The following is a 71,789-nucleotide window of genomic DNA, read 5'->3' as shown; positions in this document are numbered from 1 at the left end:
ACCTGGGTGTGGGGGTGTTGGAAGGAGAGGCCATTTGACTGCTGGGTGTGGGGGTGTTGGAAGGGGAGGCCATTTGACTGCTGGGTGTGGGGGTGTTGGAAGGAGAGGCCAATTGACTGCTGGGTGTGGGGGTGTTGGAAGGGGAGGCCATTTGACTGCTGGGTGTGGGGGTGTTGGAAGGGGAGGCCATTTGACACCTGGGTGTGAGGGTGTTGGAAGGAGAGACCATTTGACACCTGGGTGGGGGCAGGGATTGGAGGGGAGGCCATTTGACTGCGGGGGGTGGGGTGAGGGGAGAGCGGAGGCCCATTTGACTGTGGAAGGATTGGAGGGAAGGCTATTTGACTGCAGTGGGGGTGCAAGGTATGGGGAGATGCCATTTGACTGCGGGGTGAGTGGGGGGAGAGGGAGGCCATCCTAGCTGAAACTGATTCCATCCTCAACCAACAGCCACACAAATGCCCTTCCACCAGAAGTCCGTGGGTCGTGATGAGGAATGGAATCTCCCCTCCCTGACCCAGGGACGTTGAGGTTAAGCATAGAGCCATTGCCACCACCCCAGCAGGGGAGAGCTGACTTAACACACACCGGGAATCGAACCCGGGGTATTCCTTATGTCTCAGCTACTCAATTGATAAAATCAGTGAGTTCTGCTGTTCACTCAGAGAGATTGCAGAAAGCACAGACATGAATAATCAAACAGCAAATTAGCTAATTTTTGAAATGATTGGCAAACCTTTTAATTTGAAGACCATAAAAATTCTTGTTAATGTCCTTCACAGAAGCTCAGTATTTTGGCACAAACATGTCTAGTCTATTCCTCTTAATTTAAAGTGGCTTAATTTGAAACGAATTAATTCAAATTGATATTATGTGGAAACACCTCCTGTGCTGGTTTTTTTTTAATTGCTTAATTCGAGCTGTGGGATATTAAATTTGCTTGAGCAAAAAAAAAAGAATTCAAATTAAGAGGAGTTAATGTTTAAAAGTTACTTCACAGCACTAACGGAAACAAGCCGTGTAAAGGAAAATAATAACAGACCTGGCCTCCTCAAAGGTTCTCCACGACCTTCCTCTGATTAAGGTCCCTTTAATAATCCCACTGAGAACAGTCAAGGATACTGAATGCTCCTGTAGACTGTGTTGAAATGTCGCTGATGCACTTTCCCAGCGCAGTGTTCACTTACAGCCGCTTATGGAGAACAGTATCGCCATCTATGGTACACCAGTGGGAAGTGCAGATTATACAAAATAATGCAGCTTTCGCGGAAATCTTATAAAATCTCGTAAAACCCACGAATTTGACTTTGTTCAGTCGCCATAAACTAGTGGCCTTGAAAACCATGTTCTGATAAAGGTTGTGCCGGTTAAGCAACGCCTCGATTTAAAAATTCTCGTCCTTGTTTTCAAATCCCTCCATGGCCTCGCCCCTCCCTATCTCTGTAATCTCCTTCAGCCCCACAACCCCCCCGAGATATCTGCGCTCCTCTAATTCTGGCCTCTTGAGCATCCCTGATTATAATCGCTCCACTATTGGTGGCCCTGCCTTCAACCGACTGGGCCCTAAGCTCTGGAATTCCCTCCCTAAACCTCTCCGCTTCTCTCTCCTCCTTTAAGATGTTCCTTAAAACCTACCTCTTTGACCAAGCTTTTGGTCATCTGCCCTAATATCTCCTTACGCGGCTGGGTGTCAAATTTTGTTTGGTGATCACTCCTGTGCAGCGCCTTGGGACATTTTACTAAGTTAAAGGCGCTATATAAATGCAAGTTGTTGTTGTGATACAAAGGGGCCATTTTTTTCACATGATCTCTTTATTAGAGAAACATTGGGGATACTTTTAAATCAATGGGATGACAATCGGGTAGCTTCTACAATGGGTGGGGCGATTTGCTCTGCCCGATTACTGCCCAGACAGCGAGGGTGGAAATGACCTCCATTGTCTTCACTGCTGCGGAAGGTGTACATCTGTAACAGCTGTACTACATAGTATTCACAGCACAGAAACCAGGCCATTTGGCCCAACCGGTCCATGCTGGTGCTTCTGCTCCACACCAGCCTCCTCCCACCCCTGCTTCATCTCACCCTATCAACATATCCTTCTATTCCTTTCTCCCTTGTGTGTTTTGAAGCCATTTTTATCACAATATTGGCCCAGAAATTCGGGTCTCCACGGGTGAGTACGCACGGGGTACTCACCCGTAAGCCTAATGGAAGTGCCGGTTTCGTGCATGCACTGCACATGTGCGGGAAACCGGCACTTCCGTTCCCCTGAAAGAAGGGGTTGAGAGGTGGAACGCGTGCGCCGGAGAGGCAGCGCGTGCGCATCGAACTTACGTTTTGTTTCCAGGTTTCTCCAGGAGGGTAAGTCTCCAGCAGTTACACTTTTAAAAAGCAGGCGCAAGGCCTGCTTTTTACAAGGTAAGTGGTGAATTAATTAAAATTAAAACATTTTTTCCACAGGTTTATTATTTTTAAATACTTTAAAGAAAGGTAAGTTTATTTTTAGCCCCGTTAGAAAATGTAATTAATTTTTTCAAAAATTTAAATTATTGTTTAAAATAGTTATCTCATGTAATTTATAGTTTATTTTAAAAATGTTATTTTTTAAAAATGTATTTGCGGTTTTAGTGATGTTTTGGGGCTTATAGTATTTATAGATTTGACAGCTCTTCCTGTCAAACTTATGAATGAAGCATTCCCTGCTACCATTGGCTCTCCATGGCCCACGTGATCCCAGGGGACGCTTCGAACTAACTGCGCCCCTGGGATACGCAAGCACTGCGCGCCGGCAGTTGGAGGAGGCCCAGGATCGCAATTCCACGTGGGCCCACAGCTCAACGGCCGGCGCGCTAGGTAAGTGCAGGTCGGGGGCTTGCACCCGCGGGAAGCCCCCGACCTGAATTTCTGGGCCAATATTTTTGCATGGAATAATGTATTTCAAGGAGAATTGAATCATTACGTCACAGTGTTTGGCGCCCTGTTAAAAAACTTGCGCTAAAGGCTCTTCAACAAAGACAGCGCCCTCTGAGCAAAAGCTGGAATAATGTGTGGTGGAGAGAATGTGGTGTATCAGCGAGTGTTGCAACAACAACTTGCATTTATACAGCGCCTTTAGCATAGTACTTCACCGGAGCGTTATCAGACAATGTTTGATACCGAGCCACCTAAGGATTAGGACTAGTGACCATAAGCTTGATCAATGTTTTAGGGAGTGTCTTAAAGGAGGAGAGAGAGGTGGAGAGGCGGAGAGGTTTGGGGGTGGGTTGGGAATGCCAGAGCTGAGGGCCCAGGCAGCTGAAGGCACGGCCGCCAAGGGTGGGATGAAAGAAATCGGGGATGCACAAGGCCAGAATTGGAGGAACGAAGGGATCGCGGAGGGTTGTAGGGCTGGAGGAGATTACAGAGATAGGGAGGGGGGGGGGCGGGGTGGTACGAGGCCGTGGATGGATTTGAACACAAGGATTAGAATTTTAAATTCAAAGTGTTGCAGGCCCGGGAGCCAAGGTAGGTCAGCGAGCACAGGGGCGCCGGGTGAACGGGACTTGCTGCGAGTTAGGACACGGGCAGCCGACTTTTGGATGAACTCAAGGTTATGGATGGTGGAAGGTGAGAGGCCGGCCAGGAGGGAGCATTGGAATAATCGAGTCTAGTGTTAGCAAAAGGCATGGATGAGGGTTTCAGCAGCAAATGGGCAGAGGCAGGGGCAGTGACAGGTGATATTACAGAGGTGGAAATAGGTGGTCTTAGCACTGGCGGGAATATGGGGTCGGAAGCTCAGCTCAGGGTCAAATAGGACGGCGACATTGTTACATTGAAGGGGTCAGTGTTAGATACAGAGGCTGTCGTGTATCAGAGTGTTACAGTGAAGGATATGATGCTTTATACAGAGGATGTGGTACATCCTTTAACTAAAACGTCAGTGACATTTCCACATTACCTTCTAGGTACAAGGATCAGTGCTGGGGCCACTGTTGTTCACAATTTACATTAACGATTTTGACTTTGGAATCAAAAACACAATTTCTAAATTTGCGGATGATACTAAATTGGGGGGATAGTCAATGCTGAGGAGGACTGCAACAAATTACAGGAGGACATTAATAAACTTGCAGAATGGACATATAATTGGCAAATGAAGTTCAACACAGATAAATGTGAGGTATTATATTTTGGTAGGAAGAATAGGGAGGTCACTTATCACTTGGAGGGTGCGAGTCTGGGTGGGGTAGAGGAACAAAGGGATCTCGGAGTACAAATACACAAATCACTAAAAGTTGCGACACAGGTTAACAAGGCCATTAAAAAGCAAACCAAGCACTAGGGTTAATTTCTAGAGGGATAGAATTGAAAAGTAGGGAAGTTATGCTGAACCTGTATCGAACCCTGGCTAGACCACACTTGGAGTACTGTGTACAGTTCTGGTCGCCATATTATAAAAAGGATATAGAGGCACTGGAGAGGGTGCAGTGAAGATTTACAAGAATGATACCAGAAATGCGAGGGTATACATATCAGGAAAGGATGAACAGGCTGGGTCTCTTTTCTCTTGAAAAAAGAAGGCTGAGGGGTGACCTAATAGAGGCCTTTAAAATTATGAGAGGTTTTGATAGAGTGGATACAGAGAGAGTGTTTCCACTTGTGGGGAAGAGCATAACTAGAGGCCATCAATATAAGATAGTCACCAAGAAATCCAATAGGGAATTCAGAAGAAACTTCTTTACCCAGAGAGTGGTGAGAATGTGGAACTCGCTACCACAGGGAGTGGTTGAGGCGAATAGTATAGATACATTTAAGGGGAGGCTAGACAAGCACATGAGGGAGAAGGGAATAGAGGGTTACGCTGATAGAGTTAGATGAGGAAAGACGGGAGGAGGCTCGAGTGGAGCATAAACACCGGCATGGACTGGTTGGGCCGAATGGCCTGTTTCTGTGCCGTATATCCGATGTAATCAGATGTCGTTAGATTGCACATCAAACTTAATGTTTGAGATCAATGAAATGTGTTTTCAATGCACTATTATATATCATCCAGTTGACTGGTTACACATTAAGATCGGGGCACTGACTATAAATGACAAGAGCTCTTTTGCACAGCACTGTTGTAACAGCACCATCTACTGGTGCCAGTCTTCCAAGTGACCTCATGTAGCACGTCTACAATCATTGCACCAAATCCTCCCAATTGTTAAGAACCAAAGAACTCAAGGTTGGGTATGGCACAATTTAGATGCAGAGTAATGCTTCCTCCACACAGCCCCATCATGCAGTCTCAGGTCAGATACAAAGTAAAGCTCCCAAAGCTCACTCTGCCCCCAGAAATACGCAAGTAGCTCCATTTAATTGGATTATAGGTCCCAAAACAAGCGCTCTACTCGGAGCTCCGACACGGCAAGAGAGCCCCAGGTGGGCAGAGGAAACGCTTCAAGGACACCCTCAAAGCCTCCTTGAAAAAGTGCAACATCCCCACCGACACCTGGGAATCCCTGGCCCAAGACCGCACAAAGTGGAGGAGAAGCATCCGGGAAGGCGCCGAACACCTCGAGTCTCTTCACCGGGAGCGAGCGGAAGCCAAGCGCAGGCAGCGCAAGGAGCGCACGTCAACCCAAGCACCCCACCCACGCGTCCCTTCAACCACCGTCTGCCCCACCTGTGACAGAGACTGTCGGTCCCGCATTGGACTCATCAGTCACCTGAGAACTCATTTTTAATGTGGAAGCAAGTCATCCTCGGTTCTGAGAGACTGCCTGAGAGAAGAGAGAGGTGCTGCAATTGATACAATTCAGGATCACTAAAGTTTTAATCTTTCGCCAAGCCAACTTTGATTTTAAATACATTTTTTTAAAACCGTTTCTCTGTGTTCTCCTCTTTAACAATCAGTGCAAAATATTACACAGACTTACCAAGGATGTTGCACGGAGCAGTCCTGTGCAATAAAGTTTTAAGTCGGTTCACGGACTCCCGGGTCGCCTGCCTTTTCTGCGGCCTGGAGGAGTCCGTGTTCCACGTTTATATGGAGTGTGAGAGGTTGCAGCCCCTCTTCCATTATTTGAAGGGGCCGCTCCTCGATTTTTTGGCTGCACTTCAGTCCCACGCTCCCGATCTTTGGTCACCCGGTGTGGAGTGGAGCGGGTGGATCGGGGGGAGGGGGGGGACATCCTCGTAGGGACTGCTCCTGGGCCTGGCCAAAGTGGCCATCAACTGGTCCAGGCAGCGGGCGGTCGAGGGGGGTCGTTCGGCCCGACTGCCCACCTCTCCTCCGCGGCCACGTTCGTGCCCGGGTGGCCCCTGGAGATGGAGCACGCGGTGTCCGCCGTCACGCTCGAGGCCTTCCCCGACCGGTGGGCACCGCAGGGACTGGAGTTTTAATTTAATTTATTAAGTTTCCTTTAATATTTTAAGTTAAGTTACAGGTTATTCATTAGCTCAAAAGAGTACACAGACTTACCAAAGTTAGACCAGTGTGAATACGAGGTAAGAAATAGGGGCAGATAATAGGTTGTCAAAGTGAAAAAGTGTAAATATAGATTAAACGTAGAGACACTTGTTGGGTACTGACCCCTGTAGTCGGAGGTCTGAATTGCGAGCAAAGCTTGAAGAAGCTTCAGCTTTTCAGCTTTGAAAGGAGATGTCAGATGCTCAAAGGGACCTGGGTGTCCTTGTACATGAGTCACTGAAAGTGAATGTGCAGGTGCAGCAAGCCATTAGGAAGGCAAATGTTATGCTGGCCTTCATTGCAAGAGGATTTGAGTATAGGAGTAAAGAAGTCTTACTCCAATTATATAGGGCCTTGGCGAGACCACACCTGGAGTACTGTGTACAGTTTTGGTCTCCTTACCTAAGGAAGGATATACTTGCCATAGAGGGAGTGCAACAAAGGTTCACAAGATTGATTCCTGGGATGGCGGGACTGTCGTATGAGAAGAGATTGAGTAAACTAGGCCTGTGTTCTCTTGAATTCAGAAGAATGAGAGGGGATCTCATTGAGGCATACAAAATTATTACAGGGCTTGATAGGATGGATACTGGGAGAATGTTTCCCTTGGCTGGGGAGTCTAGAACCAGGGGCCACAGCCTCAGGATAAAGGGTAGGCCATTCAGGACTGAGATAAGAAGAAATTTCTTCACACAGAGGGTGGTGAATCTTTGGAATTCTCTACCCCAGAGGGCTGTGGAGGCTCAGTCATTGGGTATATTCAAAACAGAAGTCAATAGATTTCTGACTAGTAAGGGCATCAAGGGATATGGCGATAGGGCCGGTGAATGGAGTTGAGGCAGAAGATCAGCCATGATCTCATTGAATGGCGGAGCAGGCTCGAAGGGCCGAATGGCCGACTCCTGCTCCTATTTCTTATGTTCTTATGTCTAAGAGGTGATCTTATTGAAGTATATAAGATAGTTAATGGGGTATGGAAATAGTAAATGCAAAATATTACTACAAAGTAAACTGTGTTGGGGCCTCACTGCATTTATTAATGACTTAGATGAAGGGATCGAGAGCCACATATCCAAGTTTTCCGATGATACAAAGATTGTATGCAGTGTAGACGGATGCGTAAAATTACAAAGAGATATTGATAAGTGAATGAGCAAAGCCGTGGTAAATGGATTTCAATATAGGCAAGTGTGAGGTTTGGATTAAAAAAGGATAGACCAGAGTACTTTCTAAATGGTGAAAAACTAGAAACAGTGGAGGTCCAAAGAGACTCAGGGGTCCAGGTACACAGATCATTAAAATGCCATGGACAGGTACATAAATTAATCAAAAAGGCTAATGGAATGCTGGCCTTTATATCTAGAGGATTAGAATACAAGGGGGTAGAAGTTATGCTGCAGCTGTACAAAGCCCTGGTTAGACCACACCTGGAGCACTGTGAGCAGTTCTGGGCACCACACCTTAGGAAGGATATACTGGCCTTGGAGTGAGTGCAGCGTAGGTTTACCAAAATGATACCCGGGCTTCAAGGGTTAAGTTACGAGAATAGATAACACAAATTAGGGTTGTATTCCCTAGAATTTAGAATGTTAAGTGGTGATCTGATCGAAGTTTTCAAGATATTAAGGGGAACAGATAGAGAAACTATTTCCGCTGGTTGGGGAGTCTAGGACTAGGGGGCAGAGTCTAAAATTTAGAGCCAGACCTTTCAGGAGTGAAATTAGGAAACACTTCTACAACACTTCCGCAAATGGCAGTTGATGCTAGGTCATTTGTTAATTTTAAATCGGAGATTGATAGATTTTTGTTAACCAAAGGTATTGAGGGATATGGGGCAAAGGCGGGTTTGTGGAGTTTGGTCACAGATCAGCCCTGATCTCATTGAATAGCGGAACAGGCTTGGGGCTAAATTCCCTTTTAGTGACTATTTTATATTCATGGCCCCCCCATTCTGGTCTCTCCCGCAAGTGGAAACATCTTTTTTATCTAAACCCTATCAAACCCTTTCATAATCTTAAAGACCTCTATCAGTTCACCCCTTAGTCTTCGTTCTAGAGAAAAGAGCCCCAGGCCTGTTCAATGTTTACTGATAGGTATAACCCCTCAGTTCTGGTATCATACCAGTAAATCTTTATTTTGCATCTTCTCCAGTGCCCCTATATTCTTATAGAGACCAGGATCATTTAAGAAACAATTAATAATAATAATTCAACTTTATTGTCATTGTACAATGCACAACAAAATGTGATCTTGCAAGCTCCCATGAGTCCAGTACAAATAACATTAACATTAAACGTAAATAGCACCATCCTGGGAGAAGCAAAGCCGCTGCGTCTGTGCGCGCCGCCATTCCATTTCCACCATTCCAACAATCTTCAGCCCAACGCCCGGGCCTGCTCACCAGCCGCCCCTCCTGGGGCTCCTTCCGTGACCTTCTCACCAACCGCCCCTCCTTCCGTGACCTTCTGCACCTGGTCTTCCCTGATGGTCACCCCTACCAGGTACTAACCAGGCCTAGACTCTGCTTAGCTTCCAAGCCTTACCAGTGACCCTGTCCCTAGTCCCAGGAACAGGGCGATGGGGATTGTAAGATGGGTCAAATGCCCCCCTCATCCAGTTATCTTGAAAAATCTTCCTGAAAATGTAACCTATCCTTTCTATTCTCAGCTGTTTACTGATTTGCTGAACATTTCCTGTTCCGAGATCAGCACACTGTTGTCTGTCAGCTGTGGCTCAGTGAGGCGCACTCTCGCCTACTGAGTCAGAAGGTTGTGGGTTCAGAGTCCCACTCCAGAGACTTCAGCACACAAATCTAGGCTGACCCTCTAGTGCAGTGCTGAGAGGTGCCATCTCTCAGATATAGATGTTAAACTGAAGCCCCGCCTGCCCTCTCAGTTGGATGTAAAAGATCCCATGACACTATTTTGAAGAAGAGCAGGGGGAGTTCTCCCCGGTGTCCTGGCCAATATTTATCCCTTGATCAACATACAGGAAACTTTGTAAGGCTTGGAAGCTAAGCAGAGCCAGGCCTGGTTAGTACCTGGAGGGGTGACCATCAGGGAAGACCAGGTGCAGAAGGTCACAGAAGGAGGGGAAGTTGGTGAGAAGGTCACGGAAGGAGCCCTGAGAGGGGCGGTTGGTGAGCAGGCCCGGGCGTTGGGCTGAAGATTGTCGGACAGGAGGAATGGTGGAAATGGAATGGCGGCGCGCACAGATGCAGCGGCTTTGCTTCTCCCAGGACGGTGCTATTTACGTTTAATGTTAATGTTATTTGTACTGGACTCATGGGAGCTTGCAAGATCACATTTCGTTGTTCATGTACTTGTGCATTGTACAATGACAATAAAGTTGAATTATTATTAATTATTATTATTATTAACTGTCCGGAATGCTCGAGCCACCAGCAAAAATCAGGAGCCGTTTCGTTAGGTTTTTTTTCTTTTCGTTGCTTTTTTTCACCAGTCAGGCTCTGCAAGGTCTCGCTGAAGCGGTTGCTAAGCTACAGAGATGCTTGCAAGGTACGGCCGACTGTTTAGAAGCAACAGGGTTTGTTGCCAGATACGGAGCTCAAAATCTCCGTATGTTTCAACATTAGCGCTGGTTTGTCCGGCAGTTTTGATGGGACAGCAACAGCTCGGTCCCGTCGGTGCTGGATAGCACAAAGTTTCCTGTAACTAAAAAAAAGATTATTTGGTCATTATCACATTGCTGTTTGTGGGAGCTTGCTGTGCGCAAATTGGCTGCTGCGATTCCTACATTACAACAGTGACTACACTTCAAAAAAAGTACTTCAGTGGCTGTAAAGCGCTTTGGGATGTCCGGTGGTCGTGAAAGGCACTATATGAATGCAAGTCTTTCTTTCATTTGTAGTGTATATGCGCTGCTAAGAAAGTTTTTGCCTCACTATGCTACGTTTTCCATCCTGTGCTCCCACCCTGTGTGTGTTCAGTAAATATGGTTAGCCTAAATTGTACCATTTAGTATTTATGGTGTCTCCTCATTCTTTCCTACCAAAATATATCACCTCACCCTTCTCTGCACTGAAATTCATCTGCCATGTGTCCACCAATGTTCCCTTTAAGCCGCGCGGTGCTCTGGAGGTCCTGCGCAGCCGTCTTTCGGATGAGACGTTAAACCAAGGCCCCTGTCTGCCCTCTCAGGTAGACGTAAAAGATCCTGTGGCACTATTTCGAAGAAGAGCAGGGGAGTTCTCCCTGGTGTCCTAGCCAATATTCATGCCTCAACCAACATCACTAAAAAACAGATTATCTGGCCATTATCACATTGCTGCTTGTGGGAGCTTGCTGTGTGCAAATTGGCTGCCGCATTTCCCACATTACAACAGTGACTACACTTCAAAAAGTACTTCACTTGCTGTAAAGTGCTTTGGGATGTCAGAAAGGCACTATAAGTCTTTCTTTTTACTGTTCCTTCTATGTAGAACATTATTCTGGGGCAGTCAACTTTTTTTAAATTCATTCATAGGATGTGGGCATTGCTGGCAAGGCCAGCATTGATTGCCCATCCCGACTTGCCCTTGAGAAGGTGGTGGTGAGCCGCCTTCTTGAACCGCTGCAGTCCGTGTGGTATGCTTCGTTGTAGCGGTTTTGTACAACTGAGTAGCTTACCAGGCCATTTCAGAGGGACAGAGTGATCAACATTGTTGTGGGTCTGGGGGCACGGATCGGCCAGACCGGCGGTTTTCCTTGACATGGACATGGATCATTCTAGTAATTCTACGCTGCACTCCCTCCAAGGCCAATATATCCTTCCTAAGGCGTGGTGCCCAGAACTGAACACAGTACTCCAGGTGTGGTCTAACTGTAGCATGACTTCTACCCTAGATATAAAGGCTTGCATTGCATTAGCTGATTATTTTTTGTACCACAGCAGCCATGGTGGCCCCACCTGCATTTTCTGCTGACTGGAGGAGTTCCATGTTTACGTCGAGTGTGAGAAAATGCAGCCCCTCTCCCATTACAATATATATTAATGATCTAGACAAGGGAACTAGATGTAATATCTCCAAGTTTGCAGACGACACAAAGCTTGGTGGGCGTGTGTGCTGTGAGGAGGATGCCGAGAGACTCCAGGATGATTTGGACAGGTTGGGTGATTGAGCAGAAGCATGGCAGATGCAATATAACGTGGATAAATGCGAGGTTATCCACTTTGGCGTCAAAAACAGGAAGGCAGGTTATTATCTGAATGGCAATAGATTGGGAGAAGGGGAAGTGCAACGAGACCTGGGTGTCCTTGTGCAACAGTCGCTGAAGGTAAGCATGCAGGTGCAGCAGGCGGTTAAGAAGGCAAATGGTATGTTGGCCTTCGTAGCGAGAGGGTTTGAGTACAGGAACAAGGATGTCTTGCTGCAGTTGTACAGGGCCTTGGTGAAACCACATCTTGAGTATTGTGTGCAGTTTTCGTCGCCTTATCTGAGGAAGGATGTTCTTGCCATGGAGGGAGTGCAGCGAAAATTCACCAGACTGATACCTGGGATGGCAGGAATGACGTATGAGAGATTGGGTCGATTGGGCTTATACTCGCTGCAGTTTAGTAGAATGATAGGGGATCTCATTGAAACTTATAAAATTCTAACAGGACTAGACAGACTAGATGCAGGAAATATGTTCCCGATGGTTGGGGAGTTCAGAACCAAGGGTCACAGTCTAAGGATAAGAGGTAAGCCATTTAGGACAGAGATGAGGATGAATTTCTTCACCCAGAGAGTGGTGAACCTGTGGAATTCTCTACCACAGAAGGCAATAGAGGCCAATTCATTAAATATATTCAAGAAGGAGTTAGATGTATTTCTCAAGGCTAAAGGGATCAAGGGGTATGGGGAGAAAGCAGGGACAGGGTACTGAATTTGGATGATCAGCCATGATCTCATTGAATGGCAGAGCAGGCTCGAGGGGCCGAATGGCCTACTCCTGCTCCTATCTTCTATGTTTCTATTACTTGATAGGGGCTGCTCCTCGAGTTTTGGTTGCACTTCAGTCTCATGCTCCTGATCTTTGGTTACCCGGTGCGGGGGGCGAGGGAGCGGGGGGGTCGGAAGACCTCCTCATGGGACAGCTCCTGGGCCTGGCCAAGGTGACCATCAACAGGTCCAGGCAGCAAGCAGTTGAAGGGGTCATTCAGCCTCTCTTCCGCAGTTATTTTCGAACCCAGCATGTGGTGTCCACTGGCAACACTTGAGGCCTTGTGTATCAGCACCTTGAGGTATTTTAATTTAATAAGGTTCCTTTTCATTTGGTTGACTTAAATGCCAAAGAATAGTATTTTAACTTAATAAGTTTCCTTTTATTTAGTTAAGTTACTGTTCTTTATTGGTTGACTTAACTTCCAATAGGCAACTCTATAAAGAGCAGGTGGGATTCGAACCCGGGTTTCCAGATCATTAGTCCAAGTCCAGCTAGGATTAACTTGTCTGGTAACATGCTCACTATGTTGCTGCTGTGTCCCGCAACTTCCGGGACTGCTGGGCAGCCATGTTGGGAAGGGCGTGACCCTTGGCCCGGAAGCGCAGGTTGGCTTGTGTACGGTTGGAGTCCCAAACAAGATGGCGGACGGGACGGAGTTGGAGGGCGGCGGTGCTTCAGCGGCGGCGGCCGCGGCTGCCAGCAAGCGGGGCCGCGGGCGGCCGAGGCTGAGCGACAGCGATCGGCTGCAGCGGCGGCTGAGCAGCCGCAAGAAGTACGACAACCGGCGGGTGTACATCGGCGAGTCGTACGCGGTGTGGGCCGCGCTGCGCCAGCGCCGCGGCTGGTCGGACAAGCGGCTGGCACTGCACCTGGTGCAGCTGGAGCAGGGCGGCCGGGAGCAGCGCCACAGGTGAGCAGCGTTGCCCCGAGCAACCCCAGGGGTTCCCAACCCATCTCCCGGACTGGCCCGGGAGCCTTTGGTTGGGCGGGCGGGATGAGAACACAAGAATTGGCAACAGAGGTAGGCCATTCACTAGACTGGTTCCTGGGATGAGGGGGGGAATTTCCCTATGAGGAGAGATTGAGTAGACTTGGCATGTATTCCCTAGAGTTTAGAAGAATGAGAGGTGATCTCGAAAGAGAGACTTGCATTTCTATAGCGCCTTTCATGACCATCGGACGTCTCAAAGTGCTTTAAACATAGAAGATAGGAGCAGGAGTTGGCCATTCGGCCCCTCGAGCCTGCTCCGCCATTCAATGAGATCATGGCTGATCATCCAAATTCAGTACCCTGTCCCCGCTTTCTCCCCATATCCCTTGATCCCTTTACCCTTAAGAAATATATCCAACTCCTTCTTCAATATATTTAATGACTTGGCCTCCACTGTCTTCTGTGGTAGAGAATTCCACAGGTTCACCACTCTCTGGGTGAAGAAATTCCTCCTCCTCTCTGTCCTAAATGGCTTACCCCTTATCCTTGGACTGTGACCCCTGGTTCTGGACTCCCCGACCATCGGGAACATATTTCCTGCATCTAGTCTGTCTAGTCCTGTTAGAATTTTATAAGTTTCAATGAGATCCCCTATCATTCTACTAAACTGCAGCAAGTATAAGCCCAATCGACCCAATCTCTCATACATCATTCCTGCCATCCCAGGTATCAGTCTGGTGAATTTTCGCTGCACTCCCTCCATGGCAAGAACATCCTTCCTCAGATAAGGCGACCAAAACTGCACACAATACTCAAGGTGTGGTCTCACCAAGGCCCTGTTCAACTGCAGCAAGACATCCTTGTTCTTGTACTCGAACCCTCTCGCTATGAAGGCCAACATACCATTTGCCGGACTGGCCGGGAGCCTTTGGTTGGGTGGGCGGGATAAGAACACAAGAAATGTCAGCAGGGGTAGGCCATTCACTAGACTGGTTCCTGGGATGAGGAGAGATTGAGTAGACTTGGCCTATATTCCCTAGAGTTTAGAAGAATGAGAGGTGATCTCAAAAGAGAGACTTGCATTTCTGTAGCGCCTTTCACGACCACCGGGCGTCTCAAAGTGCTTTACAGCCAATTAAGTATTTTTGAAGTGTTGTGATGTGGGAAACGTGCCAGCTAATTTGCCGACAGCAAGCTCTCACAAACAACAATGTGATAATGACCAGATAATCTGTTTTTGTTATGTTGGTTGAGGGATAAATATTGGCCAGGACACCAGGGATAACGCCCCCTGCTCTTCTTCGAAATAGTGCCATGGGATCTTTTACGTCCACCCGAGAGGGCAGACGGGGTCTCGGTTTAACGTCTCATCCGAAAGACGGCACCTCCGACAGTGCAGTGCTCCCTCAGCACTGCACTGGAGTGTCAGCCTAGCTTTACGTGCTCAAGTCCCTGGAGTGGGACTTGAACCCACAACCTTCTGACTCGGAGGCGAGTGTGCGACCAACTGAGCCACAGCTGACACTTTCATAGAAACATATAAGATTCTTAAGGGGCTTGACAGTGTTAATGCTGGGAAAATGTTTCCCCTGGCTGGGGAACCTAGAACACAGGGTCACAGTCTCAGAATAAGGGGTCGGCCATTTGGGACTGAGATGAGGAGAAATTTCTTCACTCATAAGGTTGTGAATCTTTGGAATTCTCTACTCCAGAGGGCTGTGGAGGCTCAGTCGTTGAGTATGTTCAAGACTGAAATCGCTAGATTTTTGGGAACGAAGGGATATGTGGACAGTGCGGGAAGGTGGAGTTGAGGTAGAAGATCAGCCATGATCTTGTTGAATGGTGGAGCAGGCTTGAAGGACCATAAGAACATAAGAAATAGGAGCAAGTGTCGGCCCTTCGAGCCTGCTCTGCCATTCAATGAGATCCTGGCTGATCTTCTGCCTCAACTCCATTCACCGGCCCTATCGCCATATCCCTTGATGCCCTTACTAGTCAGAAATCTATCGACTTCTGTTTTGAATATACCCAATGACTGAGCCTCCACAGCCCTCTGGGGTATAGAATTCCAAAGATTCACCACCCTCTGAAGAAATGTCTTCTCATCTCAGTCCTGAATGGCCTACCCTTTATCTTGAGGCTGTGGCCCCTGGTTCTAGACTCCCCAGCCAAGGGAAATATTCTCCCAGCATCCACCCTATCAAGTCCTGTAATAATTTTGTATGCTTCAATGAGATCCCCTCTCATTCTTCTAAATTCAAGAGAATACAGGCCTAGTTTACTCAATCTCTTCTCATACGACAGTCCCGCCATCCCAGGAATCAATCTCGTGAACCTTCGTTGCACTCCCTCTATGGCAAGTATATCCTTCCTTAGGTAAGGAGACCAAAATTGTACACAGTACTCCAGGTGTGGTCTCACCAAGGCCCTATATAATTGGAGTAAGATTTCTTTACTCCTGTACTCAAATCCTCTTGTAATGAAGGCTAGCATACCATTTGCTTCCTAATGGCTTGCTGCACCTGCACATTCACTTTCAGTGAATCATGTACAAGGACATCAAGGTCCCTTTGAGCATCTGCATTCCCCAATCTTTCACCATTTAGGAAATACTCTACCTTTCTGTTTTTTCTACCAAAGTGGATAACTTCACATTTATCTACATTATATTCCATCTGCCATGTTCTCGCCCACTCACTGAGCCTGTCGAGGTCCCCTTGAAGCCTCTTCACATCCTCTTCACAACTGACACTGCCACCTAGCTTTGTATCATCAGCAAATTTGGAAATGTTACATTTAGTCCCCTCATCCAAATCATTGATATAGATTGTGAATAGCTGGGGCCCAAGCACCGATCCTTGCGGTACCCCACTAGTCACAGCCTGCCATTCTGAAAAAGACCCGTTTATCCCTACTCTTTGTTTTCTGTCTGTTAACCAATTCTCAGTCCATGCTAGTATATTACCCCCAATTCCATGTGCCCTAATTTTGTTCACTGACCTCTTGTGTGGGACCTTACCGAAGGCCTTCTGAAAATCCAGATACTGTACACCACATCTACCGGTTCCCCTTTGTCTACTCCACTAGTTGCATCCTCAAAGAACTCCAATAGGTTTGTCAAACAGGATTTCCCTTTCATAAATCCATGTTGACTCTGCCCAATTTTACTATTAGTTTCTAAGTGCCCAGTTATTGCATCCTTTATAATAGATTCCAGCATTTTCCCAACTACTGATAATGAGGCTAGCAGGCCTGTAGTTCCCTGTTTTCTCTCTCCCTCCTTTCTTAAATAGTGGGGTTACATTTGCTATCCTCCAATCTGCAGGAACCGTTCCAGAATCTATAGAATTTTGGAAGATGACAACCAATGCAATGCGTCCACTATCCCAATGGCCACCTTTTTCAAAACCCTAGGATGTAGGTCATCCGGTCCTTGGGATTTATTGACTTTTAGTCCCATTCATTTTGCTAGTACTTTTTTTTTTACTAATAATTTCATTAAGTTCCTCATTCTCGCCACACCCTTGGTTTTCTCGTATTTCTGGGAGTTTTTTTGTCTTCCTCCGTGAAGACAGAAACAAAGTATTTATTTTGTTTCTCTGCAATTTCCTCATCCCCCCCCCCCCCCCCCTCCCCATTATAAATTCTCCTGGCTCTGACTGTAAAGGACCTACATTTACCTTCAGAAAATGCTGGAAATACTCAGCAGGCCAGGCAGCATCCGTGGAGAGAGAAACAGAGTTAATGTTTCAGGTCTGGGACCCTTCATCAGAACTGGAAAAAGCTGGAGATGTAACAGATATTAAGCAGGCGCAGAATCGGGGGACGGGGGGGGGGGGGGTGGTTAGGAGGGGAGGAAGGAATTGAAAGTACTTTTGTAAGAGGCAGGAAAGATCAAATGTTGCAAATGGGAATGGCAAAAATCATACAGCATGAAAAATGGGGGCAGGGATAATTCTCTGAAATTGTTGAACTCAATGTTGAGTCCGGCAGGCTGTAAAGTGCCCAATCGAAAGATGAGGTGTTGTTCCAATGAAGCTCAACGTAAGCTCGAGTATTTCCAGCATTTTCTGTTATTTCAGATTTCCAGCATCCGCAGTATTTTGCTATTATACATTTACCTTCGCCAGTCTTTTCCTTTTCACAATACCTATAAAAGCTTTTACAATCTGGTTTTTATATTTTTTGCTAGTTTGTGCTCCTATTCCATTTTCCCTTTATCAATTTCTTGGCCCCCCTTTGCTGATTTCTAAAAAGATCCCAATCCTCAGGCTGACTGCTTTTTCTGGCAACTTTCTAAGCTTCCTCCTTTGACTTAATGCTAGCTTTAATTTCTTTTGTTAGCCATGGGTGGATCAAATGACCTACTCCAGCTCTTGTTTCTTATTCGGCCCCTCGAGCCTGCTCCGCCATTCAATACGATCATGGCTGATCTTCTACCTCAACTCCACTTTCCCACCTGATCCCCATATTCCTTGATTCCCTTAGTGTCCAAAAATCTATCGATCTCTGTCTTGAATACAAAAAACTTTCGATTAACTGGCCACTAAATAACCGGAACGCTCTATCCACCGGCAAAATTCAGGAGTCGGTTCAGGTAACTTTTTTTTACTTTTAGTTACTTTTTACTCCCATTTGTGGCTGTGCAAGGGTGTAGCTGAAGCTGTTGCTAAGCTACAGAGACGCTTGCAACTTGTGCCGATTGTTTTGAAGCTGAGGGTTTGTTGCTTTATACGGAGCTCTGAGCTCCGTATCTTTTACTATAGCGTTCGGTTATCCGGCATTGTTGATGGACCGGCACCAGGTCGGTCCCGTCCGTGCCGGATACCAGAAAGTTTCCTGTATACTCAATGACTGAGCCTCCACAGCCCTCTGGGGTAGAGAATTCCAAAGATCCACCACCCTCTTGAGTGAAGAAATTTCTCCTCATCTCAGTCTTAAATGGCCGACCCCTTATTCTGAGACTGTGACCCCTGGTTCTCAAGATTTCAGCCAGTGGCTCAGCACTCTCACCTCAAGAGGAAACCATTTGGCCCTTCTTGTCTGTGTTGCACTTAGTCCCCTCCACAAAATCTTGCATTTATATGGCGCCTTTAACATCCCGAGGCGCTTCACGGGAGTGTTACAAGACAAAATTTGACACCGAGCCACATAAGGAGATATTAGGGCCGGTGACCAAGAGGTTGGTTTTAAGGAGCGCCTTAAAGGAGGAAAAAGAGGCACAGAGGTTTAGGGAGAGAATTCCAGAGTTTAAGGCCAAGGCTGAAGGCATGCCCGCCAATGGTGGAGCATTTAAAATCAGGAATCTGCTACCCACTGAGCCGAGGGGGTTGACTTCACACAGTCCCATTTCCCCATACTCGTAGGTTTTTCTTCTTTATCCAGCATACTGCTGTCACTATCCTAGAAGCATAGATTTTTTTTTTTTAATAGTCTTTCACAGGTCAGCATTTATTGCCCATCCCTAATTGCCCTCGGAGGAGGTGGTGAGCCGCCTCTTGAATACAACTGAGTGGCTTGCTCGGCCATTTCAGAGGGCAGTTAAGAGTCAACCACATTGCTGTGGGTCTGGAGTCACATATCGGCCAGACCGGGTAAGGGTGGCAGATTTCCTTCCCTAAAGAACCAGATGAGTTTTTACAGGCTTTGGAGAGGCTACAAGCGAATTACTAGAATGGTTCCAGAGATGAGGGATTGCAATTACGTGGAGAGACTGGAGAAGCTGGGGTTATTCTCTTTGCAATGGAGAAGGCTAAGAGGAGATTTGATGGCGGTGTTTAAATCATGAAGGGTTTTGGATAGAGTAAATAATGAAAAACTTTTCAATGGCTGAATGATCGATAACCGGAGGGCACAGATTTAAGGTGATTGGCAAAAGAACCAGAGGTGACCGGAGGGGAAAACCTTTTTTACGCAGCGAGTGGTTCGGATTTGGAACGCGCTGCCTGATAGGGCGGTGGACACAGATTCAATAGCAACCTTCAAAAGGGAATTGGATAAATACTTGAAGGAGAAAAAATAGCAGGGATATGGGGAAAGAGCGGGGGAGTGGGACTGACTGGATTGCTCTTCGAAAGAGCCGGTGCAGACTCGATGGGCCGAATGGCCTCTTTCTGAGCTGTACAGTTCTATGATGGCAGGGAAGGCTGTTTTGACTCGTATCATCCAATTGGGTAATAGAGCAAGGCTGGACGTGTTGGGCGACCAATGGTGGGAGTGACTCGTGCGGTGAAATCTCCAGGAGTATATTCAACCAGAGTTAGCAACCCTACCTGGGGCTTGTAGAGGGGAGGCTGGCATCCAGCTGTTTGTTTTGATATACGTCCAACCTTTAACATCACACAGCTTTCATTCATAATGTGTGTCAAAAGAATATGCAACTATTAACTTATGCATTCATTGCATGTTATGTTCTTGTGTTGTGGTCAAGGTCCTGCTGTTTGGCGTCACTATCCATGGGGAGAGCTGCATCGATCGATATATAAGCAACTTTTAATATTCGAGTTTTAATTCATAATGAATACTGAAAGAATAAACTTGTTTGGGATGTGGGTGTCACTGGCAAAGTTGGCATTTATTGCCCATCCCTATTGATGCAGTTGAGTGGCTTGCTAGGCCACTTAGTATGGAGGGCAGTTAACCACATTGGCGTGGGACTAGACTGCGACTGGAGTCCCATGTAGGCCAGACTGGGTCCTTCAGCAAGCGCACAGCGAGGTCCTTCAAACAGCAATGTGATGAACGAGTGATTAATCTGTTTTTGGTGTTTGACGGTTGAGGGCTGAATGTTTGACAGGACATCGGGAGAACTCCCCTGCTCCTCCTCTTCCCCCCCCAAAAAAAAAAAAAATTGCTTATGGGACCATTTATTCCCACCTGAACCGGCAAATGGTACTTCAATTTAACACCTCGCCTCTGACAGTGTGGCACTGCCTTAGCACTGCACTGAAGTGTCAAACTGGATCAACCCACAAAATCCAGGCTGATGCTCTTGTGCACGAAGAACAAAAACTGTGTAACTGTGACTCGTAAAATACAGTTGATCATTATTCATGTGTTGGTAATGTGGCATGGCCTGCAAGTGCTTAAATTCTGTTTTTTATAATGTGTGGAATGAATCATGCAGAGTTATGCTAATGCCCGTGATTGAGCAACCTACCATTTGCTCTTTAGGCTCACTTAGAAAGATTGGGCATCCGTTGAAGGTACTAGAGATCTGGCTGGTGTATCTGGGACTATACCATTCAGGATAAGAAGGGGTGGGAGTAAGACTTGAATATAATTCTATAATTACTTGTGATGATCATGGCTATTCAGCGACAGAGAGAATGCACGGTGAAGGGCACTCTAATCTTGGCTATAAGTTAGACGCGATGAATAGTTTCACTGTATGGCATCTTGTGGTTGAATGGTTGGGGATAAGGAGAGATATCTGAGATCCAATCTGTTAACGGTGCAACATAAATGGAAATCTTTATCATGGCTCAAACATCTCGAGCATTTCACATGCAATTAATGCAGCACTGGTGTGAGACTTGCTCCTCATCTGTTTAGGTTGGAGTTGATTCAGCACTTTAGACAAGCAATAGGGTTTAAGGGAGGGGTGATTTCAGGATTGATGCAATGTGCTTTGCCTGTATAAGTACAATAAGAGGCAGGTTGGCCTGTTACCTAGTACAACAGGAACAGAGTAACGAGCCTTCCCAGAAATAACGACAGGAAGGCAGGGTTTGGGGAGTGGTGCAGTGAAATGTCCTCTATATAAGGCTGCTGAAGGAACTGCAGTCTCGCACAACTAGCGCATACACTGACATTAGGGATTGGCATCCTTGTCTCTTGAATGCTACTGCTGAGTTGCAATGTATTCTTTAATTCAGTAACGGCCCACTGTTCTGGTCTGCTCAGACCAGTTTGTATGGAATTTGTCTGTTGTACTGGCAGGTTTTTCTGCTTTTTACTCGATGCTGAGACACTGAGGCAGTAGTATATTTGTAATGCAGCCTTCTATTGTGGGCTTTGCAATGAAGTGATATGTGAAGTGCTGCAGAAGCCATGTCGTGAGCTCACCATTGACTACAGCTTCAGCATCATGTTTCGGAAACCGAGAAAATATCTTGGAAAGTGACAGGCTTTCGAACTGGGAGCCTGGACCCCAGAGGATCCATGAGGTAGTCGGATATCTACATTTGTTTACTTACTAACACTATTTCTGTTGTGAATTATATATTTTATACCAATAAAAATAAGCTTTCCTTTGGTTTGCTGGTGCTGTCTGTTGGAAGTGATAACATAAGAACATAAGAAATAGGAGCAGGAGTAGGCCAATCGGCCCCTCGAGCCCGCTCCGCCATTCAATAAGATCATGGCTGATCTGATCCTAACCTCAAATCTACGATCACTCTCCATCCCACCCGAACCCATGTGATCTCCCGGGAGAGGCAAAAAACCCAATGGCCAATTTGGGAGGAAAAAAATCTGGGAAATTCCTCTCCGACCCATCTAGGCGATCGAAACTCTTCCAGGAGATCACTCTGTCCCTATATTTTCTACAGTACTTACCTTCTGTAAAGGCGATCTCCACCCCAGCCAGGAACAGGAATAAAACCATCTCCTGAAATCTAACACAGAATTAGAACACAAGAAGTAGGAGCAGAACCAGGCTACACGGCCCCTGGGCCCGCTCCACTACCCATAGGGCCATGACCATTCAGAACCTAGACTCATGTCCAATTTCCTGCCCGCTCCCCGTAACCCTTAATTCCCTTTACTTCTAGGAAACTATCTATTTCTGCTTTAAATTTATTTAATGATGTAGCTTCCACAGCTTTCTGGGGCAGCAAATTCCACAAACCTACCACCCTCTGAGTGAAGAAGTTTCTCCTCATCTCAGTTTTGAAAGAGCAGCCCCTTATTCTAAGATTATGCCCCCTAGTTCTAGTTTCACCCATCATCGGGAACATCCTCACCGCATTCACCCGATCAAGCCCCTTCACAATCTTATATGTTTCAATAAGATCGCCTCTCATTCTTCTGAACTCCAATGAGTAGAGTCCCAATCTACTCAACCTCTCCTCATATGACCACCCCCTCATCCCCGGGATTAACCGAGTGAACCACCTTTGTACTGACTCGAGAGCAAGTATGTCTTCTTAAGTATGGACACCAAAACTGTATGCAGTATTCCAGGTGCGGTCTCACCAATATGACGGGGTTCCCAGGGAGTTTATCAATATTTGCAGTTACCCTTCATACAGAATATTTGGAGAATCACTGCCATAATGTCATTTTATATAAAAGCGAGCCTGTGCTAATGGCTCCTTTCCTCCTGCTCCCCCATCCATAGCTTAATTGTAAATGCTTTGCTTACAGGTAGTGCTGAATGTGCCAGTGAAAAGGTAAATCTTTCAGCTATCACAGTTGTGAAAAATAACTTTCAACAGCTGCTGCTAAGTTTGCAGAACAGAATGTACCGAACCTGGAAATCTTGTCCCCGTCAAATAAAAGCGTTACTGAAAGTGAACTAAATTTTGGGCGTAAGGAAGCAGGCAGGCAGGAGGCATTAGACACTTCCAAAAAAAATAACGAGAGGACCTTGAATTGCTCCCACTGCTGCCACCACCAGTGACAACCTTGTAACCACTATTACTTTACCCGACTGTTATACCGGTCAAAAACTCTCTCTAAACACACGTCAAGCTGGAAAGAGAACCTGTAAATGCACAGCTGTGTTTTTTCACAATTGCACATTGCCATAACCCTTCGCTGAAATCCTAGTGACCACATTCTGTAGCTGGGCAGGCGATGGAACTTTGCGATTCATTCTCTGTTTGGGAAGTCTTTGTGCCGAAGACAATGGAATAACATCCTTTAATTCCTCCCAGGTGCAGTGTTTCTTTTATATAACTGGTCAACCTGTAGCATTGCTCGCAAGTACAGGAAACTTTGTGCTATCCAGCACCCACGGGACCGAGCTGCTGCCGTTGCCTCAAAACTGCCGTACTCTCCAGAGTTAATGTTGAGAGATACGGAGATTCTTATCAACAGCTTCTAAACACTCGGGTGTGGCCTGCAAGCTCTGTAGCTGAAGCTGTTGCTATAGCTACAGACCTTGCACAGCTTGACTGTTCAAACAAAGCAAAAAAAACAAACAGAAGGAATAAAAAACGGCGGCTGATTTTTGCCGGTGGCTCCAGATTGCCGGATAGCTCACCTCCGGAAAGCACAAAGTTTCCTGTAATGAGACTTGTTTCTATGTGTCTGTGGATATGTATGTTAAGTACAATGTTCTCTGCTTCAGCTCTCTTCACCTGTTACATTATTTTTCTTTGTGAGCTCTTTCTCTTATTAAATCTCACAAAAGGTAAATCGTGCTTGACTAATCTACTGGAATTTTTTGAGGATGTAACTGGTAGAATAGATAAGGGAGAACCAGTGGATGTGGTGTATTTGCACTTTCAGAAGGCTTTCGATAAGGTCCCGCATAAGAGACTAGCGTGCAAAGTTAAAGCACATGGGATTGGGGGTAAGGTACTGACTTGGATGGAAAACTGGTTGGCAGACAGGAAGCAAAGAGTTGGAATAAACGGGTCTTTTTCTGAGAGGAAGGCAGTGACTAGTAGGGTACCGCAGGGTTCGGTGCTAGGACCCCAGTTATTCACAATCTATATTAATGCTCTAGACGAGGGAACTAGATGTAATATCTCCAAGTTTGCAGATGACACTAAGCTGGGTGGGCGTGTGTTCTGTGAGGAGGATGCAGAGAAACTCCAGTACGATTTGGACAGGTTGGACGATACGGCAGATGCAGTATAATGTGGATAAATGCGAGGTTATCCACTTTGGTGGCAAAAACAGGAAGGCAGATTATTATCTGAACGGCAATAGATTGGGAGAAGGGGAAATGCAACGAGACCTGGGTGTTCTTGTGTACCAGTCGCTGAAGGTGAGCATGCAGGTGCAGCAGACGGTTAAGTAGGCAAATGGTATGCTGGCCTTCGTAGCGAGAGGTTTCGAGTACAGGAGCAAGGATGTCTTGCTGCAGTTGTACAGGGCCTTGGTGAGACCACACCTTGGGTATTGTGTGCCGTTTTGGTCGCCTTATCTGAGGAAGGATGTTCTTGCCATGGAGGGAGTGCAGCGAAGATTTACCAGACTGATACCTGGGATGGCAGGAATGACGTATGAGGAGAGATTGGGTCGATTGGGCTTATATTCGCTAGAGTTTAGAAGAATGAGAGGGGATCTCATTGAAACATATAAAATTCTAACAGGACTAGACAGACTAGATGCAGGAAGGATGTTCCCGATGGCGGGGAGTCCAGAACCAGGGGTCACAGTCTAAGGATAAGGGGTAAGCCATTTAGGACTGAGATGAGGAGGAATTTCTTCACCCAGAGAGTGGTGAACCTGTGGAATTCTCTACCACAGTAGACAGTTGAGGCCAATTCATTAAATATATTCAAGAAGGAGTTAGATATATTTCTTGAGGCTAAAGGGATCAAGGGATATGGGGAGAAAGCAGGGACAGGGTACTGAATTTGGATGATCAGCCATGATCTCATTGAATGGCGGAGCAGGCTTGAGAGGCTGAATGGCCCACTCCTGCTCCTATCTTCTATGTTTCTATGTTTACCTGTTTTCTCAGGAATGTAATCAGACAAAAATTGCCACTGGGCCCAAGAAGGAGTCATTAGGACGGGTGACCAAAAGCTTTGCAAGTTAGCTTTTAAGGAGCGTCTTAAAGGAGGAGAGAGAGCTGAAGGAATTCCAGAGCTTAGGGCCTAGGCGGCTGAAGGCAGGGCCGCCAGTTGTGAGACGAAGGAAGTTTGGGTTGCACTAGAGGCCAGAGTTGGAGGAACGCAGAGTTCTCAAAGGGTTGTAGGGCTGGAGAAGTTTACAAAGATAGGGAGGAGCGAGGTCATGAAGGATTTGAACACGGGATGAGAATTTTTTAATCTGGGGGACCTGGAATCAAAGTAGGTCAGTGAACACAAGGTTGATAGGTGAACGAGACTTGGTGTGGGATAGCATATGAGCTGAAGTTTATGGAGGACTGGCCTGGGGACCATTGGCATACTCCAGTCTGGAAGTGATAAAGGCATGAACAAGGGTTTTGGCAGCAGCTGAGATGGATGAGGCTGGCGATGTTATGGAGGTGGACGTAGCGGGTCTGTGATTGCAGTCGAAAGCTCAGCTCAGGATTGCATAGGTTGGCAATTTGTGAGCAGTCTGGTTCAATTTGAGACGGCGGCGGCCAGGGAGAGGGATGGAATCCGTGGCGAAAGAGCACAAGTATGCATGTGCAGAAGGTGATAAGAGTGGGCGTGATCTCTCAAACACATTTGGGCTAAATTTCAACCGGTTAGGGACAAGACACAGAAATTTATGTGCAGGAGAGAGTGAGCACTGGACAAAAACGGAAAAAGCAGCCACAGAATATATGATTTTTTAAATGAATGTTATTATTGAACTAATGTGCACCAAAGATTTCCACGGTTGTTCGTAACCTCTCACATGCACAATATCTGGGCCAGATACTAAGTGAAAGAAGCCAGCAATAAAGTCTAAGGGAAGAAATTAAGCTGCAGACAAGGACTATAAATGAGTCCTAGGTCTCTGAGATGCAGATAGGCCTCTGGATAGAAGTAGGAATGTGGAATACCACCCAGAGTATAAATTTGAGAGTCTAGAATTAGGGGTCACAGTCTCAGGATAAGGGGATGCCCATTTAGGAATGAGATGAGGACAAATTTCTTCACTCAGAAGGTTATGAATCTTTGGAATTCTCTACCCCAGAGGGTTGTGGAGGTTCAGATATTAAGGGAATCAAGGGATATGGGGATAGTGCAGGAAAGTGGAGATGAGGCGGAAGATCAGCCATGATCTCATTGAATGGCGGAGCAGGCTCGAGGGGCCGAATGGCCGACTCCTGCTCCTATTTCTTATGTTCTTATCCCAATGTCATTGTGACGCCTCAAGAATCGCACACTGTATAAAATGGATTACCTAATACGTGGGCGGACAATGGCTGATTTGTCACATGCAGTACTTGGTGCACAGTAATGAGCGTATATGGCAGAAAACAAGCTATTGAGGCCATTGCAAATTATGAATTGCAGTTCCAGTTTAAGAAAACAGGCTAGTACCTGTAATTGCTTTTTAGGGATTAAAAAAGATAAGAACTGTGTGTTTGGGTGCCAGTTTCGCTAGTACAGGCTGTGCTTTTGATCAAGTTAAAAAGGGAGTTTGTTGCTCTGAATTTATTACTGTTCTACTTTTGCAAAGAAAAGATTCATCTAAGCGTGTACAGCTTGGAGCTTTAAAAAAAGAAAGAACTCGCAGTTCTATAGCACCTTGCGTGTCCTCGATGTCCTAAAATGTGTCACAAACCAAGGAATTTTGAAGTGTAGTCACTTGTTAAATGGGTACAAATACAGAATTTGGCATAATTGTCTTTTAAATAGCACAGTTAGGATTTTCTGTATTTTGTATCATTCGAGCTTCCCGTAGATAAACAATTGGACTATTTAGTCTTCAGTGCAACCATCGTTGTTGTTTGTGGACAATTTTAAGATTTATCTCCCTGCCGTTCTCTAGTTCATGCGACTGATCCAAGCTATCGACAAAAGGAAAATAAGCTTTCCTATTTCACATGACACTGACTACCTGAAAGAGCCAGCTCAAGATAATAATCCAATACTGAAATTGCTGGGAAAAGACCAAACTTGCATTTTCTGCTATCCGTACTCTGGTCCCTGCTTATTGACGGAGAAGAGCTGTGGCCTCTGGCCTTTCTAGTGACAGCTAAACGCTTGATGCTTCATTGTGCTTTCAAATTGTAAATAAATACTAGTTATTTAAAGCCTCAAAGTGCTTTGATCTGTTTAATACTCCATTTACAGAAGTAAGTGAAGGAATAGGGTGAGCCAATGGAAATTTCACATGCAGTTTACAAGAATTGGTGTTTTTAAGCCTGAGGTCGTGCACCCTCTGCAAGGGCTGACTAATAATACAGCTTTTGGGAATGTGGAAGCTGTGGTTTGCTCATGCTGTGAAGCCATAGAAAAATAAAATGGTGTTTTTATAAAGCAAAGTTGTAACAGTGACTTGCCCCTGAGTTCACGCTTTCCCAAAGTACACAGCACCAGCTCTTTGAGCCTATTTGGGTCACTAAGGTGTTTTAAACTGGGAATTATCTTGTAGCCCTCCTCCTCTGACTGGGTTTCAGATTTACTTTTGTTCAATTGTTGGGACATTACTTTGTGATCTAAACCGCCCGAATGAATTCTTATGACTCCTTGGTCTTTTTGTATACAGGGAATTGCTGGAAAGAGTGGTGAAGCAGCTTTTAAAAGGGAAATGCATAAGCAATTGAAAAAGAAAAATTAAAGGAGTACGGAGAATGGGGGCAAGTGAATAGCTGTTTCAGAGAGCCGATGCATTGGGCCGAATGACCACCTCCTGTGCTGTAAAATCCTGCGGGTCCATATATACCTGAATAAGCAGAGAAAATAATCAAAAAGGCTGATGGAATGCTGGCCTTTATATCTAGAGTACAAGGGGGGGGTAGAATTAATTCTGCAGCTATACAAACCCTGGTTAGACCACACCTGGAGTACGGTGAGCAGTTCTGGGCCCCACGCCTTCGGAAGGATATACAGTACTGGCCTTGGAGGGAGTGTAGCGTAGGTTTACCAGGATGATACCCGTGAGGAGAGATTACACACATTAGGGTTGTATTCCCTGGAATTTAGAAGGTTAAGGGGTGATCTGATCGAAGTTTTCAAGATATTAAGGGGAACAGATAGGGTCGATAGAGAGAAACTATTTCCGCTGGTTGAGGAGTCTAGGACGAGGGGGCAGAGTCTAAAAATTAGAGCCAGACCTTTCAGGAGTGAAATTAGGAAACACTTCTACACACAAAGGGTGGTAGAAGTTGGGAACTCTCTTCTGCAAACAGCAATTGATGCTGGATCAATTGTTAATTTTAAATCTAAGATTGATCGCTTTTTGTTAACCAAAGGTATTAAGGGATTTGGGCCAAAGGCGAGTGGATGGAGTTAGGTCACAGATCAGCCATGATCTCATTGAATGGTGGAACAGGCTCGAGGGGCTGAATGGCCTCCTCCTGTTCCTAGAAGTATTATTATTGAGAAGCAAAGGTGGACAGCTGAGGCCCCTAGTGCAAGACACTGAAGTTGAAACGATTAGAAGAGAAGACTAATTTAAGGAGTAGTGCTGATAAAATAGAGAGGTGCAAGAAAGAGCGGTTGGGAGCTAGACACCAGATTACAGATTTTTCCATGTATCCTGTTCCGGAGTGTAAGAGAAGTGCCGTAAGAGCCTCCCCAGATATGGGAGTGATGGTCAAGTCTTGGGCATACCTTATAGAGAGCTGAGAATTGTTGGGGGGAAAAGAATTGTGTGGGACGAAAGCAAAAAAATGAATTCTTGGTGTCAGTTTTAGCAATGGAGGAGATGTGGGTGTTCTGTTGAGACCTGAGAGTTACTGGGGGATAGGAGAATTGGATGGAACTGAAGAACAAGTCTATAGATTAGTTTGCCATATTAGGTGCCCTGCAGTACATGTGTCATTGATTCTTATATTGCACGTGTAGTATAAGCAATTTAGCACACGGACTGTGAGCTGAGTGGATACAGCACTTGTGTACATAGGAACAGGAGGAGGCCATTGAGCCCCTCGAGCCTGTTCCGCCATTCCCTGAGATCATCGCTGATCTGCGACCGAACTCCATATACCCGCCTTTGGTTCATTTCTCTTAGACTTTTCTTAACCAAAAGGTATTACAGAAAACTCTTTTTTATCTGGCACCGACGGGACCGGCGTGGTGCCGGCTGATCAAAAAGTCCGGATTACAGAGAGGTATACTTACTAAGGTACGAGAGCCCCGTACACGGCCACAGATCCAGGCGTCCCTGTTGCATGGCAACAGGTGCAGGAACCCCAGTTACACGGCCACAGATCCAGGAACCCCAGTTACACGGCCACAGATCCAGGAACCCTGGTTACATGGCCACTAATATGAAGTAAAACTTACCTGAACCTACTCCTGAATTTTGCTGGTTATTTAGGTGCCGGTAAAAAGAGAGTTTCCTGCATCAATCTCGGATTTAAAATTAACAATTGATCTCGCATCAACTGCTGTTTGCGGAAGAGAGTTCCAAACTTCTGCCACCATTTGTGTGTAGAAGTGTTTCCTATTATGTAGTATATGTTTTAAGCTCTTTTTCAAAGAACTTTTTGAAGAACTTGTTGAGTGTTTAAAATTTGGAGACATCGACTGTGAGAATATTGTGTGGGGGGTTTTCTATTAATGTGCAGTTTTGAAAAAATAATGCAGAGAACTGGGTGGTGCACACTGTTATTTCATCTCTCACATCTGACTTCAGCCCGATGAAAGTCTTTTCTGTCTCCTGTATGGGTCCTAGGTGTCAGCCGTGGCTCAGTGGGCAGCACTCCCTTGCCTCTGAGTCAGAAGGCCATGGGCTCAAACCCCGCTCCAGAGACTTGAGCAGATAATCTAGGCTGATCCTCCCAGTGCAGTGCTGAGGGAGCGCTGCACTGTCGGAAGTGCCATCTTTCGCATGAGACATTAAACCGAGGCCCTATCGGTCCTCTCCGGCGGATGTAAAAGATCCCACGGCACTATTCAAAGAAGAGCAGGCGGTTTCTCCGATGTTCTGGCCAATTATTTGCCCCTCAACCAATGCCGAAAACTGTGATTGGTCAATTATTTCATTGTTGTTTGTGGGACCATTTTGTGTGGGGAAAATGGGCTGCCGCATTTTCCTACATTACAAGAGGGACTACATGTCAAAAGAGGCAATATGTCCTGGCATCTGTGACTATGATCCAACCAATGTTCCTGTAAGCTGCGCCCTTGCACAGGCCGCTCGCTGGCTTTTAAATGGGTAAAACTGCGCCTGCGTGAAAATTTGAATGGGCCGCGCAGCCACTTAAAGGGACCGCACACCCAAATAAAAAATTAGAGGGAACATTAGAGCGGACCCCCAGCAGCCCACCCCATGGGGACTTTTTCTTTTAAAACCATCGATGCCGGTACGATTTGAGCGGGTTGCACTGATATTTGGCTGCCTTTGCAATGCATATTTGAGCTTTCCGTGTGACAATCTGTTCAGGTTTTTTTGAGCATTCAGCAGCTAATCAAAGCGCGCTGATATAATGGTTAGTCATTGAGGTGGCGTGATTGTTACAGGATCGGTGATTCTTTCTCCCCCCCCCCCCCCCCCCCCCCCTGCAAGAATCAAAGTCTCAAATGTACACAGTGTGGTTGCTATTGTTTGACATTGATACCAACGCCCAGTAACCGCCCCTTACTGCTTATCCCAGCAATTTCACCACCACACCTTAAGCAGGGAGACCTAATGGTTTGCTGTATAGATTTACATTGCTGTCGCTGGCGAAAAAAATCATTACATGCAAGAATTGCAAAGACATGCTCTGCCTTCATAATGATTTTATTATATTACAGCAAATCCGGAGCAGAGGAACAGAACTCGAAAATTAATTCCTCACAAAAAGGTAAGCCTGTGATCAGCTGTAGGAGGCCGTTCTGCAGTAATATCTATGCAAATTGTGGCTCAGTAGCTACTTAGCATGGAGTTTGCAGCATTAATCACCAGGGGGTATATCTTTTTGCCTTAGTTAATTTTAGTGACAATGTTGGCGTGAGTATAAAGTGAGAAAATCGTTTTTGTACTCCTATTGACTTTTGCTGGCAAGAACTGGAGTTCTATATGCCACTAGTTTTCTGTCTGCCTTTAAAAACATTCTAATCTGCATTTTCTAGTCCTTAATACAAAATTTTCAAAGGCCTGTGCTTTCCAGCCAGGAGTGCCTGTGAGTTTTACAATTGGTTAACAAAACTTCAGCCATCAAGCCAGAATATCTTGAGCAGGATTTCCCACTCGAGTTGCGCTAGCTTCCCAGTGTAACTCGAACAGAGTGAGACGGAAGATTCTGCAGCTTCGGCGGTTGGGGGGGGAAGGGGGGGGCGCGCGACGACTGGTTTCCCCCGAAGGGCAACGGGATTCTTCAGGGTTCTTGTGACCATTCCGCCCCTGCCTGCCCACGGCGCTTCTGGCATTATCTGCCAGAAATTACTTTTTGGGCATATAATGCCATCATCCGGATTTTGGGCGGTTGAATTATACTTGCATGCAAATGACGCCAATGCGTTATATGATCTATTTCCATCACTTGTGGCTTAGCAACACTTGGCGCCGAGATGCGTTGGGGGCGGGACTGCTGCCTTCCGGGTTCTAGTCCCGCGTCCGACGCACAGACGCTATTTTCCCCTGATTGGCCTTGTTAAGCCCCACCCTGCGGGCTTGCCGGCCAATTTAGGGAAAGCCGGTGTCAGATGACATCAGCTGATGACAGTTCATCTGCCAGTTTTCTTAAAGGCACACGAACCATAAATTATTGACAGATGATTTGACAACATTGAGGTGCTGTCAAACACTGACGATCACTGTACACAGGTGACTCTCTCCTTAGGATGAAACAGATGGCAACTGCAGATGAGGGTACAGAAGCGATCTGTCACTTCTCCCATTGAGGTGAGGCCACACAAACACTTCAAAGCTTGTCACCTACAGAAAAATCTAAACAAGTTAAAAATGACTTTCCCAACATTTCCTTACCTCTTATACTCACCAGTGTCCCATTGCATCCTTCACACCACTTCTGCAGCTGTCATCTATACACCAACATAACAACAGACCCACATCACGCCTCACTTACCCAGGCGAGGTTCCCCGACATCGGGAAGCCTGCAGCAGAAGGCTAAAAATTGGAAAAAGCCTCTTAACTACCTGTTAACAGACAGTTAAGTGGCTATAATCCTCTTCTTGCCGCTAGGAGTCGGGTCTCTGCGCAAATCGGGGACTCGACTCCTGGGAAGATTGTTTGGAAGTGGGATCGGGACCCGCTCCCATTCTTTTTGACTTTCCCAGCAGTCCTGCCTCCAAACCCGCCTCCTCAGGACTGGTAAAATCCAGCCCACGGTGTCAAAGGATATCGGTGCGTTCTTGGTGTGCAGCATTGCTATAGGTGGAAGAGAGGGGGAATTAACCTTTGCAGGGTCAGAAAGCTTTTGTCATCTATTGCGCAACAATGGCACTTTTGATTTTAATGTTAAAATGTAACTGGTTCTTCAGCGAGCACAGAGGCTGTCAGTCAGTCTTCGTTGCATCAGGCCTCCAAGATCTACTGCAGCCAGTCTCTTCACCTCTCTCACTCGGCGGACTGCCAGCAGAGGCTGGGAGCCCGCTTATATATATAAAAAAAAAAAAAAAAATCCAAGGACCCTCATCTCGGAAAATTGGGAAAGTCCGAGGTGCATCCATGTGGCGGGTGGAACTCCCACCCCGCTGAGGGTGCGTCAGGATTCCCACACAAGTGGAAAATCCCGACCCTCCTGTCTAAAGACGATGTTGGATGGCGCCGAGCTCCAGTGAACTGCGTGATGCAGTTACCTCCTTGTAGTGATTTTCCTTGGTCGCTACGTGAAGGCACGTTCTAAACAAATGCGGAGAACTTTGCCCATGTAATTTCTAGCACAGTTGTAGATGCATCCTGAAGAGCATGTTGGGGGTTCTCACTAGAAACACTGGCCAAAGGAAATCTTCTGTCATTGTACATAGCGGCGGGAGGAAATGATACTTGCTCGTCCCATCTATTTCCCCCCCCCCCCCCCCCCCCCCTGCTGCTTGAGGTGTTTACATTGCTGCCTTGGTTCTGAACACTATCCCACAGTGTAAACGGAATGAATTCTGAAACCACAAGTCATTTTATTTTATCCCATCTGTATGAAGTTTGTTTTACTTGTCCTAACTAATTGCTTCTGGTGGCGTTGTACAGTAGCTTTGCCCAAGTCCTCGCCTGCTGTGCACACGCAGCTTTCCAATGCTATCTCGTGATGGGTCCGGACTGAGAAAATCTACCTTTTTTATAAGTCGTGACCAGGAATAGCTTAGTGCGCAGGCTAAGGTGTGACATTAGAGATCCCACCCTTCTTCGCATATCCGTCCTCGCTGATGTCCTTAAGTGCGTTAAGTTGCTTCAAAAGTCTGGATGCTGCATTGGATTCATACATCCATGAGCAGTAACTGAGCATTTCAGTCCCTTAAAAATGCTTTGCAATATTTTAAGCAATTTTCATAAGTGACCTTCCTTTACAAGGTTACAAAGTATTTACAGCACAGAACCAGGGTTCAGCCCAACAGGCCCATGCCGGTGTTTATTTCTCGGACGCATTTTTTAATAAAAGTGAATTTTGTGCTCACTGAAGTGAGGGGTGCCAATGCTGGGAAATGGAACACATTCTCACTCTTTGTATCCCTTGTCAGGTGTATTCTGCTACAGTGTGCTTAACCCCCAACTTCAGAAGAGCAGCCATACTTGGGTCAGTGTGACATTTCTTTTTCTCCGTGCTCGCCATCCAATGTGTCCAGTTTGAGACTTGCAATTTAATGCAGGGTGGTACGAAATGACGGGCGGTTTTGTGGGTGTGTGAGTTACTAACCATGAATTGGATTGAACGTGCGCCAAACTGATCCTGTTTAATGCTCCTAGTGCAGTCTAACAGAGGGCACGTTATTCCTTCAGTCTGGACTGGATTTAAACCAGGTCCAAGTGGTTCTAGGAAGATTTATTCTAATTAAACTCCTCTTAATTTCATTTGAAAATGGTAACCACATATAATCAATTAAAATTCAAGATATTTAGTAATAATTTGAACCCCTCTAATAATTTTGATAAAGAACTACAGGAAACTTTCGATTTACTGGCACCTAAATAACCGGAAATCTCGGTTAACCGGCAAAATTCAGGAGTAGGTTCAGGTAACTTTAATTACTTGCCTTCCTCCATCTGTTGCTGTGCAAGGGTGTGGCTGCAGCTGTTGCTAAGCTACAGAGACGCTTGCAACTTGTGGCCATTGTTCTGAACCTGTTGCTAAGCAACAGGGTTTGTTGCTTTATACGGAGCTCTCCGCTCCGTATCTTTTACTATAGCTTTCGGTTATCCGGAATGTTTGATGAACCGGCACCACGTCGGTGCCGGATAAAAAAAAGTTTCCTGTATGTGGTAAAGTGTTGGTTTTAAAAGTTTGCATTGAAAAATCTGAATTGAGGAATAGTTTAGAACCTTGCACTGTGTTAACACTGCTTGCATATTTTGCACACTTTGTTTAGTCATGCTGCATCATTCTGAAATTCTGACTGCTCCCCCCCCCCCCCCCCTCCCCTTTCACAATGGCTTAATTGGCCTTGTGTAAATTTGAGATGTGCAGACCAGGAAGGCCCTTGGGCCCAATCCCTAGTCTGTTCTGAGTTGGGTAATCTCAGTCAGCGAGGCACTATGGTTGTCCTGAGGAACCCTGGCTTCGGGGGATGACAAATCAGACATGGTTATTGCTTCCGATCGCTATTCAGTGACCAGTTTGTGACCATCTAGTGAGGACAAGATTGGGCTGAGCCAGCAGTTAGACTCGCTGTCTCGGCGCACACATGAGGAACGATGACTTGGGCCAAGTTCTTGGGTGGGGTGGGTGGATATGCCATGGAACCGTGCCCCAGCATGCGTCAGTGCCTTCACAGGCAGAGGGGGCAAAATTTGGGGTAATCAACGTATATATTAAAATCTTGTGTAGGGTGTGCCCTTCCTGTCCACAAACCTTGTTTCCTGTTGTCACGATTTTTGGTCATGCTTTTCTGTCAGCCTTTATCATTGTAAATTACTATGTCAACTCTTGCCTTGCAGCTGCAGGCTCTGGCCACTAGGTGGCACTGTGAAGTAACTTTCTGCCGTCTCTGTCTAAACTCTTAACCATCTTGAACATGTGTTGGGGGGGGGGGGGGGGTGGAAATCATTTTAATCAGCTGACTGTGGGCAATGCCACAGGCAATTTACTGGTTTAACAGAAAAAGTTCTAATGACTTTCCTCTGTTTTGCTTACAGTGAAGAAGCAAGCAGTTAGCTCGTTGAAGACTCTAGTGGTGTGGTACGAGCACCATAAGCAGACGTGCAAACAGGAGCCAGTGCTCTACGAGCTGCAGCAGGTGTGTGACTGCTCGGTGGCCGTAGTGTGGCAGTGTGAGGCAGGGCACCAGTACCTGCAGCGTCTGGAGCCTGTCCAGAAGAACTGCCACTCCCCGGACGTTGAACCCGGCGCCAAGGGCAGCCTGACGGTCAGCAGCTCGGAGGAGAACCGGAGTCGGCCGCCATGTCCCGTGGAGAAAAAAGTGAGGAAGGACAAAAGAGGCACGGTCGGAAGGAAACCGGGGCAGTCGAATGCGTTGTACATGAAATGCGAATCCGACACCTCAACCTGCGAGGAGTCTGACTCGGATCAGAAATTCGAGGAATATTTCAACGTGAAACTCATTGATGTTGACGCCAGTGAGTCCAATTATGAAGGTGGAAACAAAGAGGGTGTCAAAGCAACTGCCTTGAGCTCAGGAGGCAGACCTTCTGAAGAGACCGATGGAAACGAAGACAGACACGGGAGTGAAGTTCGTGGGCTGGCATCTCCACGCCGAGCTCCGTCACCATGCAAGAGCTCCGTCAGTGAAGGAAACCATCTGCCCTTGCCAGGAGAGCTGCCCACGCTGGATAATATATCCCAGACTGTTGAGAAGGATGTATTGAACTCCTTAACTACCAACTGCCCTGTAACTGTGCAGATTTCCACAGTACAGAGTTCGGAGATCACCAGCATTACGGACTCGGAGTTTGGACATGTGCCCTTGGACCCTGCCCAGCAAGTAAATGCCACCGAATACGAGGAAATGACTTGTACTTTTTCGGAACAGTTGACCTACGTGAATCCAGTGGGTGAATGTTACAGCATTGAGGGGCAGAATGAAACCACAGAGTGGAGTGAGCATCCAGGTACTGTACCATTTTAATATTTTGTGTTATTTAACCGTGATGGGGATTTATTATTCATTCTCTGCCTCCTCCCCTAAGTAACGCTTTTGCAAGTGGTTACAGGAGTTTCTAGTGAGATTCCCTTTCTGTTGGCCAGTCTGTTTTTGAATGAAATAGGTTTTCATGCCATTATTTCCTATTAAAAGCAGAATCTGATTTATTTTCTTCTTAGCAAGCCAAATCGTCACCAAAGAGTTATCAGATCCGAGTGTCTCAAAGTATTGAAATATTCTAGATATGAGATAATACATCTCTCTGCTTATATTTTGAAACGGTCTTGTGGCTGTTAATTAAATGGTGACATGAGTTGTAGCTGAATGTAATGTTTTTCATTGAATTTGTCACCATCTAACTGTGTTGTTCCTGACCTGGGAGTGCGTGACAGGGTAATGTAAAAGGAGCTTTAATCATCGTGCCATAATGTGCCGGTGCTTGATGGGCTAGTATAGAGGGAGCTTCACATATCTAACCTGTGCTATACCTGACCTGGGGGTGTAAAAGGAGCATTGCTCTACATCTAACCCTGGAAATCTTTTTTTTTTGTACATGGCAGTGCTAAACAGTTCTTGATCAGATATGCTGCACATTTTAGTGGATTTTGGGTGCCAAAACCCTGAAATTCTCTTAGCTGCCTGTTTCAAATGAGCACCTTTTTCAAATTGTAGCCTCTAAGATGCAAAAGCCAAGGGATAGCAGTTTTCACTTGACCTTTCCTATCTTCGCTGTCTCGTATTGCAAGAAAAATGGGTTGCATTAACATGCTTAAGGTTCGAGCTGACTGGCACAGCTTGGGCTTGACACCGCGTGGCGGGTTCATTGTGATGTCACGCCATGTTAAAGAAGTGCTTGGCCAGCTGTTGGACCTCTGGACCATCTTAGAAACTCACTAGAGTGTCTTTTTTTTAACATACTGAAACAGCAGACATTTCCGCCTGTGCCCTCAAAACATTGAAAAATTACTGGCTGGGGTGTGTAGATTTGCATCCAGGAGAAACTGACGCAAAACACACACGCGCAAAATACACCTAGCTCCTGGGTAGGTACAGTGCAGTTTGAAGCTCACAGCGTAATGAGGTCTTGCCTTGTGCACTTGACTCTCTGCGGTTACTGGTCTCGGAACGTTAATGCAATAATACTACAGTCTCTGTTGCCTCTGCGCTCTTCAGAGGATCCAGCAATTTTTCATTTAACCGGTTACCCATCCCTGGCTACTGTAGTAAGTGGAGTTATTGGGCACGGGTTAGTGCGAACTAGTGGCCCTCAACATGGACGCCTTTTTAAATTTTATTTAATGAGAGCAGCAATTGGCTCTTTCGAAGACCTTTTTTTTTTTTGCAGTCTTTCCTCGTGTGATGATGGCAGTCACTGATTCCGCAAAAAAAAACGGACAGGGTTCTGAAATCCGACCCCCCCTCCCAAGCCGCCAGTACAAATCCTGGAATCCCACGTAATACAAACTGAATTTGACTTATTTGGTCCTCGTTGATCAGTGGCCCTAATGGCAATGTCCCACTCCTTGCTCCTCCAATGACGAGGGAAATTGTCACCCTGAGGCGGGGTCTCTTTCCCCGCCCTTTTGGAAATTACCGAAATAGTTTCTGGCAGCGGTGACCCAGAGCTCCCGATGTGTCTCTGATCAATTTGAACTCTTGCTGATCGAATACAGCAGAATTGCAAGTTGGCATTTGCCTAAGCCAGCTGAAATGTCGTTGCGCATTCATTGTGTTTTTCGCAGATTTAATTGATGTAACCGGATAAATGATGTCTGTACTTCCAATATCTGATCGAAAAATCCATTATCCATGTAGCTCTGATATTTACAATGTTTCTATCTGCCACACAGGGCAGTTGAGGCCAATTCATTAAATATATTCAAGAAGGAGTTGGATATATTTCTTAAGGCTAAAGGGATCAAGGGGTATGGGGAGAAAGCAGGGACAGGGTACTGAGTTTGGATGATCAGCCATGATCGCATTGAATGGCGGAGCGGGCTCGAGGGGCCGAATGGCCTACTCCTGCTCCTATCTTCTATGTTGGCTTGGGAGGACAGGGATTCAGAGTTTGGGAACATAGAGATGCTTAGGTGGCAGAATTTTTCGAATATCGAATTCACAAATGAAAAGTTCTCTATCTGAATGCACGTAGCATTCGTAACAAAATAGACGAGTTAATGGCACAAATAACTACATATCGGTACGATCTTGTGGTCATTACAGAAACATGGCTGCAGGGTGACTGCCTGGGAATTAAACATACCAGGTTATTTAACGATCAGGAAGGACAGGCAGGAAGGAAGGGGAGGTGGGGTGGCTATGTTAATAAAGGAAGGAATCACTGTAATACAGAGAAATGATATTGGGTCAAAAGATCAGGATAATGAAACAGTTTGGGTGGAGGTAAGGAATAATAAGGGGAAAAAAACACTAGTGGGCGTCGTCTATAGGCCTCCGAACAGTGGCAACTCTGTTGGACGGAGTATCAATCAGGAAATAGTTGAGGCTTGTAATAAGGGAACATCTATAATTATGGGGGATTTTAACTATCATATTAATTGGACAAATCAAATTGGGCAGGGCTGCCTTGAGGATGAGTTCATTGCGTGTATTAGGGATGGGTTTCTTGAGCAGTATGTAACTGAACCGACCAGGGGGCAAGCAACCTTAGATCTGGTCCTGTGTAACGAGACAGGATTAATTAAAAATGCCCTAGTAATGGATCCCCTTGGAATGAGTGACCATAACATGGTTGAATTCCATATTCAATTAGAGGGTGAGAAGGTTGGATCTCAAACAAGCGTGCTAAGCTTGAATAAAGGAGACTATAAAGGTATGAGAGCAGAATTGAGTAGAGTGGATTGGGAAAATAGATTAAAGGGTAAGACGATACATGATCAGTGGTGTACATTTAAGGAGTTATTTTACAACTTCCAAAAAATATATATTCCACTGAGAAGAAAAGGGTGTAAAAGAAAAGACAGCCATCCGTGGCTAAGTAAAGAAATTAAGGATAGTATTCGACTAAAAACAAGGGCATATCAGGTAGCCAAATCTAGTGGGAGGATAGAGGATTGGGAAAACTTTAAAAGACAGCAAAAAATAACAAAAAGATTGATTAAGAAAGGGAAGATAGATTATGAAAGTAAATTAGCAAAAAATATAAAAACAGATAGTAAGAGTTTTTATAGTTATATAATAAGAAAAAGGGTGGCTAAAGTAAATGTTGGCCCCTTAGAGGATGAGACCGGGAAATTAATGGTGGGAAATATGGAGATGGCAAAAACACAATGAATATTTTACATCAGTCTTTACAGTAGAAGACACTAAGAATATCCCAACACTGGACAAACAGGGGGCTAAAGGGGAGGAGGAGCTAAACACGATCAAAATCACTAAGGAAGTGATACTCGGTAAAATAATGGGACTCAAGGCGGATAAATCACCTGGACCTGATGGCTTACATCCTAGGGTCTTGAGGGAAGTGGCGGTAGGGATTGTGGATGCATTGGTAATAATTTTCCAAAACTCCCTGGACTCGGCAATGGTCCCGGCAGACTGGAAAACTGCTAATGTAACACCCTTATTTAAAAAGGGCAGTAGACAGAAGGCTGGAAACTATAGACTGGTTAGCCTAACATCTGTGGTAGGTAAAATTTTGGAGTCCTTTATTAAGGAGACAGTAACAAGACATTTGGATAATCATAATTTAATAGGACAAAGTCAGCATGGTTTTATGAAGGGGAAGTCATGTTTGACAAATTTGCTGGAGTTCTTTGAGGAAGTAACATATAGGGTGGATAAAGGGGAACCAGTGGACGTAGTGTATTTAGACTTCCAAAAGGCATTTGACAAGGTGCCACACAAAAGGTTATTGCTTAAGATAAAAAAATCACGGGATTGGGGGTAATATTCTGGCATGGATAGAGGATTGGCTATCTAACAGAAGGCAGAGAGTTGGGATAAATGGTTCATTCTCAGACTGGCAATCAGTAACTAGTGGTGTTCCGCAGGGGTCAGTGCTGGGTCCCCAACTCTTTACAATCTATATTAACGATTTGGAGGAGGGGACCGAGTGTAACATATCAAAGTTTGCAGATGATACTAAGATGGGAGGGAAAGTAGTGAGTGAGGAGGACATAAAAAACCTGCAAGGGGACATAGACAGGCTAAGTAAGTGGGCAGAGATTTGGCAGATGGAATACAATACTGGAAAGTGTGAGGTTAAGCACTTTGGCAGGAAAAATCGTAGAGCAAGTTATTATCTTAATGGCAAGAAACTGGAAAGTACTGAAGTACGGTGGCATAGTGGTTAGCACTGTTGCCTCACAGCGCCAGGGACCCGGGTTCGAATCCGGCCTCGGGCGACTGTCTGTGTGGAGTTTGCACATTCTCCCCGTGTTTGCGTGGGTTTCCTCCGGGTGCTCCGGTTTCCTCCCACAGTCCAAAGATGTGCGGGTTAGGTTGATTGGCTCTGATAAATTGACCCTTAGTGTTAGGGGGATTAAATACGTGGGGTTACGGGGATAGGGTGGGATATGTGTTGGTGTAGGGGTTACGGGGATCGGGTGGGATATGTGTCGGTGCAGGCTCGATGGGCTGAAATGGCCTCTATCTGCACTGTGGGGTTTCTGTGATTCTGTGATACAAAGGGATCTGGGGGTCCTGGTGCACGAAACTCAAAAGGTTAGTATGCAGGTGCAGCAAGTGATTAAGAAGGCCAATGGAATGTTGGCTTTCATTGCTAGGGGGATAGAATATAAAAATAGGGAGGTATTGCTTCAGTTGTACAAGGTATTGGTGAGACCGCACCTGGAATACTGCATACAGTTTTGGTGTCCATACTTAAGAAAAGACATACTTGCTCTCGAGTCAGTACAAAGAAGGTTCACTCGGTTAATCCCGGGGATGAGGGGGATGGACATATGAGGAGAGGTTGAGTAGATTGGGACTCTACTCATTGGAGTTCAGAAGAATGAGAGGCGATCTTATTGAAACATAGAAGATTGTGAAGGGGTTGGATCGGGTGGATGCGGGGAGGATGTTCCCGATGATGGGTGAAACTAGAACTAGGGGGCATAGTCTTAGAATAAGGGGCTGCTCTTTCAAAACTGAGATGAGGAGGAACTACTTCACTCAGAGGGTGGTCGGTCCATGGAATATGCTGCCCCAAAAAGCTGTAGAAGCTACATCATTATCTAAATTTAAAACAGAAATAGACAGTTTCCTAGAAGTAAAGGGAATTAAGGGTTACGGGGAGCGGGCAGGAATTTGGACATGAGTCTAGGTTCGGATCGGACATGGCCCTGTGGGTAGCGGAGCGGGCCCAGGGGCCGTGTAGCCTGATCCTGCTCCTATTTCGTGTGTCTAATTCTGTTAGATTCAGGAGATGGTTCTGTGATAGTAGATTGGCGGTTAGGATTAGATCAGCCATGATCTTATTGAATGACGGAGCAGGCTCGAGGGGCCGATTGGCCTACTCCTGCTCCTATTTCTTATGTTCTTATGTGTCTTATCTGCACTTGCTGAGAACTTGATTAGGTGATATAAGTAGACCCCCTCAAAAACTTTAAAACTGTCTGTCAGATGAATTGTAGGGGGCCGTTTTAGGGTGAATAATGAAGATACTGCTATAAATATATCACCCACGCACACACTTGTTTCCCCCTAGTGAAACAGCAAGACAGATAGCGAACTCACATATAAAATACAACGATTCTCATTTAGAAATAAGTCACTTTAGAAATTTGTGCAACTTTTTCATGTACATCTGCCAGCCCAGTGAGCCGACTTTTGAACGCAGCCCCAAATGCTTGAGTGAAAATCTGCCGTCTTTAATTAGTTGTTCCCCCAGAAGGATCGAGTTGGGGAAGTCTTCAAGTTGGGCGTGTCTCGACTCAGTCCTAATGCGAGTGTGCAACCTCCAAACTGCCTGCAGTTCGGCAGAAACTGGCACTGCACCGTGAGCCTTCCTTCTGTCTCATGCAAATTGAAGTGAATTGAGGGCTTGATTTTTGCCAGATTGTTTGCCCAAAGCCATGGAAGCCAACCAGGTCTATACAAACATAATGCCAAATAGTTAGATTGGAGTGGTGTGTGAACCCATAATGTCTTTCAGCAGAAATGCTTGGCTGGACAAGTGGATATGCTGACACTGCTACAGAACATTTTTTAAAAACCACTATATATAGATATAAATCGCTAAACTCAAGGCCACCAGTAATAAAAATTGTGCAGTTATGAAGTGGTGTTCGGGAGGCTTAATGGTAATAACTTTTAACGATGTAATGTTTGTGTCCCAAAAATATTCTTTTTAAATGTAATGTTTTTCAAATCAAGTTTTCAGTTTAACAGCTTGATTTGTGATATTCTCACCTCTGCATTGGGCTGTAACCTTGTGGTCTGACTGCTGCTGTCAACATATTTGACAGGATAGTCGTACGATGTTGCTGTAACAACTAGTTCTTTCCACTGAGTGCTTTAACAAGCTTCAACTTTGGGATTGAATTGAATTACAGAAACTTTGTTCTTTACTGATGCAGGTGTGATAGGAGAGAGAACTGTCATTGATGGCTCGGCATTGCCTCCAACTGACCCAAGGGAAACTGCACAGGAAATGACACATAAGTGAGTGTTTGGTTAAAGCTTCTGTGATGGGGCATTAGATTTAGCTATTGTATATTGACGGCATCCGTATCCTCAGACTCACTTACTGTCTTGTATTTCCACCAGCCTTGTTTTGCTTGTTTAAGTATCCACTGTGTGTGTATCTTAGATGATAAGGTAAGACAGATAGGAGTAACGTTGATTGTTTCTGTACACCTACAATACCATACAGGTAATCTTCCCCAATGGCTCAGCTGCTAACTGCATTGTGTGATGTGATGCACTGCACCAAGGAAGATCCCAGATACGGATCTTGAACTTCACTGAGTAAGCTGATCTCAACGAGGACGGCTATGGGGGTGCTGCGTTTGGCTTTAGTTTCCATGGGTTAGCTGAGGGGACAATCACATGGGGTTCCTGTACCGGATCACTTCAGCGATCCATCCTAGACGTGGGTGGTAAGGGTGGGCTTAGCTTGGCTGTGGTCAAGTTGTCTTCTGACACTATCCTAGAAAAATAGGAGAAGGAGTCGGCCATTCGGCCCTTCAAGCCTGCTCCGCCATTCAATATGATCATGGCTGATCCTCTATCTCAATACCGTATTCCCGCTCTCTCCCCATATCCCTTGACGCCTTTTGGGTCTAGAAATCTATCTATCTCCTTCTTAAATATATTCAGTGACTTGGCCGCCACAGCCTTCTGTGGTAGAGAATTCCACAGGTTCCACCACCCTCTGAGTGAAGAAATTTCTCCTCATCTCAGTCCTAAATGTCCTACCCCGTATCCTGAGACTGTGACCCCTCGTTCTAGACCCCCCAGCCAGGGGAAACATCCTCCCTGCATCCAGTCTGTCTAGCCCTGTCAGAATTTTATACGTTTCTACGAGATCCCCTCTCATTCTTCTAAACTCTAGTGAATACTGGCCTAGTCGACCTGATCTCTCCTCATACGACAGTCCTGCCATCCCAGAAATCAGTCTGGTGAACCTTCGCTGCACTCCCTCTATGGCAAGTATATCCTTGCTCGCACGTGGAGGTAGTGAGGGAGATACAGCTCTGGGAGCAGGACCACTGACCTAAGGAGAAGAAATTGGGGGTGAATAAAGTAGTTGATGGGGAAATATTTTTCCATTCGAGATAAAGGCATTGCTCCCAGTAAGACAGATTGTTTAATGGGCAATCTACCATGTATGTGTGTGTCAGTGTATTATTCTGCTGCTGAGGTACAGCTTTGTTTAGCCAGGCCTAGTTACACAGACTAATTGCTGTCAATAGGGGATCCAGAGATCAGTTGCTTTTGATGAGGGAAATTTGCAACTGACAGATGGTTGTAAATTTCTGCTTCCAGCTCAGAAGTAGGCATAAAATTACTTTTTCCTTCCCCCCCCGCCCCCCGGCCCTATACTTTTTTCAGTTTGACGGGTGACGGACTCAAAACTATACAACTTCAACAGTAAAATATTTAATTTGAACATCGTACATCAGTGGATAAATGATGGTTCTAGTCAAATCATTTTTTTTCATTAATAAACCTTGCTCAGTCACTTTCCATTTGCCAACAGTGTTGGCCTGTTTAACAGCAGAAAATGTTGCCTTGGATGGAAGAGGTAGGAAAGAGCTGGGAAAGAAACGAGGGCTACGACAGTGGGACAGTCGCTGAGTTTTGTTACAGTCCTTTGCTGCTCACCACTGACGAATGGGGAAGTTTTTGCATTTCTCCTGCAGCTTCTGCACTGCTGGCTACCTAAAATTGCACATTTTAATGTCCGTTTACATCTCGGGGACAACAGGTGACCCCCTCTGCCTCGGGATGTGGACCCTCGAATCAAATACCAACTGTACAACATTGTACCAGACTGAGCTTGTGAATGGGGGCATGACCTGTGGCATTGCTCATTGGGAGCCAAGACAAAGTGAGTGCATTAGTGATGCTCTGCGTGAATTAGTGTGTCCCTCGTTCTTGAGGATGACTGTGCCAACAACGAAGGGGGCCTAAGTTGAACATAAGAACTAGGAGCAGGAGTAGGCCAATCGGCCCCTCGAGCCTGCTCCACCATTCAATAAGATGGCTGATCTGATCCTAACCTCAAATCTTCTATCACTCTCCATCCCACCCGAACCCATGTGATCTCCCGGGAGAGGCGAAAAACCAGATTAAAAAACCCAATGGCCAATTTGGGAGAAAAAATCTGGGAAATTCCTCTCCGACCCATCTAGGCGATCGAAACTCGCCCAGGAGATCACTCTGTCCCTATATTTTCTACAGTACTTACCTTCTGTAAAGGCGATCTCCACCCCAGCCAGGAACAGGAATAAAACCATTTCCTGAAATCTAACACAGAATTAGAACACAAGAAGTAGGAGCAGAACCAGGCCACACGGCCCCTGGGCCCGCTCCACTACCCACAGGGCCATGACCATTCCGCACCTAGACTCATGTCCAATTTCCTGCCCGCTCCCCGTAACCCTTAGTTTCCTAGAAGTAAAGGGAATTATCTATTTCTGTTTTAAATTTATTTAATGATGTAGCTTCCACGGAGTTGATGGGTGTGTTGAAGACTATGCAGACTGACAGGTGATGGACATTGCCTACCACAAGCCTCACACAACCATGTTCCCGGGAGGCCGGGATTCTCCTGTTGGTCCCTCTGACGTTGCCGATCGTTCCGTGTCTCGCGTCCTGCCTCTGCACTGGTGGGTGCTGTAGCTCAAAAGCCCTTCCCCCCCCCCCCTCCTCTTGCTTCACGCCATTGCCTTCTGTCGGTGACCAGCGTTTCCCAAGGGTCAACGACCATGTTGCCCTGCTTCAGGTGAATCTTCAGTGTGTCCTTGTAGCGCCTTCGTTGCCTGCCCTGCTTCCTTCTGCCATTCACCAGTTCTCCGGAAAGTATCTGCTTCGGCAAACTCCTATCGTCCACCCTAACAACATGTCTAGTCCAACAGAGCTGAGCATCGATGATCACAACCTTAATACAGGTGTTGTCGGCGCGTTCCAGTACTTCCTTGTTGGTGATCTTGTCCTGCCGTCGAATACAAAGTAAGCTGCGGCGGTGTCCTTGGTGAAACCTGTCCAGCTGTTGAGTGTGCCCTTGTATAGTGTCTATAGAAACATAGAAAATAGGAGCAGGAGTGGGCCATTCGGCCCCTTGAGCCTGTTCCGCCATTTAATGAGATCATGGCTGATCATCCAAATTCAGTACCCTGTCCCTGCTTTCTCCCCATATCCCTTGATCCCTTTAGCCTTAAGAAATATATCTAACTCCTTCTTGAATATATTTAATAAGTTGGCCTCACCTGCCTTCTGTGGTAGAGAATTCCACAGATTCACCACTCTCTGGGTGAAGAAATTCCTCCTCATCTCTGTCCTAAATGGCTTACCCCTTATCCTTAGACTGTGACCCCTGGTTCTGGACTCCCCCGCCATCGGGAACATCCTTCCTGCATCTAGTTTGTCTAGTCCTGTTAGAATTTTATAAGTTTCAATGAGATCCCCTCTCATTCTTCTAAACTCTAGGGAATATAAGCCTAATTGACCCAATCTCTCTCCATACGCCATTCCTGCCATCCCAGGTATTAGTCTGGTGAATCTTCGCTGCACTCCCTCCATGGCAAGAACATCCTTCCTCCGATAAGGTGACCAAAACTGCACACAATACTCAAGGTGTGGTCTCACCAAGGCCCTGTACAACTGCAGCAAGACATCCTTGCTCCTGTACTCGAATCCTCTCGCTACGAAGGCCAACATACCATTTGCCGCCTTAACCGCCTGCTGCACCTGCATGCTTGCCTTCAGCGACTGGTGCACAAGGACACCCAGGTCTCTTTGCATTTCCCCTTCTCCCAATCTATTGCCGTTCAGATAATAATCTGCCTTCCTGTTTTTGCCACCAAAGTGGATAACCTCGCATTTATCCACATTATACTGCATCTGCCATGCATCTGCCCAATCGCCCAACCTGTCCAAATCATACTGGAGCTTCTCGGCATCCTCCTCGCAGCACACACGCCCACCCAGCTTTGTGTCGTCTGCAAACTTGGAAACATGTTTTGCCTCCATGCAGGAAATTGTTAAGGACAACCACCTTTTATAAGGGTATAAGTATGAGTAACTGCAGCTTGTTGAGCTCCATCCAGTGGTGGAAATTGCAGCTACAGGAGGAACTGTGTACCCGTATTCTAGATTGGGGATTACACAGAATTGACCGCACAGAAACATGCCAGTGTTTGTGCTCCACACGAGCCTCCTCCCTCTCTGTGTTTACTTCATCTCACCCTATCAACATATCCTTCTCTTCCATTCTCCCTCGTGTGTTTATCTAGCTTCCCCTTAAATGCATCGATGCTATTCATAGGATATACGGCACAGAAACCGGCCATTCGGGTTAATTGACAGTGAGGGTCATTCCATCCAAGCCCTGTGGTGTTCCTGACCCGGTGTCCACATATGCACACTTTTCCAGTAGAAGGCACTCGACAGCAACCAGGAGCTGGAACCTTTGCTGAGGCGAACCGTAGCGCCACGTCGCTGTCCAACTTAAGATCAGCTGAACCCCGAACAGAGCAGAAGTCCTACCTCTGAGCTTCCGGAATGTGTGGCTCAGCTGTTAATGCCAAAATAAGTCGGAAACAACATGCACGGATAATTTATTATATCGGTTTCTCCATTGCATCACTGAAATGGACACAATCTAAACCCCGCATCCTCTCCCCAGACCAAAGAGAAAAAAACGGGGCCACATTATTGATGCCGACGGGATGTTTCAGCTGTTTCACTGTCCGCACGAAGGATGCAGCCAGGTGTACATCACGCTGAACAGCTTCCAGGCAAGTACTGACCCTTAACCTGTTGAAAGATTAAATAGTTCGTCATTAATTCAAGAGGGGTGGGGGGAAAAACCCAAGTCATCCTCACTGACCCTTTTTGCACGAGGCAGACCATGACGGCGTGGTTGTCCCAAGTTTGAAAAAGATGGTTGGACATAGTCAGATCATCAAACAAATTTTTGCCATACCAATGAAATCTGGATTGCCTCATGCAGTGTGTGCCCGAACCCACAAAGCTTCAAGGCTAATGTCCACGCCAACAAAATCTGATGGTTTAACCTCTTATTTCCATGCGAGGGGATTTGACAATGTGGTCTACTGATAACTCAAAAGTCTCGCTTCTGCACTAAAAACATTGAATTGCCCATAAATTTTTTAATTCAGCAATGTAAATAACGCAGCAAATCTGGTGCTCAAAACAATTTGAATGATCTTAATTTGAACGAAAGAGTAGACTGTACTCCTGTAAGGACAGCAGCCATTTTTTGTCCACGAATTTTGAAAACTCATCACTCGCCCATTTTGAATTTGGAAAAATGTTTTAAGAATTTTCCCAGATATCAATAAACAGCAAGTTAAGCCCATGTCGGCTTTGCTTCTTGCGATCCAAAAAAACTGATTGATTGTTAAGGGAGAATTTTCCTTGGCTGCTGCAGTTTTTAAGAGCAGTCCTGTACTGTACTGGGCCTCCAGTGCTGCTGCTCATTGACATCCCCATCCAGTACCATCCTCCATAAGATGCCAGCCGGCGCTGGAGTCTGTAAACCTGCCGGCCACCCACAGAAGACTGGAGCAGGTGGGTCTGTGCTGCCAACCCCCAACGTGGGAAAAATCGGATCATTTTATAATTCTGTGTACAGCCGGAGCAGAAGAACCGCGCGTGTGTGTGCCGTTGTCTGTGCTCTGGTTTTAAAAAGTCAAACTTTGCCACGCTACATCTCGAGGCACTTCACACACACACACACACACACACACACACACACACACACACACACACACACACACACACACACACACCGCGCCTTATTCTGGAGTTGCAGTGTTTGCCGTTATGTAGTGCACACAGCAAGGTGCCGCACGCAATAATGAGATGACCGACCAGCAACGTTCCCTGTCATTTTTCTCGGGCGGGGTGGCATTTAAAAGCCGGTGAGCCGGCTGCGCGGGTCTTCCAGAGCGCTGCACGGCCGCGACGCTTCACGGGAACATTGCTGACCAGTTAATCTGCCTCTGGTAAATATAAAAGCACCATAAAGCTGCACAGCAACTCATTGCACAATGGCTTCATGCAATAAAACATGAAATTATTTACAACAGCCATGAAGCTTCATTTGTTGATCCCTTTCCTCTGGTTTTTAACGGCTAAGCTCATTTGCATGCTGTAATTTCTACATTCTAGTACAGGAAACACTTTTTTTTATCCGGGACCGGCGTGGTGCCGATTTATCAGAAAGTCCGGATTACAGAGAGGTATAGTAAAAGGTACGAGAGTTCCGTACAGAGCAACAAATCCAGGCTTCCCTGTTGCTTAGCAACAGGTGCAGGAACCCCAGCCACAGACCAAGCATTCCTGTTGCTTAGTAATAAGTGCAGGAACCCCGGTTACACAGCCACAGATCCAGGAACGGCCACTAATCTGAAGTAAAACTTAGCTGAACCTACTCCTGAATTTTGCCGGTTAACCGAGATTTCCGGTTATTTAGGTGCCGGTAAATCGAGAGTTTCCTGCAGTTAAATGCAAGAATTCTTTTCTTTGTAGAAACAGGACAACGTGTGAAAGCTACAAGGAGATATTCTGCTTGTATTTCACTTGAACATCAAATGGTTAAGCACTTTCAATTTGATAAAGTGGTCCTGATATTAATAGTCTCAAACAATATTGTCACTGTGCTTATTTAATGTACTGCTGCCAATGTGCTGTTGGACAAATCACACTTAACTCGATCCATTTTAAAATGCCAGTATGCTGCTTGTGCATTAACTCTCAATTCATCACCTCAAATTGCTCCCACCGCCATCGTCACCAGCGACAGACCTGGAACCGCCAGTGCATCCCCCTCCTCATAGCTCAAAGTGCTTTCACCAGATGCAGCCTACAATTGAAAACAAATAATCTCTAATTATGCTGCTGGTGTTAATTCACAATTCGTGTGGATACAGTAAGAAAGATTTGTACAAAATGTGCTTGCATGTCTTAGAAAATGGCATTTTGGCAAATACAGGAAACTTTCTTTTTACTGGCACCTAAATAACCGGAAATCTCTTAACCGGCAAAATTCAGGAGTAGGCTCAAGTAAGTTTTACTTCATATTAGTGGCCGAGTAACTGGGGTTCCTGGATCTGTGGCCGTGTAACCGGGGTTCCTGCACCTGTTGCCATGCACCAGGGACGCCTGGATCTGTGGCCGTGTAACCGGGGTTCCTGCACCTGTTGCCATGCAACAGGGACACCTGGATCTGTGGCCGTGTAACCGGGGTTCCTGCACCTGTTGCCATGCAACAGGGACGCCTGGATCTGTGGCCGTGGCTCTCGTACCTTAGTAAGTATACCTCTCTGTAATCTGGACTTTTTGATCAACTGGCACCACGCCGGTCCCGTCGGTGCCAGATAAAAAAAAGTGCGTCCTGTAGTTCTGCAGACCAGAAGCACGAGACCTCTCCCAGGTCCAATAATATGAGATTTTGGTGGGGGGAGAAAAAGCATTTTTGTTTCTCAAGAAGTAGTGTCTAATCCAATTACGATACTTTGTACACTTGCGGATAGCAAAAGTGAATGTGATCGAGAGTCAAGATTATGCACTTACTTGCAGTCAGTGCCCCGGTTGTACACCTGCCAGTGATTAATTACAGAATAACAGATGAAAGATCCACGTTCACTACCTGTCTCATGGGTGTACGGAAGGGATATAAAAGAGCTAGGAAGTCACAACCTGGCATCTTAAGTGTTTGTTTGTCTAAAAGAAAAATGTTTCCCTCCCATTTAATTTTTTTTTTATTTCGTTCTGATCAGAACCACGTCAACCTTGTGCACAGAAAAGGGAAAACGAAAGTCTGCTCGCATCCAGGTTGTGGAAAGCGGTTTTATTTATCAAATCATCTACGGCGACACATGATTATTCACTCGGGTAGGTTCCAGTTAAAACTCTGCCGCTTTTGTGTGGGAGATTTCGGCTGCCAGTTTTAACGAGAGGATTGCTTTTAAAAGTTGCAGTCTGCTCATAAGGGTTGGAAGCTATGAAAATATATTCTTTAAGCTCGTACTTCTGTTTGAATAATTCAGAAACCCTCAATGAAAAGCTTTTTTGTGAGCTTTGATCTCTGGTCACCAGCTGCAGCCTCTTGTGGGACGGGTAAGGTGTTTTGTATGTACAGGAAACTTTTTGGTTTATCCGGAGGTTAACTGTCCGGAATGCTCGAGCCACCGGCAAAAATCAGGAGCCGTTTCGTTAGTTTTTTTTTCTTTTCGTTGCTTTTTTTTTTCACCAGTCAGGCTCTGCAAGGTCTCGCTGAAGCTGTTGCTAAGCTACAGAGATGCTTGCAAGGTGCGGCCGACTGTTTAGAAGCTGTTAGGGTTTGTTGCCAGATACGGAGCTCAAAATCTCCGTATGTTTCAACATTAGCGCTGGTTTGTCCGGCAGTTTTGATGGGACGGCAACAGCTCGGTCCCGTCGGTGCCGGATAGCACAAAGTTTCCTGTAATGCCAGTTTATTGCACATCAAGGTAAAGTAAGTCCTTGGCTGCATCTCCAGCATACTTGATTGCAAATCCAAATAGGTTAATTAGGTCCTTGTAACTCATTGTGCAGTTTTTGGCCTCCTTCTCTTCAAACGGACATGGATACATTGGTGAGTGTCCAGAGAAGAATGGCCATATTGGTTCAGGACGTGGACATATTATCTGCTTGACGTTCACAGTTTTAACTCTGCTTAATCAGCTCTCTTGGGAAATAAGTTAAGGGGCCAAGACCATGAAAGTTGGACACTTTCCATTGGCCGGAATGGATGGAAGGACCTCTTCACAACTTCTCATAAGTACAGGCTTACAGGACTGAAATTGTTTTCATTGGAGAAGATTGGGAGGTGACATGATCTCGTCTAACAAATTATAAACGGAACAGCCGATGCTGATATAAATAGGTGCTGTTTTTAAACTTCATATATGATTGAGCGAACAGTTGAGCTGTGCGGTGAAGTTAGAGATTCATAGAAATGGGATTGAAGATCATAAGGTACAATATAGGTAAAGATGATAAATACAGGAAACTTTCGATTTACTGGCACCTAAATAACCAGAAATGTCGGTTAACCTGCAAAATTCAGGAGTAGGTTCAGGTAACTTTTATTACTTGCCTTCCTCCATTTGTTGCTGTGCAAGGGTGTGGCTGCAGCTGTTGCTAAGCTACAGAGACACTTGCAACTTGTGGCCATTGTTCTGAAGCTGTTGCTAAGCAACAGGGTTTGTTGCTTTATACGGAGCTCTCAGCTCTATCTTTTACTATAGCTGTAAGAATAGCTGACGTGTCCCTACGGGGAGTAAGCATTCCATTGTACTAGTTACATATGGCAAATAAAAAATTGAATTGAGCTTTCTGTTATCCGGAATTTTTGATGAACCGGCACCATGTCCGTGCCGGATTTAAAAAAAAAAAAAAAAGTTTCCTGTAGTTTATGACGCGCAAAGAGGAATTTGCGCACTGTTATCGGGAGGAAGTTCACAGTTTTGGCACATGGGAATTTTTAACCTGTGTTTAATTGCCTCCTTCAGAAATGTTATTGGGCCATGACCGTGCAGGATAATAAATGCTCCATTTTTTTTTCTTGTAAGTATATGTGTCAAGCATGTGGCCCAAGGGCTAATGCAGCCCTGGTAATCTGGCTCTGAAAGCTCAGGTAACCCTGTCCTTTTTGCCATTTTTATTTCTTACTGGCTGATTTGTGCTGTTTGAATTCTGTGGCTGCGGAGCTTTTAGAACTGTTGCCTTGGTGGATAAATCTTCAATCAAAACACCAAGGTCTGTTAATATGAGCAAATAGAAATGTATGCACATTAACAGGAACATACATTTGAGCTTCATGTGTGGTACATAGAACTAGGGGGCACAGTCTCAGGATAAGTGGTCGGCCATTTAGGACTGAGATGAGAATTTCTTCACTCGGAGGGTGGTGAATCTTTGGAATTCTCTACCCCAAAGGGCTGTGGATGCTCAGTCGTTGAGTATATTCAAGGCTGAGAGATAGATTTCTGGACTCTCGGGAAATCAAGGGATATGGGGATCGGGCAGGAAAGTGGAGTTGAGGTCGATGATCAGCCATGATCTTATTGAATGGCAGAGCAGGCTCGAGGGGCCGAATGGCCGACTCCTGCTCCTAATTCTTATGTTCTTATTACCCTCGGCTCAAAAGTATGAACTTCTAAGGCCTAGAAAGACTAAAACTTTGGATAGTCTGGTGCAGAGGACAGCAGATGGCCGTCTGTCAGTTATAATGACACCCAGTGACGCCTTTGATTGTAATTAAACAATCATGTTTTCCAAAAATAATGTGCCCCTGGGAAAGAGGCGAGTCCGCGACCCAGCGGTGGGATCGAAACTACGTCCGGGGTCCAATCTGTGTCAGGCCAAGAGTGTGGTTTATAAACTGCAGAGCCCTGTGACAAAATTAGGGCGACAGCTTTGTCACTTGCTCCCCAGAGCGGTGTTATATAATGCTGTGTTTTCACCGAATACAAACAACATTATAACCCACTTCTTCACTTCACATCAACTGAGCTGATATTTGAAGACTGTACTGCAGGGCATAATGAGTGCTACTGGTAGGACCCTGTGATTTATGGAAATGGACAGAGGCCTCCAGTTTTAAGAATATAGTTTTAACAGACTTTGCAGAGAAGTTCTCTTTCTAGTACTTTTAGAAAACATCTGGCCCCAAGGGCATTTTGTACACTTAACACTTATGCAGATGCGACCTACTGCACGCTTGAGTCTTAATTTTTTTCAGTAGAGAAGATTGCAGGCACGAAACTTGTGCAATTTTGCTGCGCTTTGGCAAAAACATGCTACGCACAGACCGTAGTGGCTGTGAAAGAAGGAGTTGACATTCCCAGGGAACAGGGCAAATGACTTGGCGCACGGCAGCATCCCGCTGCCAGTTCCACTGCTTTCTACGCAGTCTGTGTGTAGCATGTTTTTGCCAAAGCGCAGCAAAATTGCACCAGTTTTGTGCAGTAAAAATTACTGGGGTATCGGCAGTAACACGTCTCTCTCTTCACCTGTGCCAAAATTTGATTCAAGAAAGACAAAGTAGCTCTCATCTGGGCTCCCAAGCGAAGAATAGCCACTTGGGCAGCAGAGGAGGTGAAAAAGGAATAGGTTGGTAGCAGTGTTCTCTTTTTAAGCTGCAGCCCCCGCACAGCCGACTATTAAATAGGAAAAAAACGCGCATGTGCAGCATCTTGAATGAGCTGCGCTGCCCCTTAAAGGGGCCACGCACCCAAAAACATTTTTACAGGGAACATTGGGTTGGTAGGCTAACAATAAATGTCTTTAATATGCTCTAGTATGACCTGATATAATAGATATGGTAATATCATGGTTACGGTATTGGACTAGCAGTCCAGAGGTCCTCATAGGAAAAATAGGAGCAGGAGTAGGCCATTTGGCCCTTCGAGCCAGCTCCGCCATTCAATATGGTCATGGCTGATCCTCTATCTCAATACCATATTCCCGCGCTCTCCCCATACCCCTTGATGCCTTTTGTGTCTAGAAATCTATCTATCTCCTTAAATATATTCAGTGACTTGGCCTCCACAGCCTTCTGTGGTAGAGAATTCCACAGGTTCACCACCCTCCGAGTGAAGAAATTTCTCCTCCTCTCAGTCCTAAATGTCCTACCCCATATCCTGAGTGTGACCCCTCATTCTAGACACCCCCCCCAGCCAGGGGAAACATCCTCCCTGCATCCAGTCTGTCTAGCCCTGTCAATTTTATACGTTTCAATGAGATCCCCTCCCTTCTAAACTCTGGTGAATACAGGCCTAGTCGACCCAATCTCTCCTCCGTTTAAATCCCACCGTTGTATGTTTTGAAAGTGAATTCAATAAATCTGGTAATGTGTAGGCTCGCACCAGGAAAAAAATGACCATGAAAGCAATCTGATTGTTGCAAAAACTCAACTGGTTCAATGATGCCTTCAGTGATGGGAGCCTGCCATCCCTACCCAGTCCAGCCTATGCATGATTTAATGCCCTCGAAAGTGGGTTGCCAAACCACTCTGGTGTGTGAAGATGATGAGCACCAATTTGGGGCAACTAGGCACGGGCAATAAATGCAGCCTTGCCACAGTCGCCTACATCCCAAGAACAATTTTTTTTTTTAATTGGATGTACCAGTGATGGCAGGAATGACGTATGAGGAGAGATTGGGTCGATTGGGCTTATATTCGCTGGAGTTTAGAAGAATGAGAGGGGATCTCATTGAAACTTCTAAAATTCTAACAGGACTAGACAGACCCGATGCAGGAAGGATGATCCCGATGGCGGGGGAGTCCAGAACCAGGGGTCACAGCCTAAGGATAAGGGGTAAGCCATTTAGGACAGAGATGAGGAGGAATTTCTTCACCCAGAGAGTGGTGAACCTGTGGAATTCTCTAACAGCACTAAAACAGATTATCTGGTCATTATCACATTGCTGTTTGTGGGAGCTTGCTGTGCGCAAATTGGCTGCTGCATTTCCCACATTGCAATAGTGACGACACTTCAAAAAGTACTTCATTGGCTGTAAAGCGCTTCGAGACGTCCTGAGGTCGTGGAAGGCGCTATAGAAATGCAAGTCTTTCTTTGATCTTGCAGTTTATTAACCGAACCCCCCTCAATGACATGAGCTCCCTGCCGAGGAGTCCAGAACCAGGGGTCACAATCTAAGGATAAGGAGTAAGCCATTTAGGACTGAGATGAGGAGGAATTTCTTCACCCAGAGAGTGGTGAACCTGTGGAATTCTCTACCACAAAAGGGAGTTGAGGCCAATTCATTAAATATATTCAAGAAGGAGTTAGATATATTTCTTAAGGCTAAAGGGATCAAGGGATATGGGGCGAAGGCAGGGACAGGGTACTGAATTTGGATGATCAGCCATGATCTCATTGAATGGCGGAGCAGGCTCGAGGGGCCGAATGGCCTACACCTGCTCCTATCTTCTATGTTTCTATGTGACATCTAGTGGCACAATATTGACCCTGCACCAACCTTTTGTCATGGGCCATGGCGCTGCAGATGACATCGCATCCAGGGCCACCCACAAAGTTTGAATCGATGGTCCCCTTAATTTGCACATATCTCGATGTTACTGATACTAACAGACTTGGTGTTTGATTTCGGATTCATCCAATAATGTGACAGCAAGAAGTAAGAACAGCTCTTGGCAACCTCCTCCAAACAATTCAACTGGCAAATAAGAAATATAAGCGCGAGTAGGACTGAGTTGCTTGGGCTTTTAAGGAACTGAGTGGCGGGGCACAGAATGAACAGCTCTGTCTTGTGGTATCCAAATGGAAATTCCAGCGCACAGACAGTTGGCTACCTTAGTCTCTGGGATAAGAGGTCGGCCATTTAGGACTGAGATGAGGAGAAATTTCTTCACTCGTAAGGTTGTGAATCTTTGGAATTCTCTCCCCCAGAGGGCTGCGGATGCTCAGTCATTTATATTCAAGACTGAGATCGATAGATTTTTGGACCCTAAGGGAATCGAGGGATATGGAGACGGGGCGGGAAAGTGGAGTTGAGGTAGATCATTAAGCCGTTCGGCCTACTGCTGCTCCTATTCCTTATGTTCTTACCCGATGCGACACTGGAACTAAAGCAGAGTTGGGTTCCTGCTTTTCCAGCTCTTTTGTTTATACGACGACACCAAGGCGATAGTGTGGGACGCCACCAGTTGAGCAGGAGAGACACTTGGGCAATTCAAAAATCATTGACTTGGCTGCACCAGGCTTCGGTTTTAAAAGACTGTAGGTTGCATGCGGAAGGTGTGACTGAGGGTAATGAGGAGTTTGAGAGTACTGGGAAAGGATTTCAATCCTGTGAACATACAGGCCAGCGGGGGAAAAGCATGTGGGATCATTAGCAAGGAAAGTTCAGATTATGAAATGGTCCTCTTATCAGGCAAGTTTTTTGTTTCTTGTGTCCTGCCCAGGAGAGTGAGAGAGAAGCGTCAGGCTCCCCCGATATAATAATAATAATTCAACTTTACTGTCATTGTACAATGCACAAGTACATGAACAACGAAATGTGATCTTGCAAGCTCCCATGAGCCCAGTACAAATAACATTAACATTAACGTAAATAGCACCGTCCTGGGAGAAGCAAAGCCGCTGCGTCTGTGCGCGCCGCCATTCCATTTCCACCATTCCTCCTGTCCGACAATCTTCAGCCCAACGCCCGGGCCTGCTCACCAGCCGCCCCTCCCGGGGCTCCTTCCGTGACCACCTCGCCAACCGCCCCTCCTCGGGGCTCCTTCCGTGACCTTCTGCACCTGGTCTTCCCTGGTGGTCACCCCTCCAGGTACTAACCAGGCCTGGCTCTGCTTAGCTTCCAAGCCTTGCCAGTGACCCTGTCCCTAGTGGGAGCAGTGTTCAAGTCTTGGGCTTGGCGAAGTTTTTTGAGTGGTAATGAAACGTTTGGTATCAATGAGGAGACCTCTCATTTATTGGCAGGCCGCTTCATGCAGTTTGTATTGAATCTGTTTTCACCTAGAACCGACAATTTTGCCTTTATTTTTTAATTGGTTGGTTTTCTGCCATCCAGGTGTGCGGGATTTTATCTGCGAAACTTGTGGAAAGTCATTCAAAAGGAAGAATCACCTTGAGGTTCATCGAAGGACGCACACCGGGGAGACACCACTCCAGTAGGTTTCTTGTTGCCATACAGTTCACTTCAGGAAAGCAGACGGGGCGTTTGCATGTAGTTTTGTTTGTGTTCCCCTCCCTTGGCAGTTTTTGAATCCCGTCGGACAAGTAAGCCGAGAATCTTAATTACCCTTCAAGTTCATTGTCACAGATGTCACTGTGGGAAGGAACTTTTTTCATTATTTTCGGGCATCAAGAGTCGAGCCCTCCCAAGTCATTAGCAGCGCAGCCATTTGCAGAGTAATGTGCCACTTCTGTATCTACCCTGTGGCCTCTTGAGATTGCCCTTTTGGTGCCAAGTGTTGTTATGCCCACTCGGAGCTCAGTAGGAATGAGAAAAAAATTAAATCTGGAATAATCCTGTACTACTAAATTCTGAGAGCAGGCCACGGTGCACAGGTTCAAATTAGTAAAAGGTAAAAAGAAAGACTAGTTATTCTGCGGCGAGTGTCTCACCTCCTGACTCCCCAAAGCCTTTCCACCATCTACAAGGCACAAGTCAGGAGTGTGAAGGAATACTCTCCACTTGCCTGGATGAGTGCAGCTCCAACAACACTCAAGAAGCTCGACACCATCCAGGACAAAGCAGCCCGCTTGATTGGCACCCTATCCACCACCTTAAACATTCACTCCCTCCACCACCGGCGCACCGTGGCTGCAGTGTGGACCATCTACAAGATGCACTGCAGCAACTCGCCAAGGCTTCTTCAGCAGCATCTCCCAAACCCGCGACCTCTACCACCTAGAAGGACAAGGGCAGCAGGCGCATGGGAACACCGCCACCTCCAAGTTTCCCCCCCCACCCAAGTCACACACCATCCTGACTTGGAAATATATCGGCCGTTCCTTCATCATCACTGGGTCAAAATCTTGGAACTCCCTCCCTAACAGCACTGTGGGAGCACCTTCACCACACGGGACTGCAGCGGTTCAAGAAGGCGGCTCACCACCACCTTCTCAAGGGTGATTAGGGATGGGCAATAAATGCTGGGCCTTGCCAGCGACGCCACATCTCATAAAACAAATTTTTTTTAAACTTGCATTTCTATAGCGCCTTTCACCACCTCGGGACGCCCCAAAGCACTTTGCAGCCAATGAAGTACTTGGAAGTGTAGTCACTGTTGTAATGTAGGAAATGCGGCAGCCGATTTGTGCACAGCAAGCTCCCACAAACAGCAATTTGATGACCAGATAATCTGTAAATTTAAGACTGATCTCGGGGAAACTCTTTCACGCACGCAGTGAGCAGCACATGGGAGTGGATTCGCTGGAGTTTGGAAGAATGAGAGGGGATCTCATTGAAACTTATAAAATTCTAACAGCACTAGACAGACTAGATGCAGGAAGGATGTTCCCGATGGCCGGGGAGTCCAGAACCAGGGGTCACAGTCTAAGGATAAGGGGTAAGCCATTTAGGACAGAGATGAGGAGGAATTTCTTCACCCAGAGAGTGGTGAACCTGTGGAATTCTCTGCCACAGAAGGCAGTGGAGGCCAATTTATTAAATATATTCAAGAAGGAGCTAGATATATATATTTTTTTATTCATTGATGGGATGTGGGCGTCGCTGGCTAGGCCTGCATTTAGTGCCCATCCCTAATTGCCCTTGAGAAGATGGTGGTGAGCCGCCTTCTTGAACCGCTGCAGTCCATATGGTGTAGGTACACCCACAATGCTGTTAGGAAGGGAGTTCCAGGATTTTGGCCCAGCGACAGTGAAGGAACGGTGATACAGGTCCAAGTTAGGATGGTGTGTGGCTTGGAAGGGAACCTGTAAGTGGTGATGTTCCCATGCATCTGCTGCCCTTGTCCTTCTAAGTGGTAGAGGTCGCGGGTTTGGAAGGTGCTGTTGAAGGAGCTTTGGCGAGTTGCTGCAGTGCATCTTGTAGATGGTACACACTGCAGCCACAGTGCACCGGTGGTGGAGGGAGTGAATGTTGAAGGTGGTGGGTGGAGTGCCAATCAAGCGGGCTGCTTTATCCTGAATGGTGTCGAGCTTCTTGAGTGTTGTTGGAGCTGCACTCATCCAGGCAAGTGGAGAGTATTCCATCACACTCCTGACTTGTGCCTTGTAGATGGTGGAAAGGCTTTGGGGAGTCAGGAGGTGAGACACTCGCCGCAGAATTCCCAGCCTCTGGCCTGCTCTTGTAGCCACAGTATTTATATGGCTGGTCCAGTTCAGTTTCTGATCAATGGTAACCCCCAGGATGTTGATAGTGGGGGATTCAGCGATGGTAATGCCATTGAATGTCAAGGGGAGATGGTTAGAGTCTTGCTTGTTGGAGATGGTCATTGCCTGGCACTTGTGTGGTGCGAATGTTACTTGCCACTTGTCAGCCCAAGTCTGAATGTTGTCCAGGTCTTGCTGCATATGGACACGGACATTTCTTAAAGCTAAAGGGATCAAGGGATATGAGGAGAAAGCAGGGACAGGGTACTGAGTTTGGATGATCAGCCATGATCTCATTAAATGCCGGTGCAGGCTCGAGGGGCCGAATGGCCTACTCCTATCTTCTATGTTTCCTCGATAGAGCAGTGAAAGCAAAATCCCTGGAATTGTTTGAGACAACTGGTTGCTGCAATGAGGGGGAGGGAGACTTGTTTCCTTTTTGTATGGTAGAACTAAGATGAGCCAAAGTCAGCCTTCCTCATCAAAGATTACCGTACGACCTTGTGTGTGGGAAAAATGCTGGGTTGAGAATCGGAATGTTGAACAGTGCCTGGCGTTGATGAGGCTAACATTGACGGGGGGTGTGGTTTTTTTTCCCCGTTGTGTTCTGAAGGTGCGAAATCTGTGGGTACCAGTGTCGACAGAGGGCCTCGCTGAACTGGCACATGAAGAAGCACGACACGGAGATCCAGTACAACTTCACCTGTGAATACTGCGGCAAGAAGTTTGAAAAAATGGACAGCGTCAAATTTCACAAGCTAAAAAGCCACCCTGAGCATCAAAGCATGTGACGCTACTGGACTTGTGCTGCTGTGGCATTTGAAGCACGTGCACAAGCCCTCCTCGACCCCACGTGAATTCTGTGCAAGTACTGTGACTACATGCAAATGACATTTTATATTATTTCCAGCTTTTGCTCGATATTAAATATTTTCAAATGGGGGTGGGAGGGAAAGGAAGGGAAATGCAATGAGTTTACTTGAATCTTGGGCCAGTGCAATCACTGGTGCCTGGGGAGGGGTGGGAGGGTGGGGGGTCGCTCTCGGAATGCACTCTAAACCGACTGCTGATGAAGCCAAAGGTGGATTTGGTGCTGAACTTCTAATTGTCCTGAAATTAAATGGCATACTTTTAAAACTCTGTGACCGCCAATAATGGGGGGGGTGTCTCAGTGTGACATGTGGCGGGGCTGGCACGGGCAGTTGATGGGGCCACTGCGGTGTCGCGTGGGGTGGGGAGCCCCGCGTCGTTTCAGCGAACATTCGCCCGCCCTAGACCTCCGGTGAGTTATCTCGCCGGCCGCTCTGCATCGGCGGCAGTTAATGACGTGATCTGGTCGAGCTCCAATGACCTGTCTTCCAAATGGTTGAAAAGTTGGCCTTTTGGAACTATTTTTTAGCCGCTTTGAGACCTTTTTTTTAATGGATCGTCAACGTGCTTGGCTCCAAAGTGGACAATGTCGGCTGGCGAGGCAAGAAGAAAGATTTACTATTTAGAAACCAAATGGCTAACAAATATCTATGGCAAAAAATGAAATGCAGTATCTAGATAATCTTCTTGCATTTTCTCTCCTTTTCCTAAAGTCATTGACTGCTGCTTGGGGTAGTTCCACGGCCGCCTGTTGCGCTCTCGTCTCATGCCCAAGTTAGTTACACATGAGCCTTGATACTGGTTGGCGACCAGTCCACACGGGGCATCGCCGGTGAGCCAAGCTCTCTTCACCTGATGCCCAAGCGGGCACTTGGGTCAATCGTAGTGCCACCCCCCCCCCCCCCCCCCCACCCTTTCTTGGCAACGATCAGCTAACACAGCGCAGAGCGGGAGATCAAAACATGGGACCTCGCTGGCCTGTGTGGTTCAGCCACACGCTGGATAAACCCACTGAGTCATTAGGAAGCGAGGGATTGCCATGAAAAGAAGTTAAAAGAATGTGGAAAGCGAGCAGATGGGCCAAGTCGAAGAAATGTATTTTTTAATAAAGGTGTTTTTAACGTGTGTTATTATGGTAACAAAGTCATCATTGCCACAATACTGGCTGATTCTGTAGCCTCAGTGTGTGAGGTGGAATCATGAAATGCTGGCCCAGGGTTACTGAATTCCCTGTAGATTTTAGCACGCTGCGGGTTAAAAGTAGACCCAAGCCCTCCCCCCGCCCCCCAATGGCTGTTGGTAAAAATGCTTTGTCTACTGAGCGACCGGCAAGCAGAATTCCTGCTCTGTGCCGAGTTAGCTGGTCTTGGTCAGGTTGGCATGAGCGGTGCAGGTGGCCTCGGCACCGCCGGGCTAGCGAGCGGTAAAATCAGCCGGGGTTCTTGCACCAGCTCACGATTCTGTGCTGGGAAGTGCAAGGGTGAATGTTTGCTGAGTGCAGGATCAAGCTTTGGCTCTGATGTTCCCCATCCCTCCCACTCAAAGATCCTGCCAACAGAGATCACAAAAGAATGACCATCTAGGTGAGGTAACCAAAGCGCCCACAGAATTGAGCCCCAGTATGTGTTGGTACCGGGAGAGGAGCGCGGTGTGGAGGGAAGTTTGGAGGAGGAAAGAGAAACACATTTCTATATTCTGTTTGGTTACATCTAATCCAAATTTACATTACTCCTCTTTACATTGACCATTCCACTGGAAGATCCCATGGGTTAAACAGCACGAACAGGAAAAGATTCAATACACAAGGAGGAGTCTACCGAGATGAGGGGAAGCAGTTGGAGTTGTACTCTCCAGTTAAATAAGAACATAAGAAGCAGGAGTAGGCCATACGGCCCCTTGGGCTTGCTCCGCCATTCAATAGGATCATGGCTGATCCGAACCTAGACTCACGTCCACTTCCCCACCCGCTCCCCGTAACCCCTAATTCCCTTATCTGCTAGGAAACTGTCTATCTCCATTTTAAATTTATTTAATGTCGCAGCTTCCACAGCTCTCTGAGGTAGCAAATTCCATAGATTTACTACCCTCTGAGTGAAGAAGTTTCTCCTCATCTCAGTTTTGAAAGGGCAGCCCCTTATTCCTAGATTATGCCCCCTAGTTCTACTCTCGCCCATCAGTGGAAACATCCTCACTGCATCCACCCGATCAAGCCCCCTCACAATCTTATATGTTTCGATAAGATCGCCTCTCATTCTTCTGAACTCCAATGAGTAGAGGCCCAACCTACTCAACCTTTCCTCATACGTCAACCCCCTCATCTCCGGAATCAACCGAGTGAACCTTCTCTGAACTGCCTTGAGAGCAAGTATATCTTTTCTTAAATATGGAAACCAAAACTGCACACAGTATTCCAGGTGTAGTCTCACCAATACCCTGTATAACTGCAGCAAGACTTCCCTGTTTTTATACTCCATCCCCCTTGCAATAAAAGCCAAGATTCCATTGGCCTTCCTGATCACCTGCTGCACCTGCATACTAACTTTTTGTGTTTCATGCACCAGGACCCCCAGATCCCTTTGTACTGTAGCACTTTGCAGTTTCTCTCCATTTAGATAATATTGCTCTTTGATTTTTTCTGCCAAAGTGCATAACCTCACACTTTCCAACATTATATTGCATCTGCCAAATCTCTACCCACTCACTTAGCCTGTCTATGTCCTTTTGCAGGTTTTTTATGTCCTCCTTTGAACATTGATGGTTTTAATAAGGTGTCTCAAATGTTTGCCATTGGTAATTTGTCCAACCTTTTTCCAGTACTTATCTAACCTCCCCCAGCATAAGAGTGGACTCGAGTGCCAGACTATTGTGGTCTTTCGCTCCTGGCCAAACCTCCTTTATGCACCGCCTGTACGTGTTGCCTGTGTCTTCAGTTGGTGTTGATATCGGTGGCCTTCGATAGCAATTGTTTCCATAAAGAGAGAGAATTGGAGATTGGACAGCGAGTATCAATTCTCGGATTTGCAGGCGGGGGGGGGAACGCTACAGTTGCCTCCGTGCGCCTGGGCTCGGCAGTCAACCGCGCGGGAAAGGGCGTGGGGTTCGGACCAAATTGGGCTCGCTGTGAAACCGTTCACAACTGTCGGCACTCGCTGTGTTTAGAGTCTCACTGGCCGAATAGACACTTTGTGCAAAGCACCAGAGGTTGAGCAGCAGCTATGGAACCAGACCCCAGCAGCAGGCAATAGCTTCAGAGCGGGAGTAATGGGATTCTAAATTTTTTGCAAGGGCCTCGCACTACTGCATTTTAATCCAGGTATCTAAAGTACTGCAGTTCTGCCTGGCCTGCCTTTGAGACACGGTGACGGAGCACGGGAATTTTATTAGTAATGCCTTTCAGGTCTCATTGAAGTTTGAGAGAAGCATCGACAAAAGGACTGTTTACAAACTGAACTGGTACAGTGATGGTGTGTGAATGTATATTGAGAGTTTTTATTTCATGGTTTTTTTTGTGTGTTAGTAAATGTCAAATTATTTTAACGTATGTTTTGATGGTTATTTCACACTGTCGGGAGCAGCTTTCTCGTGGTGTCCTATCCTGGTCCCGAATCTCAGTCCGTGGTTCTCCTGATGTTTGGGCAAAGTGCGCCCAGGTGACGTGGTGAAGCGTGATGGAGGAGACGCGATCGTCTCGCATTTCCGTTTTTCCCAACCCGACGCTTTTTTTCTGCCGAGTCCTTTTATTTGAGCACTTGCCTTCAAGTGTAATGGACGCCAAGCTTGGCTGTTGCCCTGAGAAGATGGTGGTGGGTCTTCTTGATTAATGCCGAGGGACATTTTTCTACATTTTTAAAGGCGTACTTCCCTCCAGGACAATAGTTGAACCAGTTTGCATATCCCGATTCCCATTTCTGTTGATGATCGAAATCTCCACTCTGCAGGACTTGCTGACATTTTCGATAACTATTCCAATTTGTATAGTTGAGTCGTGGTGTTGCGAAAGAAAAGTAATAATAGTCTGGAGTGGGAAGGGGCAGTATCGGGATAGGACCAGGGGGGCAGGAAGTGCATCAGAAGCGATGCATCAATCTAGTCTGTTTAAAATCAATTGTTTCTCCCCTTGCAATGACTGCAGTGCACCAGCAGATGGAGCCGGCAGCCTAGAAGTTGAAAGCCTGGTACAGGTAATTCATTTGTAATGGACATTTTAAGTGACTGATTTCCAGGGGCAGTGTTAGATGGATGATCTCTTTGCAGTTTGGCTCGGCATTCATTTAAAACTGCTAGATGTCATTTGTAAAACTGTAATCGCTGCAAAAAAAAAACACACATTTGTCAAACCTTGACCAGTCGACAAGTATCTAAACTGATAATTCATTATGTCTCAAATGGATTAAGTTCTAGCTCTTCCCTTCCCCATTTTCTCACTTCCCTTTCCTGAGGGCACTGACACTAGCTGGGTAACATGTTCCACGGGCAGCCTGTATAACGTTTAAAACTATTTCCGCTGGTTGGGGAGTCTAGGACTAGGGGGCAGAGTCTAAAAATTAGAGCCAGACCTTTCAGGAGTGAAATTAGGAAACACTTCGACACACAGGGTGGTAGAAGTTTGGAACTCTCTTCCGTAGATGATGATTGTTGCTAGGTCAATTGTTAATTTTAAGTCTGAGATTGATAGATTTTTGTTAACCAAAGGTATTAAGGGATTATGGGGCAAAGACAGGTGTATGGAGTTAGGTCACAGATCAGCCATAATCTCATTGAATTGCTGAACAGGCACGAGGGGCTAAATGGCCTACTCCTGTCCCGATGTATAAGCCAGTTTCCACTGGCAATTCAACCATAGCGTGCATCCCTGTCCTGTCCTCGATTGACCCATGCGGGACGAGAGCCAGGTGCAGAAACCTTTGCTGATTTCCCACTCCTCACTAGCTAAGGCCACGGAGGCAGATTAATCGCAGCCCCGCTAACTGAGCAGACAAGAAAATCCAATCGCTGGCATTGTGTGCATGTGAAGATACTGTAGATTGGCCAGTACTGGCCATTCCTTTCTAGCTATCAACATCACTTTATAAAAAAAAAAACATTACCTGGTTGGGATCACGCTGCTGTTTGTGGGAGCTTGCTGTGCAGAAATTGGCTACTGCGTTTCAAACTGCAAAACTTCAAAAAAGTACTTCATTGGCTGTAAAGCGCCTTAGGACATCCGGTGGCAGTGAAAGATGCTATATAAATGCAAGCCTTTTTTCTTTATGGCAGTAGCTGATTCATGGGGAAGGGGAAGGAGCCTGTAACTTCACTTTTTTTTTGTTGAGAACTGTGGGACGGGTAACCCGTTCATTTTAAGAGAGCCCTGTGCATGATCTTTTTGATTCCAAAACTGACTAGAACAGACTGCATCGTCAATTTTAAATGGTATAAGCGAGTCCCTGTCTAATACGCTGACTCTGTGATGAACTGTTGTGTTGTCCCACGTAGGGATTTAGCATGTGATTGATTGATTGGTATACTTGGCTAATCTTTTATAACAATTGATCGGGGGCCCCTTCTCACTTGCTAGTCTCTCCTGAAAGGTGGCATTCATAACTCTGGTTCCTTCAACCTGTGTGCAATCTGTTCACACTGAAAATACCAAAGCACATTCTTTCTGCTCTGTCTTTTCATCCCTCTTGTTGTGAAGGTGCTCAAATGCAGTTCCAGAGCCATGAGCCATTCTTCATTACCCTCTTGAGTAGTAAGAGCCTAGATATTCTTGGCTATTTTACCGTGGGAGCACCATAGCCAAACCTGACTGTCTTCCACTAATGTCCATGTGCATTTTTCATCGGCGTGGGTCTCTGGGTTTAGGAATTGGATGTCAGTCAGTGGGTAGTGCACTCGTCTCTGAGTCAGAAGGTTGTGGGTTCATAGTCCCACTCCAGACACTTGTGCACAAAAATCTAGGCTGACGCTCCAGTACAGTACTGAGGGAGTGCTGCACTGTCGGAGGTGCCGTCTTTCAGATGAGACGTTAAACCGAGGCCCCGTCTGCTCTCTCAGGTGGACTTAAAAGATCTCACAGCACTATTCCGAAGAAGAGCAGCGGGAGTTATCCCCGATGTCCTGGTCGATATTTATCCCTCAATCATCGTCACTTTAAAAAAAAAAAAAAAAAATTCAGATCTGGTCATTATCACATTGCTGCTTCTGGGAGCTTGCTGTGTGCAAATTGGCTGCCGCGTTTCCCACATTACAACAGTGACTACACGTCAAAAAGTACTTCATTGGCTGTAAAGCGCTTTGGGACGTCTGGTGGTCGTGAAAGGCGCTATAGAAATGCAAGTCTTTCTTTTCTCTCCTGGACATGGAGGTTGGGGGGGGTGGAAACCGTGAGGAAGAGAGAGAAGTGGAATAAAAGGGAAGAAATGTATTGGGAGAGCAACTTCAGGCTGCTTTCATTCATCTAACTGCTGCCTCCCATGATATTGTGGCCTGGTCACCTCCCTGATTTCCGAACTTGGGGAATGGGTGAGAGACCAAAAAGGAGAAAAATCCATAAATAAGTGAGGAAAAACCTTTGCGTGTTTGGACTCTATGTTCCCGTCAACAAATACCTGTCAGAAATAATCATGTCATTTTTTAATATTGGGAAGGACTTTCAACTGGGCAAAGAGAGTGCTGGAGGCCATCAGTGAAATCGCAGGGTCTTGTGATTCTTAGCAGAGGCGTGATCCAGTGTTTATGTTGGAATTATATTCCTCAACCAATGCAGATTTTTCTGCAAGTCTTCATTGGTTGACAGACTTGCCTGAGAACTTCATGCAATTGTACAGGAAACTTTCGATTTACCAGCACCTAAATAACCGGAAATCTCGATTAACCGGCAAAATTCAGGAGTAGGTTCAGGTAAGTGTTACTTCTGCCTTCCTCAATCTGTTGCTGTGCAAGGGTGTGGCTGCAGCTGTTGCTAAGCTACAGAGACGCTTGGAACTTGTGGCCATTGTTCTGAACCTGTTGCTAAGCAACAGGGTTTGTTGCTTTATACGGAGCTCTCAGCTCTCCTATCTTTTACTATAGCTTTCGGTTATCCGGAATTTTTGATGAACCGGCACCACGTCTGTGCCGGATTTTAAAAAAAAGTTTCCTGTGTCAGCTTGGCCCAGTTAGTAACACTCCTGCCTCTGAGTCAGAAGATCATGGGTTCAAGGCCCACCACAGGACTTGAGCACATAATCTAGGCTGACACTTCAGTACTGAAACATCGAAACATAGAAGATAGGAGCAGGAGTAGGCCATTCGGCCCCTCGACCACCGTGCATACCAAATCGCTTTACAGCCAATGAAGTACTTTTGGAAGTGGAGTCACTGTTGTAATGTAGGAAATGCGGCAGCCAATTTGCTCACAGCAAGCTCCCACAAACAGCAATGTGCTAATGACCAGATTAATTAAAATACTTGAGCCCATATCTTTCCAATATGCCGTACACTGGAGCTTGCCTATGACGCACGTGTGCTAACTCGCACCAAGTCCCGCTCACCCATCTCCCCGTGCTTGCTGACCTACACTGGCTCCCAATTAAGCAACGCCTCAATTTAAAAATTCTCATCCTTCCTTTCAAATCCCTCCGTGGCTTTGACCCTCCTTATATCTGTAATCTCCTCCAGCCCTATAATCCCACCTAGACCTCTGCGCTCCACCTACTCTGACCTTCTGAACATCCCCGATTTTAATCGCTCCACCATTGACGGCCGTGCCTTCAGCTGCCTAGGTCCTAAGCTCTGGAATTTCCTCCCTAAACCTCTTTTTCCTCTAAGATGCTGCTTAAAACCTACCTCTTCAACCAAGCTTTTGGTCACCTGTCCTAATATCATCATGTATGGCTCGGTGTCAAATTTTGTTTTTTCTTTGATAGCCCTCCTGTGATGTGCCTTGGGATGTTTTAGTACGTTAAAGGCGCTATATAAATATAGGTGGTTGTTGGTTGTATGGCTGCTCAATATAACAAGTTTCTAGCGAGGCTGCGTACTCAAGAGGATGTTCTATGTGGCTCCTCTTTTACACAGGGAGTCATCAACAGTGTAGGTTATATTAAGGTCTCCGAAGTCATGGTACATATCCGGCAGCTATCATGTTTCAGAAAGGATGCTGATAATGTGTCCGTTAGGCAACGCTGCTTGATTTGATTGGTCTGTAATAAAGGATGCCATTGTGTGGTTCCTCTATTGGAGAGGGAGCTGTAAATACCATTGTGTCATAGGCTGTGATAGATCTGGATGTTGTATAGAGTTAGGCTATCGTGTACAGATTTCTGAAAGGAAGCCATGGGGATTTTTCTTGTGGCTTTTGAGGCAGTTGCTGGGAGCTGTATGAGAGTAGTCTCAAGTAATGCCTCACTTCGCGATATATTACGAGTGGGCTCAAGTAGGAAGGAGCTGGAGCAGTGGGTTATCACGCTGTCCTTTCAATTTTGCGACCAGGACTTGAATGCAGCTCCGAATGATGGGATAAAAGTTCACACCTCTGTTGATTGTAAGGACCAGAAGCGAAATATATTATGGTAGCCTCAACTGGCTTCCTAATAGAATCATAGAATGATACAGCAAAGAAGGAGGCCATTCAGCCCATCGTGCCTGTGCCAGCTCTTTGAAAGAGCTGTCCAATTAGTCCCACTCCCCCCTTTCCCCACAGCCCTGTGCATTTTCCAATTCAAGTATATATCCATTTCCCTTTTGAAAGTTATTATTGAATCTGCTTCCACCACCCTTTCAGGCAACAACAACTTGCATTTATATATCGCCTTTAACGTAGTAAACCACCCCCAAAGCGGGACAAAACTTGACACCGAGCCACAGCAGGAGATATTAGGACAGGCGACCAAAAGCTTGGTCGAAGAGGTAGGTTTTAAGGAGCGCCTTAGAGGAGGAGAGTGAGGTTTAGGGAGGGAATGCCAGAGCTTGGGGCCGAGACAGCTGAAGGCGCGGCCGCCAGTGGTGAATCGATTGAAATCTGAGATGCGCAAGAGGCCAGAATTGGAGGAGCGCAGAGATCTCGGAGGGATATAGGGCTGGAGGAGGTTACAGGGATCGGGAGGGGCGAGGCCATGGAGGGATTTGAAAACCAGGATGAGAATTTTAAAATGTAGGCGTTGCCGGACCAGGAGCCAGTGTAGGTCAGCGAGCACGGGGTGATGGGTGAACAGGACTTGGTGCGAGTTAGGACTCGGGGCAGCAGAGTTTTTGATAAGCTCAAGTTTATGGAGGGTGGAAGCTGAGGGGCCGGCTAGGAAAGCATTGGAATAGTCAAGTCTAGTGTCAAGTTGGCAGTGCATTCCTGATGCGCCTCTAGATTACAAGATTATCCCTAATTCAGGACCAATTGTTACCAACAGGATATGTAACCTGACGTAATAAAACTCACTACACACTTGGTTTGAGTATAAAGCAAAGCTTTTATCAACTTGTTTCAGAACATGGAGGTCTAGTTGTACTTCACTAGTCCCTGTCTTACAAAATGTCCCTGGACAAGCTGGGCCCACGCCCGAGTATGTATACTCCTTGGACGGCGCCACCAGCTGGCTGTCCAGCGTTATTTCATGAGCAGTTTCTTTATGATGAGATTTATAACATAACTTCAGACCATAAGGATGGTGTGTGTGTGTGGGGAAATAATAATGCTACATTGGTGCTTTAAAAATTACTCTTCTAAGGTTGGAGTTAAGGTATGTTGGACAGACTACATCATCTAAGGTCTATGCGACCTGTGCTATCTATACCTTATCTTGGAGTGCTTGATGCAAAAAGTATTGCATTGCACGGAACAAACATTTCTCGCCTTCAAACCATCGCATAGATGAAGCGACTACCTGTGTAAGTATATGCATCTTCAATTGCTTTTTTTTTGTGTGGCTTAAACACCGTGAGAAATTAATTTCCCATGAATGAGTCAGGCTAATTGCTCATCAAATTTGTCCATGGTGAGTGATACCAATTGAGGCTTCTCTCAGTACAACAGAGACAATATCATTAGAGATGACAAACTAACTTAACCTTGGCCAAAATGTGTCTCTTTTTGAGAAAAATCTAAGTTGTCTTGCCCAATTTGGATTTACTGCAACATAGAGAGAATGCTGTAAACACTCATTGGTCAGGCAGCGTCCGTGGAGGGGAGAAAGCGAGTTGACGTTTCAGGTTGGTGAGCTTTCGTCAGAAGTGGAAAATGTTGCAGGGATGTAACCGGTTTTAAGCGAGCTACAGAGGCAGGAAAAAAGGGGGAGGGAAGAACCAAAGGGAAGGTCTGTGATAGGGTGGAAGGCAGGAGAGATTAAATGACAAAAGGGAGGATGGCGCGAGGCGAAAGGAGATGGTAACGGGGGGGGGGGGGGTGTGTAAGTAAAGAAATGAAAGATGGGTCCAGAGGTGGTGTTAATGAGAGCAACAGAATCAGTACCAGCACCTGCTGTCTGGAAAATATGGGAGCAGTGGTTGTGACCTGAAACTGTTGAACTCGTCGTTGAGTCTGGAACGTTGTAAAGTGATTTACTGCACTCTGGACCACGCTCTGTAACCGATTCTCCACACAAGATGAGAGGCAATTCTGCCTTACTGCATCCATCACAACAAGCTTGCAGTCTCCCCATTGCCACCGTTCACTGTTTTAAATAATAGTGATTTTTTTTTTTGCCTCCGTTAACCCACCTTGAAGTTTATTCCGTATGAACGAGCTTCCCTTCATCAGTCCCGAATTAGCTTTGTTTTTGGTTTGAACCTGTGCTCCCTTGTCGTATTGATATGATTGAACTCGGTAGTTTCCCAGCTTTTACTTTCTTTTAATTAATTTTGATATTTTGAACAGCTCTCTGAAGTCCCCTCTTCATTTGAGCCGTCAAGTTTCTCCGCTCTTATAATTCACACTTCTGATGCTAGGGATCAACCTTGTAGCTCTGCTGTGCCCTGTAGCCCTAGTTTGAGTGTTTCCCTTCTGTCATAGTGATCATTCAAAAGAAAGAAAGACTTGCAATTAGATAGCACCTTTCACAACCACCAGATGTCCCAAAGCGCTTTACAGCCAATGAAGTACTTTTTGAAGTGTAGTCACTGTTGTAATGTAGGAAACGTGGCAGCCAATTTTGCGCTCAGCAAGCTCCCACAAACAGCAATGTGATAATGACCAGATAACCTGTTTTTG

At 46.1% G+C, this 71,789-nt stretch overlaps 1 protein-coding gene and 1 long non-coding RNA gene across 2 annotated transcripts in view; one reads left to right on the top strand and one right to left on the bottom strand.

Annotated features, from left to right (window-relative positions):
* The first annotated feature begins 12,861 nt into the window (after positions 1–12,861).
* znf653 (zinc finger protein 653) lies at positions 12,862–60,645 on the top strand. The gene is made up of 8 exons (XM_085971679.1): positions 12,862–13,271; positions 30,806–30,855; positions 35,299–36,231; positions 42,806–42,890; positions 47,581–47,692; positions 50,702–50,816; positions 57,489–57,588; positions 60,372–60,645. Exons 1-8 carry the CDS (start codon positions 13,000–13,002, stop codon positions 60,547–60,549), a joined length of 1,845 nt encoding a protein of 614 aa, XP_085827805.1. The 5' UTR covers positions 12,862–12,999; the 3' UTR covers positions 60,550–60,645.
* A 3,543-nt stretch (positions 60,646–64,188) lies between these two features.
* Positions 64,189–71,789, bottom strand: part of LOC147097678 (uncharacterized) — a 21,019-nt gene continuing 13,418 nt past the window's right edge. The window contains exon 2 of the long non-coding RNA XR_015074329.1: positions 64,189–64,936. This is a non-coding gene — a long non-coding RNA (uncharacterized LOC147097678). The remainder of the gene's footprint in view (positions 64,937–71,789) is intronic.

Source organism: Somniosus microcephalus, chromosome 31 (genome assembly GCF_052327205.1).
Source record: "Somniosus microcephalus isolate GS21.2 chromosome 31, FLI_Smic_1.0, whole genome shotgun sequence".
NCBI lineage: Eukaryota > Metazoa > Chordata > Chondrichthyes > Squaliformes > Somniosidae > Somniosus > Somniosus microcephalus.
The sequence above is the reverse complement of the archived record's forward strand: the minus strand, read 5'-3'. Positions and strand labels throughout refer to the sequence as shown.

Coding starts and splice junctions, on each gene's coding strand:
- znf653 (XM_085971679.1), top strand. CDS start 13,000: ATGGCGGACGGGACGGAGTTGGAGGGCGGCGGTGCTTCAGCGGCGGCG. Junction 36,232..42,805: donor AGAGTGGAGTGAGCATCCAG/GTACTGTACCAT, acceptor TTACTGATGCAG/GTGTGATAGGAGAGAGAACT. Junction 57,589..60,371: donor ACCGGGGAGACACCACTCCA/GTAGGTTTCTTG, acceptor TGTGTTCTGAAG/GTGCGAAATCTGTGGGTACC.